This window comes from Lagenorhynchus albirostris, chromosome 18 (genome assembly GCF_949774975.1).
Source record: "Lagenorhynchus albirostris chromosome 18, mLagAlb1.1, whole genome shotgun sequence".
NCBI classification, from domain to species: Eukaryota; Metazoa; Chordata; class Mammalia; order Artiodactyla; family Delphinidae; genus Lagenorhynchus; species Lagenorhynchus albirostris.
Window position 1 is genome coordinate 8,200,688 of NC_083112.1, and position 72,089 is coordinate 8,272,776.

General features: G+C 40.6%; 1 protein-coding gene across 1 annotated transcript; it reads left to right on the forward strand.

Annotated features, from left to right (window-relative positions):
* The first annotated feature begins 11,326 nt into the window (after positions 1-11,326).
* RXFP2 (relaxin family peptide receptor 2) lies at positions 11,327-59,659 on the forward strand. Its single transcript, XM_060129544.1, is given in 19 exon segments — positions 11,327-11,513; positions 13,034-13,180; positions 15,521-15,598; positions 19,275-19,380; positions 20,186-20,257; positions 28,214-28,285; positions 28,866-28,937; positions 30,533-30,604; positions 31,658-31,729; positions 34,626-34,697; positions 36,312-36,383; positions 39,701-39,772; positions 39,880-39,951; positions 42,281-42,352; positions 46,035-46,264; positions 46,874-47,284; positions 54,987-55,205; positions 58,436-58,578; positions 58,580-59,659. Coding segments are annotated over 19 exon segments (2,358 nt in total). The 3' UTR covers positions 58,697-59,659.
* Positions 59,660-72,089: the final 12,430 nt, after the last annotated feature.

Sequence of the window (72,089 nt, forward strand, 5' to 3'; positions counted from 1 at the left end):
AGGATAGACAGTTACAAAATAGGTTCTTGGATTCAACACATTTCATAGAGGTTATCTATGCCCTTAAAAAATTCTTTAATGTACAAGACTGTAACTATAGTTAACCAGTTTTAACTACTTTTGCTTATGGTAATGCATCTAATTGATTTGCCTTAGAAAAACAAAATCTTTATGAGAAGAAAAATATCTATTACTAAAATAATGTTTCAAGATTTACCACAAAGTAATGGTGTTCTTTAAAAAAAAGAAGAAAAGAGGGCTTCCCTGGTGGCGCAGTGGTTGAGAGTCTGCCTGCCCATGCAGGGGACACGGGTTCCTGCCTCGGTCCGGGAAGATCCCACATCCCGCGGAGCGGCTGGGCCCGTGAGCCATGGCCGAGCCATGGCCGCTGAGCCTGCGTGTCCGGAGCCTGTGCGCCACAACGGGAGAGGCCACAAGAGTGAGAGGCCCGCGTACAGCAAAAAAAAAAAAGAAGAAAAGAAATTTTAAACATGATTTTTTTTTATTTCTAAGTAAATGTCATATTTAAAATCCATAGTATCAATCTGATATTTGATTGTAATTCCCTGGAAATTTTTACTTTCTAATTTTATATTATTTTCAATTGATAATTTATATTTAAAATCATTTATTTTCAAAGTTAGATGTTAACCAATGCTTTGATATCTTATTCCTACTTATAAAAATAATAATTTGCTATATATATTAACAAAATTTTTTTCTTTTTCACAAGAAAATTAGAGTTACATTAGTTAAAGCAGTTAAAATTATACAGTTAAAGCAGTAAGGCTCTTTATCATAAACAAAGAAAAGTCATTTAGAATTATGTAAGAGTAAAAATTGCTTTTTAAATTTAAATGAATATTTGTGATAGATTCTTAGACCAGATCTAAACAAAGGGAAAAGTTAACAATTATATGATTGTCTTTTCTCTTCTGGCCATGATCACCCTTGCATGCCTAATGAATAAATGATACAACCATCTTAAGCTACAGACATTAATTGATACGTAAAGATAACATGTCTTATTATCACTTTTTTCATGTATTTTATCATCCATTTATTCACTGGGTATCCTTGTTAACCAGCTTCAAACTCCCTCCAAAAAAAGTTTTTTATGGACTAATTATGAACAATATTGCAAACCAAAAAACATGGGCTTATATGGGAAACTGAAAGCATGAAGTATTGAGAATGCTACTGGATAACTACCAGTTGCTACTTATTCAAATAATTTGCTAACCTTGAAAAAGGTAGTCATCAAAAGCAGGGCTAGAGCAGCATTTGGACGTGAGCAGTATTTGACTGCCCCCTAATGGACTAGTTCAAATCTCGTCTTGGTCCTTTCTCAGTAATATCAGTTCGACTTGGATGCTGTGACTTAAGAAAACGTTTTTGAACTAAATTTTAATTTCACACAATTAATATCCATGCTGCCGATAGCTGTGAAAATCAATTATATTGCAGGACAGTCATACTGAGAGGCCAAAGCAGCACCACTAATGAAAAAGAAACTCACCTGCTTCAGGGCTGAATGGAGCCTGCTGTGAGGGAAGAGGAAAAGTATCAGAAACCCAGAAGTTAAGGCCATTTGAGATAAGTTATCTCTAAAGGCACTAACTAAATACATCTCACAACAGATGTTTATTCATTTGTTCATCTTACTGTGAATGAATGTGACCAGATGCAATAAAAGATTTTTAAGGACTCTTACTTGAAGTGACAAAATTGGCTGTCACCTGAATTTTAAAGACGAAAATGGGGATGTTGCTTCAAATAAGCTGACGTTGAAAAATGGCACATTCGTCCTAAGAAGTTGTGGCTTGAATAAAATTCAATTAACTAAGAATAGTTTTTGTGTACATAGTTATATGATGATAAATGCACAGACTTTTTAGGAGTATATATATGTTTGAGAACCAAAACAGCTTGGTTTCCTCGTTTGGTAAAAATGTCACTTACCATTCATCTGGCAAAATGAATGTGCTTGGTTTATATAAGAAAGCATAGTGGAGGGCGTCCCTGGTGGCGCAGTGGTTGAGAGTCCGCCTGCCAGTGCGGAGGACACGGGTGCGAGCCCTGTTCGGGGAAGAGTCCACATACCACGGAGCAACTAAGCCCGTGCGGCACAAGTCCTGAGCCTGCGCTCTAGAGCCCGTGTGCCACAAGTACTGAGCCCACGCACCACAACTAATGAAGCCTGTGCACCTAGAGCCCGTGCTCCGCAACAGGAGAAGCCACTGCAATAAGAAGCCCGTGCACTGCAACGAGGGGTGGCCCCTGCTCGCCACAACTAGAAAAAGCACATGCACAGCAATGAAGATCCAACGCAGCCAAAAATTAATTAATTAATTAAAAAGAAATCATAGTGGAATTAGAGGAAACATTTTTAAGTGCTTTGTTCACATGCATCAATTCTTCATCCCTATAATTCTAGATATTGTGTGTGTATAGAAAAAAACTAAGGTTGCAATAAATATTGTTCTCATCAGTGGTATATCGCTTTTTTTTTGCCCAGGGAAGTTCTGTGTTAATAGAATATGTTTGATAAGGGGAAGATAATGTTATCTCCCAGTTCCCCAGGTATGAATTCTTTCTTTTTTGGAGGCCTGGACATTTTCATGAAGTTGGAGGGGTTTTTCTCCTGCACATGTCTCCCTATGAGTGGTCTCAGAATTGCCTCAACAGAGTCCACTGGAGTGTTCAGTTCTGAGCCATAGTTTATGAGTATCTCAGGGATTTTACCTTGTGGGTGATCCAGTTCCAAATCTCATGCTCAGTTTGCAGAGATACCACCACTGCTTTCCCTACTGGCCATGGGCAAGGGGCAATATTCAAATCACAACCTCAGGTGGTCAGCAGAGGCATTTCATCCCCCATGCATTGTTAGGGGCTCTGTCCCAGCAGGTAGCTTCATGTAGGTCCCAGCCTCTGCTGGTCAGGCTGCATTCAGCCACTTTCTCAAACAGGCATGGGAGCCAGATCTAACTGCTCATCCAGTCTAGGCTCCTGTCAACCAAGTGGGCTTAGCTCCTCTCACAACAGCAGCTTTTTCTCTGTTCACGTTCTGTGGAGATTCTCTCTTCAATAAACTGAATAGTTCAGTGAAAAAACATAGTAACAGTTCTTCTCTATCTTTGGAAAAGTAAATGTTGTGGGAAGCATATTTAGGATTTGCTCACAATAGAACATCTTTGACCCAAAGCTCAGAAAAGAAGGTCGTTTTTAATTCTTCAGATTTTGCTTAATCAGAGACTGGACATGAAAGGGCATACACACCAGAGATTTGAAATCATGAAGGGGTTAGGATAGGAGAGGCAGCGGAGTGGCAAGGATGCTAGATTTAGGGGTGAGCCAACCTGTGTTCAAGTCACAGCCCTGATCCTCTGAAGCCTTTGACCTTCAGCATACCAGAGAACCTCTCAGCCATAGCCAAACATAGGTGCAATTATTGAATTGCTAAGAATCACTTGTGATGATGGTAAAGAAATAGATTCTAGGACTCTAGCCCCCCCATAGATCTGACAAGTCTAGGGTGGGGTGTGGGACTCTGTACATTTAAGAAGCATTCTAGGTGGTCTGATGAATCTGCCCCATAGGTCACACCTCTGGAAGCACTGTTAATTGCACTTAGCACATCAAAATATGAGTAGGCTTTTTTTTCTGTAAGGGATGCTAATTCCTTGTTATACTCTTTGTGCATACCAGGATTGTTAATTGGATTCACTTGGATTATTTGACATGTTAATACTACCTGAAAAGTCTTATTTTTTCACTTTTGGGGGTTATAAGGACAAATTAAGTATTCAGCAAGGGAATAGCTGATCTAATGATCAATATACTGACTCAGTAGACAGTAAAATTCAAAAAAGTATAATTAATACACAGGTTTAGGTATAAAGTAGTCTTGTTGCTAAGTAACACTCCCTCCTTAAGAAATAAGAAATTAGTAAACCAACGACACAATGGTTTTGCTGAGTACACAAGAAATTAAAGATGTTACAAACAGATGGAGAGATATAGCATGTTCTTGGATTGGAAGAATCAACATTGTGAAAATGACTACTACCCAAAGCAATCTACAGATTCAATGCAATCCCTATCAAACTACCACTGGCATTTTTCACAGAACTAGAACAAAAAAATTCACAATTTGTATGGAAACACAAAAGACCCCGAATAGCCAAAGCAATCTTGAGAAAGAAAAATGGAGCTGGAGGAGTCAGACTCCCAGACTTCAGACTATATTACAAAGCTACCATAATCAAGACAGTATGGTACTGGCACAAAAACAAATATAAATCAATGGAACAGGATAGAAAGCCCAGAGATAAACCCACGCACATATGGTCACCTTGTTTTTGACAAAGGAGGCAAGAATATACAATGGAGAAAAGACAGCCTCTTCAGTAAGTGGTGCTGGGAAAACTGGACAGCTACATGTAAAAGAATGACATTAGAACAGTACCTAACACCATACACAAAAATAAACTCAAAATGGATTAAAGACCTAAATGTAAGGCCAGACACTATAAAACTCTTAGAGGAAAACATAGGTAGAACCCTCTATGACATAAATCACAACAAGATCCTTTTTGACCCTTTTTGACTAGAGAAATGGAAGTAAAAACAAAAATAGACAAATGGGACCTAATGAAACTTCAAAGCTTTTGCACAGCAAAGGAAAACAAACGACGAAAATACAGCCCTCAGAATGGGAGAAAATATTTGCAAATGAAGCAACTGACAAAGGATTAATCTCCAAAATTTACAAGCAGCTCATGCAGCCCAATATCAAAAAAACAAACAACCCAATCCCAAAATGGGCAGAAGACCTAAATAGACATTTCTCCAAAGAAGATATACAGATTGCCAACAAACACATGAAAGGATGCTCAACATCACTAATCATTAGAGAAATGCAAATCAAAACTACAATGAGGTATCACCTCACACCAGTCAGAATGGCCATCATCAAAAAGTCTAGAAACTGTTGGAGAGGGTGTGGAGAAAAGGGAACCTTCTTGCACTGTTGGTGGGAATGTAAATTGATACAGCCACTATGGAGAACAGGATGGAGGTTCCTTAAAAAACTAAAACTAGAACTACCATACGACCCAGCAATCCCACTACTGGGTATATACGCTGAGAAGACCATAATTTAAAAAGAGTCATGTACCACAATGTTCATTGCAGCTCTGTTTACAATAGCCAGGACACGGAATCAACCTAAGTGTCCATCGACAGATGAATGGATAAAGAAGATGTGGCACATATATACAATGTAATATTACTCAGCCATAAAAAGAAATGAAATTGAGTCATTTGTAGTGAGGTGGATGGACCTAGAATCTGTCATATAGAGTGAAGTAAGTCAGAAAGAGAAAAACAAATACCGTATGCTAACACATATATATGGAATCTAAAAAAAAAAAAAAATGGTTCTGATGAACCTAGGGGCAGGACAGGAATAAAGACGCAGATGTAGAGAATGGACTTGAGGACACAGGGAGTGGGAAGGGTATACTGGGACGAAGTGAGAGAGTGGCATGGACATATATACACTACCAAATGTAAAATAGATGGCTAGTGGGAAGCAGCCACATAGCACAGGGAGATCAGCTCGGTGCTTTGTGTCCACGTAGAGGAGTGAGGTAGGGAGGGTGGGAGGGAGACTCAAGAGGGAGGAGATATGGGGATATATGTATATGTATAGCTGATTCACTTTGTCATAAAGCAGAAACTAACACACCATTGTAAAGCAATTATACTCCAATAAAGATGTTAAAAAAAAAAAGTAAAGGAGAACTGCTCACTGGCTATGCTTGATCTGAAATCACTTTGAATGACTTTTCATTTTCAATATTATATAGTATACCATTGATAAATATACCACAATTTTTATCCACCTTATTTTTTTCAAGGACGTTTGTATTGTTTCCAGTTTGGGGCTCTTATAAGTAATGTTTCTGTGAATATTGCTGTCTGTCTGAGTCTCTTGGTGCACATGTGCATGCATTTCTTTTTTTTTTTGCGGTACACGGGCCTCTCACGGTTGTGGCCTCTCCCGTTGCGGAGCACAGGCTCCAGACGCGCAGGCTCAGCAGCCATGGCTCACGGGCCCAGCAGCTCCGCGGCATGTGGGATCTTCCCGGACCGGGCCACGAACCCGTGTCCCCTGCATCGGCAGGTGGACTCTCAACCACTGTACCACCAGGGAGGCCCAGCCTCTACATATTCTTAATGGTGACTTTGTTTTGTTTTTATTTTTGGGTTAACAGAAGTTCTGAATTTTAATATAGTCTAATTTAGCTATCTTTTATGATTAATGCTTTCATATTTTGTTTTTATTTCCCTTAAAATCCTACCCTAAAGTGATAAGTTTTTTCTCCTATATTATCTTCCAGAAACTCTATTGTTTCACCTTTAATCTTTAGATCCATAATCTACTTAGAGGTGACTAACTCCCACTACTGCTCTGCAGTGCCACTTGGTCCTAAATCAAATGTCCGTGTGTATCTGTATTTTTCTGAACTTTCTGAATTATTGTATCATTATCATAAGTCCTGATATACAGGTAAACAGTTCTCTCACCTTGTGTTCCTTCCTGTCCTTTATCGTCACCATATGCCTTGGAGAAACAGCTTATCCGTTTCTACACACACATACATAATATATACACGTACACTCCTGGATTTTTATTGGAATTGCTGTGAACCCATAAATCAATTTGAGAAAAGAATTAACTCCATTTATTTAGGTCTTTTTCTTTTTAATGTCAGCTTTTCAATTATATATATATAAGGCTGTTTTTTTAAAAAAATATTTATTTTTATTTATTTATTTTCTTTATTTTTTTGGCCGTGTCGGGTCTTAGTTGCGGCACATGGGATCTTCGTTGTGGCGCTTGGGCTTCACTCTAGTTGTGGCGTGCAGATGTGCTCTCTAGTCGTGGCACGTGGACTCCAGGGCACATAGGCTCTGTAGTTTGCGGCACACAGCTGTCTCATTGAGGCACGCGAGCTCAGTAGTTGTGGCACGCGGGCTTAGTTGCCCCGGTGGCATGTGGGATCTTAGTTCCCCGACCAGGGATCGAACCCGCATCCCCTGCATTGGAAGGCGGATTCTTTACCATTGGACCCCCAGGGAATTCCCCAGTTTGAGAGAATTAACTCCATTTATTTAGGTCTTTAATGTCTATCAGTAATTTTATATACTTTACATAAATGTCTTGCAGGCTTTTGTTCGATGTATTCCTAAATATGACACAGTTGATGCTATAGTAAAGGTATTTTTTAAACATTTCACTTTCTAATTGTTTGTACATGATATATAGAAATTAAATTGATTTTACAGAAACCTTGATAAACTCTCTAGCACTAATAATTTATTATTTTGGATTTTTTATATTCACACTCATATCATTCATGAATAATGACAGTTTTATTTCTCGCAACTTGTATATGATTGATTTGCTTGCCTTGCCTACATTTGCTAAGTCCTCCACGACAGCCTTGAAAAGATGTAGTAATGATGGACATCCATGCCCTGATCCCAACCTCAAACTAAATGTCTTCAGAAAGTTACCATTAAGTATATTATATGCTATGGGGTTTTATTATAGAATATTTAAATATTTTATATAGAATATTCTAAAAATAGAATGTTTTCTGTTTTTAGTTTGCATAGTTATTTTAAAGTCAGGATCAGATCGTTTCCTCTCTGGAGCCTCTGTTGTAAGCAAAGTTAAAGACAAGTGACAAACTGGGAGAAAATATTTGTGAGTTATAGAACAGAGGGCTAACTGCCCTGAAGAATTCTGGTCAACATTGCCAGATTTGGTTTTCTCACACATAGTTCCAGACACTGTGTTCCAGGCCACTGCTGTCAGGAATGAAAGTTTCACCAGTCCGTGAGCAAAAATAAGTTCGTTTTTTTGTAAAGCTAAATGTATTCCTTTCAAAGGATTGTCTTTTCTTCTGTGCATATATTCTCTCAAATTTTTAGCAATAAAATACCATTTTTCTTATAATCATTATTATAATGGTGGTAATTTAGGTTTTTTTAATGTTCTTGTTGGACAAACTAAAATACTAGAAACTCTTTGCAGGTCCCTCTAAATTCTCTAATTGATTTGATTCTGACCCAATGCATATCAGTGACATTCAGGATTTTGACAGACTCTTCCCAGAAGGAGGGGGGCATCCAGTAGGTGGACTCAGCGAATGAACTGGTTCACCTTTGCTTCACTGAGTAGCGCTGCTGCTCCTCTTGGAGATCCTGCCACCTGAGCTCCAGGTGAGAATGGACATTGTCTGCCTTGTTGAGGTTGCACGTAGTACGCACTCAGCTAAAATTTCCTAGATGTTAAATGAATGTTTCTTCCTGTGCTACAGTAATTGGCTCTTTAGAGTAAATGGCAGAGGCTCCCCTGCATCCGAACTGGATTAAACTCCATTAGGAGCAGTGCACGCTGGGAAATGGCCTCACTGGCCAGGTTCCTCTGGGCTCCCTGTGGGTGGTGGGACCTTCATCCCTGGCAGGGCTATGGAGAGAGTCTCAGCCAGAAAACCAGGCTGAGACGATAAAGGCTTTCTTCAGCTTCATGCAGGACAAGCACTGGCAGAGAATCAGAGAAAGCAGAGAGGGTCTTGATCACCTCCATCGATTCTCAAACTGAGCACCTGTAAGATCATTCTCACCGGTAGTTTCCCAGCAAGGAAGGGGTTTGTGGGCAGCAAAGTATGTCCTTAGGCAGCAGTCAGTTGGTTTCCAAAAGCTATCAAGGAGTCATTTTAGAATCCCTTTGCACAGATATGTCCAGAACATTGACCAGAAGAGAGACGAGAAAGACCATTATGGAGAAATGTTCTTTCATATGTTCAAACCTCTTCTCAGCTGTGTGTTTGACACAGGTCCCGTAGAAACTGCTGCAGAAACTACTGACACAGCTTGTATGTAGGCATCCTCCGTTTTTATAATCCCCGAGTTTCAGTAAAACTATCTCCACTTCCACAGATGGCAGGAGGAATAGACAGCATAATATGCTGTCTACAGATGGGTATTGATTCTTTTTCAGTATGCGCCAAATACAGTAAGGATTTTTTTTTTTTTTTTTTGCGGTACGCGGGCCTCTCACTGTTGTGGCCTCTCCCATTGCGGAGCACAGGCTCCGGACGCGCAGGCCCAGCGGCCATGGCTCACGGGCCCAGCTGCTCCGCGGCACGTGGGATCCTCCCAGACCGGGGCACGAACCCGTGTCCCCTGCATCAGCAGGCGGACTCCCAACCACTGTGCCACCAGGGAAGCCCAGCAGGGATTCTTAATCATTTTATAAATTGTATAATAACCGAACGATAAATACCTTGAAGACTAAAAAAATACTTTCTCATCAAAATAAAAACATTACCCTGCACCTATGGGAATTCTACATTTTTAAAGGGGCTATTCCTTCAACTCTTCTTTTATTCCTAAATCACCCATTAATTCATTTGTTCATTAAAAAAATTTTATTGAGCACCAAGTAAGTATGAGGCACTAGGTTAGACAACTGGGATTTAGGGTACAGAAGGCAAGGGGTAGGTAGGGAATAGATTCTATTTATTTATTTTCCTTCCACACAAAATTTATACCTTGAGTCATTTTCAGGCATGTTCCATTCTGGGGTGAAAATGTAGAATTTTGAGAAATACAGTTGGTAGGTGCCGTTTGTACATGGTCAGTCTTTCTCCTCCCCTTTCTTCACCCATACTTGCTAGGTGAAACCCATTTTTTCCCCAGGGAAAAGGAAATAATCTTGATCCTTCTTGTCTGTGACACTCGATTGTTTCTCCCCCTCGGAATGAGTCTGCATCTGTGAGGATGCACATTCAGTTGAGTCCAACCCTCAGAGAACTCAAGGATATCTTCATGATAAAACCCTATAACGGAAGGCAGTATTCCACCTTCAAAATATCTTACACAGCCTCAGTTTTCTGTTTCAAAATTGTCTTTAATCAAGTGCTTAATCACCTCTTCTAGATCGATAAAAAATATTATTAGGAAGTTGTAAGGACTTTTTTGTTGCTTAATCATTTACAACCCCCCTTCAGCTTTCAAAAGAGATTTGAGGCTGCTTAAAATAGAAAGCATATATGTCACATGGCTTTTAAAATAGAATAACATGAAGAAGTTGGAGAAACTTTACTATAGTCCTATTATTTCTTTCATAGAAGTCATATAAAAAGATCGTGCAATTCTAAGGCACAGCAACCTTCCATTAAAGTCCTAATTTTCACTTTGCATTGAAATTGCCTGTATGCCAACATTAACCAAGGGTCTACCGGGGGCCAAGCACTCTTCAGCACTTCACAAGCACTAACTTGTCTGGTTCCTGGGATATTATCATTACCCCTATTTTAAATATGAGAAAACTAAAGTTTAAAGAGGTTAAGCAGCTTGCTCGGAGTCACACAGCTTGGGAGTGGCAGAGAGAGTTATAATCTGGGTCTGATGGTCTCCAGAGGACTTCATTACTAATGAATATTTTAAAATAGTGGGTCCCATGCCATTAGTGGCCCGTGAGATCAACCTAGTGAGTTGTGATGCCTTTTCAACTGAATAAGATAGAATAGCAATGATCAGAGTTCATCCACTGTAGTAAAAGGTAAGTAATATTTCAAGAAATTTTGCTTTCTGTGTGTGTGTGTGTGTATGTGTGTGTGAGTTTGTCTGCCAGACTGTGATGTGATACCAAACTTATTTCTAACTGTGAGTTACTATTTTAAACAATTCTAAAGCTGCTACACTAAGAAATATTGACCCTTATTCATGTTCCAAACACAGGAGGACAGCTAGTTTTTATAAATCTGCCCTCTGTAGAAATTGTTATAAGAAAGAAGTTAAGAGATTTTAAAATCTATGACTCAGCATCCCTCTCCCTGTGTGAATAGGCTTAACAAGCCAAACCCCAGAGCCACACAGCAGAGAGTTTTCCTAAAATAGTCAGACCTGACTGGTCTTATGCCCAGTTGCTCATACTAAATCATTCATCGACCACGGCAGCAGAAGCAGAGAAAATGGTTCTTGCTTTTGTAAAAACAAATCCAGTGGGTAGAAAAGAATCTGAGGGCCACACTCGCCACTCAGGGCAGGGCTAGTGGATGCAGCAGCAGCAGCTCCCATGGGAGGACGGACACTGCTTCATCCGCCTGTGCCCAGGAAAGGGCCAGATGCTGCTCTTTTATGTGTTTGCTGGGTCTTGAGGGTCACCACGACTAAAGGACTAAAGCTCAAAAAATCAAATAATCTACTCATCCTCTCTAACAATATCACTAAAAGCTTGACGATGCACCGTAACTCAGACATAGCTTCAGTGCCTGTAGCAAACCCCTGCCCTCTTACAAACGGCATGATTCGTTACACAAGGAAGGCCAGCAGCCTTCACCGACTTCAGGAGAGCCTGGTGATCCGTCTGGTGCGAGAACACCTCCGTGCAAGGCAGCATTTGCTTGGAGCGCCCAGACCTCGCCAGGGTGTTTTCCCAAGAACCAGAGTAGAAGTGCCTTCATATTCTCAGCCTTCATTCCTCATCTTTACATGGAGATAATAATACCAGCAACACAAAGTTGCCGTTGGGATTAAGTGAAATAATTAGGAAACGCCCGGCACACAGTAGAAGATGCTCCACGAAGGTTGGTTCTCTAGTTCTCTGCAGTATTAAAAAGCCCCATACCCCCAGCCCAAGAAAATCCCTGGACATGACGCCAACCTTCAGTGGTGCGGTTAGGAAAAGTTTGCCAACAGCCCTTGTTCCCTTCAATTAGTCATGATGAGTAGACCACTACACTACTCTCTGCCTGAGTCTGCATTCTCCTTAAATCTGTTTCTGTGAAGTTTCATCTTGCGCTCCTTCCCCCCCACACACACTCACATTTTATACCCTTGACTCATTTATTTTGCAGCTGGGAGTTTGTACCTCTTAATCTCCCTCGCCTATTTCTGTCCAACCCATACTCCCTTAAAAAAAAAAAAAATAACATGACTTGCAAATTTTTACTAAAGTATTTACAAAAAAACCACATCTCTTTATTTTCTGGAAAGTACTCTTTCAAAATTAAAAGTGTCTCTTGCATCTAAAATTCTGGAATTTCTTTGGTCATCCTATCCACAGTTATGGTAACTTTGTAAATGTTAATTATATTTCCTTCCTGTGCTTTCTCATTCAACCCAGCAGTTGTTCAACTCTCATTCATTTTCTCGTACATTCCCAGCACAAGAAGACTATTTTTAATTCACCCTCATAGAGGACTTATGCTCCTTGAAGTGCAGGTTCCTGATTACCCCTAGCAAGATGGTTAAAAATGGGCCTCTGGGGTCAGAGGGTTGATCAAATCTACCTGTGTGATTTTGCATTCAACTTCCCTAACCCTGAAATAGGAAGGATACTATCACCCACACATAGGCTTGTTGAAGGAATAACTGAGATTAACCACTGTGCAAACTACCTGGCACACAATAAGCCCGATGAGTGTTAGATGTTATTACGCAGTATTATCTCTCCTTGTTCCAATGCGGTTCTGGATTTCACTGTCATGCACACTTAAACTCTCCTTTTGCATGTGTATTTTCATTATGTCACCTCAAATCTTCCTTATAAAGGATGAATAAGTAAATAAATCCACCTATGTGGTCCTGTTAGCTCATAGTTTTACCTTTTGGTTTCCAGGAGTGGAAACCAAAATTAAACAGGTCTTTAATTTCATACAAAAGTAGGACAATTGCTTTGGTTTTGTTTACCGTTGCCTTCCTGAAGCAAATTCAAAATGAGCCTTGATTCCACTCTTGGTATAGCTGGTGTTTGGTATGATTGTGATTATTTTAAATGTTAAAATTATAACATTATATTTTTTTCAGAGAAACTGTACACTAAGAATAACACCAGACAAACTCAACTCATAGCATTTTGTGAAAATTAAATGGAATAACACAAAAAGAGTTTGGCCATGTTAACAAGTTCTCATTACGTAAGACTTCTGTCCCCTCTTTCTCATAGATTTTGCACTGACCGAAGGAAGTACAATCACTCCTTTGTGCCCAAAAGGGTACTTTCCCTGTGGGAACCTGACCCAGTGCTTACCCCGTGCTTTCCACTGTGACGGCGTGGACGACTGCGGGAACGGAGCTGATGAGGAGAACTGTGGTGAGTCCTGGGCTCAGCTCCATACGGACGCCACCCCTTGTGAACCGCCCAAAACTGTGGGTGGATCAGATGCTAATGGTGATGAAAAAGGGGAAAAGGGGATTCGGTACTCTATAGGGAATCCTATTGTGACACAACTGATTGCTTCCCAATGGATTTGTGATAATTACCAGAATTTTCATATATTGAGTTGCTTAAATCAGAAGTACAGTATTACAAAAAGTTGTATTTGATGAAAAAATAAAATTATTTAAAGTTCTACTTGGATACCCATATGTTAATTTTAAATGGCTTACTATGACCACTTCCCTATGGCTTGGTAATTTGGTTCAGCTTCAGGAATATCCTTGAAGTGCAAATGGGCCTGCCTAGAGAATTAAGTTATTCAGTAGACCTATATCCAGTGCCCCTTGTGAGCTCTCCAAGTCACCAGGACTCAGCAGGCTCAAGGGAGCCTCAAAAGCCTGCCCTTATGCAGTTCACAGGGACCGTGTGAAGAAGCAGGACAGTAAACTTGTACGTAAACAAATTAAATAATTTCAGAGAGCGATAAGTGCCATGAAGTATACAGAACAGGATAACGGGATAGAAAGTGAGTTGGGGGAAAGGGTACTTTAAAGATATAGCCAGAAAAACCCTCTCTGAGATGATGACATTTGAATTGAGAATGAAATGAAAAGAAGAAAGAAACCGTGAAATATTCTGGCGAAGTTCCAGGCAAAGGAGACAGCAAATGCAAAGGCCCTGAGGCTGAATGAAACAAGACAATGTGTTTGTGGGAAGGAAAAGCCCGATTGGCTTGGGCGGAGTGAACAAGGATAAAGAAGAGGTAACAGGGGTCAGATCACGAAAGGTCTTATAGGCCATTTTAGGTCTGTATATCAGGACTGTACATGTCATCTAATCTAACCCGTGTATTTTTCTCTCGAAGAAACTGAAGCCAAGAGAGGTTGACATGTCTAGTTAGTCACAGAGTATACGCTAGAACCCAGGTCTCCTGAATCTGAATGAATCCTGTGTGATTTATACCACACAGAACTGCCACGCCTTGGCACTGCCCAGCTAGCAATCAGAGGCGACGGCAAAGTCCAGGAATGCCAGTGTGCAATGCCAGTAGAATCTGCTCTCCTGCCCCAGCACCGCTGCCTTCACCACCTGTGAATCACTCCTACTCAGCCTGTAGGGTGCAGTTTAGGTGTCCCCTCCTGCCCTGAGAAGCTTGGCTTTCCCAGCCATGCCTCCCCACCCTGAAGCTCCACCCCAGGTCTAGGACAAGCACCCATTCTCTCTGGGTGTACCCGGACGACTGTACTGAGGACTGCCTTGTCTTCACACTGTACTTCTCTCACTAGACATAAACTCCTTGAGGAGAGTTCTCATTTGTTTTGGTGTCACCAGATCCTAGGACAGTAGAGTACGATCAGTGCTCGTGATGGGGCAGCTCTCTGGATGCCAACGGCAAGTCACTCAAATTCTTGGCCTTTCCTCTTCAGTGGAAATCTTAGACCGTGCATGTTAGCTGCCTCATGAGGGTGTTAGGAACACAAATTAAATAATTCATGTAAAGACATCAAATAGAATAATTTTAAAAACCACTGAGGTTATCAGCAAGAAATAAAAATAAACTAAAATTTTCAGAGATCAAAGGGACCTGCGGGCAGTTATTTAAATTTACTTTTCTGTTTGTATGAACTTCAGTATCATACATCATACTGTGTGTTTAATCACTTTAAGAGCTTATGCTAAAGTAATGATGCTTCAAAAATCAAGCCTTCTTTTTTAAAAGAATACAATTTTACTGCAGAAAACAGAAAACTTGGCAAATAAGCAGATTATATCATCTGACAAGTTGAGAAAATATTTTTCTCATCAGGACTAGACAGACTTTATTAAAAGGAACTTGGTTTTTTCCTTATTAAAAAGGTCAGGTGCCATAAACTTTGTCAGAACTCATTACATATATCAAGTATGTATCTGCATACACGTATGCATATGACAAAATAAAATTCAGATTATATTTTCTTCTGAGGACCTCAAAATTAAGATCAAACATTTAAAATGTCAGCATTAGAAACAGGTGATATTTTTCAAGATGGATACACGTATGGAAAATAATCATCTATTTTCATTATATATTTTATGATACACACATTTAAATTATTTGTAATTGCAGAAAAAGACTCCAGATGTTTGCCTACCTTTCCCTCCCTTGTTATCTTTCTATTACTTAAACAAATTTTTAAAATTGATTTCATGATCAAATTTTTATACTTTTGTTTTGTAATTTGATATTTTACTTCTAGAATAACTGACACATGTTCATCGCCGTGTGTTTCACAGGAGACACTAGTGGATGGGCGACTCTGTTTGGCACAGTCCATGGAGATGCTAATAATGTGGCATTAACACAGGAGTGCTGTAAGTGGTATTGGTTTGAAGGCTCAACCTCAGCTTTGCGAGCAACATTATTTATGGGGCATGGATTTATATGGGTAGTGTGATAAATTCCCTTTAGAATTTCAATTTCAGTTCAGTGTATTTCAGTGGTCTGTTATCTGCTCTTGGGACTGAAAAGATAGAAAGAAGAAAACAACATGCTCCATTCATGCTCATTCTGTGTATTAGCCTGTGAGTGCAAGAATACATAGGTACTGAATACTTGTGACAAATAATAAAGATCTTACTCCCTTTGCTTACTTTCTTTAATAAAGATATTAAGCACCAACTACTTTCCAGGACCTATGTTAGGCACTGAGAGTGCAAGGATGACTAAGGTCCTCAAATACCTCACACTGTTGCAGGAAAGACAGACCCTTATAGAAGCAGGAATGGTACAATATTTGTGCGAAACTGAAGGAAGGATGTTTGCACAAGGGAATGTGGAAGCCCTTTGGGAGAAATGATGGCTGTGCCAGGGATGGGGAGAAATCCACAGACAAGGTGACATTGAGATGGGCTTGGAAGTCCTTGGATGGAGGGAAGGGGAAGAGGTGACAGGATGAGCAGGGTAGTACGATCTGCACAACAGTGGGGTCAGTCAGAGCCTGCTTCACATTCATTCTAGTACCTGCGTTGGAAGGGTGGAGCCAGGCCACAAAGGGTTTGGGGTGCACTCTTTGGAGTCCAGCCTCTATCCCAGAGATAGAATTATATCTCTCTATATACACAGATTGTATTATATGTTAATATATTATTATATTACATATAATATGTATATACGTAGATATAATTATGTAGGTGTATGTACAATTACAAGCATACATTAGTATGTATACATAATATATGTATATGAAGTCCATATATTAAATACAACACTAGTATATTATGCACTTTATAATACCTGGTTATAATTACCACTTATTATGTACTTTATACATTATATTATATTATATTATATATATATTATATATATTATATATATAATAATATATAATATAATATAATATATAATATTATATATATTATATATAATATTATATATATATATTATATATATATTATATATAATATATATATTATATATATTATATTATATTATATAATATATATTATATATAATAATATATAATATAATATATAATATATATTATATATATATTATATTATGTATTATACACAAATATATCATACATAAAATTAGAAATTGAAAAGAGTAAACTAAAAAGCTTAAAAATAAATATAACTGAAAATTCTAATATTTTCTTCCGGAACCACAATGGGTCATCTTGCACACATGCCATTGTGGAGATCACTGCTGTATACAGGGTGTAACCACCAAAGTTGTGAGCTTATTTCCATTTAGTGAAGAGGAAGATGAAGTGATAAGAAGTGTATGTGAAAGTGATTCTTCTACCAGAATTTTAAAGAATGGATTAGAACAGTGTTCTCACCCTGAGACAATTCTGCCCCTGGAGAACATTTGGCAATGTCTGGAGACATTCTGGGTTGTCACAGCTGGAGAGGGGTGGGTGACTGCTGGCATCTAGCGGATGCAGGCCAAAGGTGCTGCTGAACCTTCTACAGTGCACAGGACAGCTCCTCACGACAGAGAATGACCCTGATCTGACCCCAATGTCAACTTTGCCGAGGTTGAGGAGAAAGCTTGGTGAAAGAGACACTACTGAACATTATGTTTCTTGCAATGCTCCAGACTAATACTAAGAACCTGAGCCCAGAAATACCTCTGGGAAGAGTGAGGTAGAGAGAGCTTCAAGAGGCACTTCAGAAGAAGAATCCAGAGGTTGGGGTTTGACTGACCTGCAGGTGAGGGAGTTACACTCACATTTGTGGTTTAGTCAACTGGCTCAGCTTGGAGTACGTGAAATTCTCTTACTGGTAAATAAGAGCTTCCAGTCCTAGGCTTTCAATCTAATAACGTAACCGCTATTTTCAATATCAGTTAAACATTGAAGTGAACAATCGAGTTATCTTTAGGAAGTTGAGGTGATTAGCATAAGCCTATGAACTCCACAGAATATTTTCTAAACACTTATACACTAGAATGCATCTTCTGGATTAGGGAGGCGCTCAATAAAAGTGTGTTGGATTTACTAAAATTTGGTGAAATTGATTTTAAAGATAAAGTTTGAATAAAAGTGATCTAAAAGAAGCAGAGCAATTAGAACTTAGATTTAAATAAATATAAACATTTGAAAAGAACTCTCACTTCTTTTAGCTCCTTCAAAAAAAATACCCACAGGATCAGAGGCAACATCAAATGCTCCGTTAATATCATCCCCCAGCTCTCTGTCTCTGTCTCTGTCTCTGTCTCTGTCTCTCTCTCTCTCTCTCTCACACACACACACACACACACACACACACACACACACACACGAGTCATTGTTCTGTGGACCAACTTGGCCTGGTTTCTCCATAGATTTCTCATATGCCATTATTTTAACAATTAACATAATTAATAACTACATAATATATAAATAAAAGAATTATGTGATAGTGTTTCTATATTATTAATATATTATGATAAATCTTACTGATTATGGTAATATGCCATTGCATGAATAATTATGTGAGTTCCTTCAAGGTAAATCCTAAAGTGTTTTTCTTCCTTCTGAATGCTTCAGCTAGATGGATCTTTGGTCCTTTTCTGCTTTACAGTTTCTCTACAGCTTTTACCTACCACGTTAACTTCATAGTAATGAAAAGCTAAGAGCCAGAACGATAGGGTGTCTGGGTTGGTTGATTTCACTAAGGCACAGTGAGGGCCACTGCCCAGCCTGCATTCCACTCTTGTTGCCGCTGTAAGAGAAGTTTGAAAGGGGGAAAATAATTGAGTTTGATTTTAACCAACAAGCATTTACTGAGCAACCTCTTTGTGCCATTCAATTAAATGGAATTGACTCAGTTACACCCATTAAAGATTTACTCAATCATACTCATGTTTTTCATTGAGAAGAACTTAATCTTGTTCACCATATGCTTTTATGCTATTTAAACATCCCTGTGGTTTCTTTCTAATCCCTTGTTAAATGCCTCTGAAATGACCACTGGAAGCTAGAACTGAGATGAATACCACATGAGTCTATATTTGTTTTTGGTTTTGTTTTTCATACTTTATTTATTTATTTATTTTTGGCTGCATTGGGTCTTCACTGCTGTGCACGGGCTTTCTCTAGTTGTGGCGAGCAGGGGCTACTCTGTTGCAGTGCACGGGCTTCTCATTGCGGTGGCTTCTTTTGTTGCGGAGCACGGGCTCTAGGCACGCGGGCTTCAGTAGGTGCAGCACGCAGGCTCACTAGTTGTGGCTTCTGGGCTCTAACGCGCAGGCTCAGTAGTTGTGGTGCACAGGCTTAGTTGCTCTGCAGCATGTGGGATCTTCCCAGACCAGGGCTCGAACCTGTGTCCCCTGCGTTGGCAGGCAGATTCTTAACCACTGCGCCACCAGGGAAGTCCCAAGTCTATATTTGACTAGGAGAAAATTCTTGTTTGCTTTTATTATGGACCAGAATAAGTTCATTTAACAAGATGTGAATGTTATACATTCAGTGGAAAAAGAACAATGCCAGTTACTAGAAATAAAGTCATAATTAAAGAGGGGTTTTTTTCCTATTGAATCGTTACTCTTTTTGCCCCCTAGTTTTAAATCAGTACCCACAACGCTGTGACTGCAAAGGAACTGAGTTGGAATGTATAAATGCTGGCTTGAAGTCTGTGCCAACCGTTTCCAGCAATGTGACATTACTGTGAGTAAAATTCAAATCTTGATATTTGCTCTTGAAGTCACATGAAAACCGTGTCGTCTAATCTAACTTCTCTTTGTTCTGTTTTATGCTACTTATGTATTAGCAAAATCATAGAAAGTCCCTTTAAAACCACCAGCCATCAGAGAACTCTGCACACTCTTCTCCAGGGAAAAAATGTTTTCAACATTGTATGTGTTTAAAACAGGTTATCGTTTAGCTCACAAACGTCTGTGGCCTGGAGTTATTTTCAATTTCCAATTCATGTATTATTACTAATATGCCAGTACTATATAAGTAAAAATAAAAATTTGAAAAAAAAGAAAGGTACTCACTTATTCTATCTCATTTTAAATAGTGGTAATTTGTCCAGGACTTTAAGTTATAGAAGATCCACGAAGCTAGCTGTGACATAATTGTGCAGGTTTTTCTGAACTCTGCATAGAAGTTTTGAGAGCCTCAGGAATTTGCCTGCGGACATATCATAATTTGGGCATGCATGAGTTGGTTAGGATTTTTGTTGTGTTTTGTTAAATTATCTAGAGAAGAAAAAGTTAAATCACCATAGATGTTCCAGTCTATTATATTGCACTAACTGGCTAACCTTGTCAGATATTTGCAAACTGTTTTCATTTTGCTTTATGGACTTTTCGTTCTCACGTGAAGGTTCTTATTTATTATGGGCATTTTCAAACGTGTGTGACGTAGTAATGGAGCATCATCAAATATTCTCAAGCATGCAGCTTCTAGGGAAGAGTTTGGTTGGTCATAAAATCCATAATAACATTTTCTTTCCATGTTATTTAAGGTCTCTTAAGAAAAACAGTATTCACAGTCTTTCAGATAAAGTTTTCATCAAATACACAGAACTTAAAAAGATGTAAGTAGCTATTAATAGTGTTTTTTATGGGAAAATCTATGGGATGTTTTGTTTAAGATGTTTTTAATCTAAGAGTAAAATTAAGTATAAGGTTGATTACCTTTATCATTAAAGTTATTTTTCTAAATGTAATTAAGATTAGACAATAAAGCATTGAAAAGTATGCTTTCTTTCCATTTCATGATTTAAAATAACAACTGGTTTTACTTAAACCTTCTGTAAAGAGTTAAACTGGATTGAGCATCTCAGTAAGAAAATACATAGTTCCACGGTTTTACTTCAGATCATTTGGAAAATGACATTGCCGATTCAGAGGCACTAGATGCACTTTTTAACCTGGAAAAGTGTTAGCATAGACAAGAACCATCATTTAAAACAAACAATGATAGGATATGCACTGTCTCCCAGGACAAAAAGAGCAAAAACTCGATCTTGGTGAAATCGGTGACATTAGCATATCTGAGGAAAGAAAATAACAAATAGGACAAGGTCAGCCATGAGAAACAAAGTGTCAGGATGCTTCCAGCATCATCAAAAAAAGAAAACCAGGATCTGAGAGATACAATCCCTAGAGATAGTCTCTGTTGGGGGGCAGGGACGGATTGTGCATCTCCACCATAACTCCCATGAACTTTACTGTGACACTGTTCATATCAAGATGGAGAATCTCTTTGCTTTGATTCCCTCATCAATCAAGGTTGCTCATCAATCAACCTTATGATGACTAATTAACTTCCTAAATTATTCATACTAAAGTATCTGGGAGGTTACCTTGGATGGGGAATAATAACATTCTCATTAGTGGAATGGAATACATCCTATTTAAATAAAGCAATTAGGGAATTCCCTGGCAGTCCACTGGTTAGGGTTTCACACTTCCACTGCAGGGGGCATGGGTTCGATCCCTGGTCGGGGAACTGAAATCCCACATGCTGCACGGCGTGGCCAATAAATAAATAGATAGGTAGATAGATAAATAAATAAATAAAGCAATTAAATATTCAACCTCTTGAGAGTTTGTTTACTCTGTGTCAGTCCCTCTGAGCCTGAGTCACTCTGGGATAATGGAGAGGTCAACTTTCTGCGCTTGCCAAGGTGATCATTAGACTAGATTAGAAAATTAGCAAGACAATGTTGTAAGGCCCCTAAGTAGTACCATCATCTTACAATTTTGCCCTTTAACATTCAGAATAGAAGGGAAAGTTTCTAGAAATGTGATATATATTAAAATCCAGGATAAAAAATACTCTGATCCTTTGCTGATACTGGACAAACACATTTGGTTTGAAATGCCATCAACAGTTCTGTGCTGCTCACGAATTTAGGTACAGACTCCCTGATACAAGAAAGGAGGTCCCTGAAGGAAGCCCATTAGCGAGGAAGAATCTTGTGTGAACATAGAGAATCATGCCTGTGTTTGATTGTAGCCTCCGTGATTCAGTGAGCTCCTTCTTCTCCATCCTGGAGAATGTGGTCCTGTTGTTATTGTCCCCTGGAGTAGCTATGCATTGGCTCTGGGGTTCCAGATTCCTCTAGAGAAGAAATCTTAACTATACTGCTTCTGGTCTTACTGGAAATGCTTAGAATCACAGCCTGTTCATTTCTACAAATCAGTATTGCCCTTGCACTCCCTGAATAATGCTGAAGGGAAGAAAACTAAAATAGCCTAGCAGAAAGGAAGGAAAAATATTCATGTTTTAGAGTAGCTGTTTAAAACTATTATCTAGAGTCATAGAAGTCTTATGAATTCCTAATTAAGTCTTCTCATTATTTACAAGGTAACTAAAGTCTGCAACAGTTAAATGACTTACCTAAGATCTACAACTAACTAGTAGAAGAGCTAGAATTTATAACCCATATCTTCTGATGCCCAGTGCAGTGTTTATTCTACAATAACCAGAAACCTAGAGATGGAAAGAAATTGCTCTAGCATCTAACTGAATCTTCTACCAACACATACTCTTCTGTCCCACGCAGGACTCCCTTCTATATCTTTTGCCCCCGAATTTGGGGAAAGCTGACTTCTGGGGAGGCAGAGGTATCACTAGAAGGTTAAGCAAGGAGATTTAAAATTAGACTTCACAGGCCAAGTCCTTCCACTGATTCATAGCTTTGTTCTGTGTCAATACTTCTCTCTCGGTATCTGGTAGCCCACTGAAGGGAAGAACGTGGAAGCACTAGTGATAATACAGTCCCCAATTTTCCCTAGTGAAAAAAAGCAGAGATTTTTTTCCCACCAGATTGCCCAGATCAGCTGGCAATTTCTCCAGTTAAATGTTGAATTTCTCCTAAGCCTGAGAAAACTTAGGTACCACATCATAACCTGAGTATCACTCAGCAGGGGTTCTCTTAATGCAAGCTGTTATTTGATGCTTTCGAGGCAGTTTGATTCTCCCAGAGACTCAGAGAGAAAAAAATTATAAGACTCTTATCAATAAATGTTCACCAAGTGTCTCTTAATGCAAGGCACATCAAGGGGGATTGAACTCAATTTCTTACATCCATCTATCACTTTTTAAAGTTGGCAAAGACTTCCAACATTTGGAATTCTCGTTTGGGCTTTGACCCTCAAGGTCTGTGCAGTAGGGCAGACAGCGTCAGGTTCCTTTCAGGAATGAGGAAACTATCCTTGGAGAAGAAAGGTTGTTTGAACAAAGTCAGCCAGCTGACAAGTATTAGAACTTGGCTTCAAAGCCAGACCTCTGACTGTAGTCCTCTGGAAGTCCACCCACATGGGCCAATCTCAGAATATTGTTACCATCGATGAAAGTGTCCAGAAAACAAACTTTGGTTTCAAAATAACCGAAGTTCTTTATAAACATTATTCAAATATCCTAAAGCAGTTCATAAGCCCAGCAACTCTTCTTTAAACCTCCTTCCCCTCCCCCATCCCCTTTTCATACCACTCAGCTCCTCCCGTCACTCTCTGGAACCCGCAGAAAAATCTCCCCCGTGTCAGGCAAGCCCTTGTCCTGTCCTGTCCCTTTTCTTCCTGATCCTGCATTACAACAGTCCAAACAACCAACGTAGCAAAACACAAACTGTCCGCAGGAAGAGGTGCCAGGGGAAGGAGGAAACTAGATGGACAACCCCAGAACTCCTGGTAGAGACAGCAGGAGGGTAAAAGCTGGCCAAGCCCACATGTTCGTTCATTCTTTCAACAAATATTTATTGATACCTATGAGGTGTCAAGGATATAGCGGTAAACAACACATATGAAAAGCCCTCTCCTCAAGGAGCTCAACTTCCAATGGAGAAAGATAAAAATGCGTAGTGTGTTAGATAGCGATTATGGGGGAAAAAAATAAACCAGGAGGGGAATTAGGAGGTGCTGAGGGAAAGGAATTTCAAACGATATGCAGATAAACTGTCCTGTCACATAACTCTACTACTGCCCAAAACATCTGAAAAGCTCCCCGTGATTCTGAGGTTACCCCAGGAGACTGATCAGAACACACCCAATAAGTCTTCTATGTAACTCCTCTGATATTCAAAGATGGCCATTATCACCACGCACCCACCACAGGTTTCTCCCCATGCAGACTCGAATCCTTAACTTCTTCCCCAAAGGGCCTGGTTTCTAATCTGTTTGTCACTCTGTATATGGTCACCTACATATTCCTTACGTGTAGTATCTACAATAAATGTAATATTATCACTTGTATGACACATACAAGGGCAGAACAGGGGGAAGCTAGCAACCCTTCCTTTCTAAACTCCTTATGCCCTAAGGTTACATTTGTTCTTTTTGTGGCTACTTCATACTCTTAACTCCTAGTGATTGTGTCTCTGAAATCCCTCATCCTGTACCACATGCATAACTGACAAGTGACGGCTTCTCCATCCTGTACGTGTGCGCTTCTCCATCCTGTACGTGTGTGCTTAGCACCTGAGAGCTAGTCGTGGCACTTCAGATTTATCCCTGTTCAGTTTCACCCTGTTATGTTCAGCCTTTCTTACCAGACGGGGAAGATCTTTTAGGCTCATCCAACAGATTCACTCTTCATCCCAGCACTCTGTTATCTGAAAATAAGATGAGCCGTCTTTACCTAAGTCATGGAGCAGAATATTGAGCAGGACAGTGCCAATATTCTTTATTTTGTCTATAAAAGCATCATAAAACCACTTAATCAATGCCTGGTAGACATATAAGCAAAGTTGACCACACATTTTTATCTGATCAGTCTTTGAATGAAGAAAATCAAGTTGGTCTGACGTGCCCTGTTTTTCGTGAACTGCCCTGTTCCTGTTCTCTCTGAGGTGCTCACGAAGCAGCATCACAATATCCTGTCCTACGACCTCGCCCAGAACCAACTTCAAGCTCATCCAACAATAGCTTGTGAAATCTACTTACCTTTTGGAAAATCAAAACGGCATTTGCCACCTTTAATTTTCCAGCCGCTCTTCCTTTTTCCAGATTCCATTGATCACAACTGAGTATACGCATTTTCAGTGTTTCTCAGTTTCTAGGAGAAATTGTCCAAACCAGAGGCTTTAACTCATTTTGATTAACTTATTCTACCATTTTGGGCTTTCACTGCCACAATGCTCTATCCTATTTATTCACTTCAGTCCTGAGATCACCTTCGTTGACCAAGAAGACAAGAACAATGTAGGAGTTGAGAATTTATATTATTTTATTATTTCATGATAATATAAAACATGTCCCACACAGCAGGCTTGGGCTTTTCCTTAGCATTTTCTTGTTTCCAAAATATAACTAGAAATTCATTTCTGCTGCCCATTGTATTCTTCACTGTCTGAGTTTTGAACATGTCTTAGGTCATTCTTTCAATTATGATTCCATTTTGTGAACCCCTCACCTTCATCCTTGGACTTCAGAGAAACCCCTTATTACCATCCTATCCTCTTCCTGAACTGGATGGTCCTCTGGCTCTCTCCTAGTACCATGTACCGCCACTGCCAGCACCCCTCATTGTCACATACGCTGAAACATATATGAGGATCAGTGTGCATTTGTTAAAGGAATGATGTGTAGGACTAACACACAGGGCTAAAGAGAAGGTGGGGCGCATCTTCAGCAAGGAGGACCAAAAAGGCATAAGCAGAAATACTCAAAGGATGTTAGGAAGAGAGTGACCAGGGAAGTTTGTCTAAAGGAAAAGAGTTCCCACAGGAATGATGGAGTGTATGCTGGAGAGGTCATTGAATCATGATTGTAGGGCCTTTGAACGCTAGGCTAGAGCATCTGGGCTTTATTCTGTTTGACCAGGGAAAAGACATGCATGAATATGTGTTTTAGATTGTATTGAGCTTATAAAGTTGATATGCATCTTTAAGTTGTATTGGGATATATCCTAAGGGATCACCCAATTTAACGTCAAGTGCATCTCTGGTCTCGCATGCTCTAAATGTTCACAGTGAAATTAAGGTCATTTAGGCATCCAGAAAAAGAAGTTCCTAAGTCAAAACAAAATGTTCATTGCTAGATGAACAAATGTCACTTATCTGAATGCTTTCACTAGCGATCAGTTTATTCTTTTTAATATTCTTTTAAACTTCCTAACGTTAGGGGGTAAGAAGCAATTTAAGATGATCTTTGAGAGAAAGAAATAAAATACAGTTTATGAACTTGACCATAGTACTTCATCACTGCTACCACGGAAACCAACAGCAGTTCCTCTCCTCACTGTGACATAAATTTTATATAAATTAGGAATTCCTTCTTAAACTGGGTTCCTGTTCAACGCAATCATTGGCAACAAAATGTAATTCAAGGAGTCTGCCTGGCTCATGAATACAAAATGTTGCATTAAAAAAATAGCCTATAAACATGCATGCCATTAAAGCATTTATTTGCTTTAGTTTCAGGTACATAAATTCCTGGCGTTTCTGCTTGAAAAGTCCTGACAGCTGAAACAGCAGGAATTCATGAACCAGTAAGTTATTCTTAGAAAAACCATTCAGTGTAAAGTATATCAAACGGGCTCATATCTCAGCTGTGAAGAAAAAGAGGACACCACTTGCCAAATTGTCATGTTTCCAAATTTCCCCTCATATTCACCAAGCTACTATTCTGTAAAGAAGAAAGCAGATACTGAAAGATCAAGTTAAAAAATTCAGCAGCCTAAGTCTGAGATGAGAGACCTGGGACTCTAGTTCTCCGTGGGGTGCCGGCAAACTGGCTAAATAGAAGACTAGAGCTTCTTTATTATTTAAGAAGTTGGAGTCTTAACTGGTGTCAGGGAAGGCAGATAGACTGAACGTGTCGGGTGAGTCGTGCAGATCAAAGGCACAAGGTCAAATTCACAGTTTACAGCTGCCCCCATCTCTTCAAGATTGACAGCGTGTAGGTAAAATGCGCAGTGCACTTTTGACTTAATTATCTTAAATGAAATGTAAATAACACTAGTTAGGTAGTAAGTTTTATATTTAAGAGGAACTTCAAATATGTAGATTATGGTATTATATTCTTTTTCTATTTTCATTTGCTATTGTAATATAATTCACCATATTAACTTTCATTACGTCACTGTAAGGGCTCTGAAAATGCTAAGACAGACATTGATATGTATGGGTTCATTCTAGTCATAGCAGAACTTTAAAGCAAAAGCAGAATTTATGCTACAGTGTGAAGCATCTCCTTACAGACATGTTGCAGCAGGGAGAGGGGGATGGAATGGTACGAGTTCTTACAGGGTTTCAAGTTTACTTTGTAGGATTGAAATTGTTGCTTTGTGTGTCACTATAATTGTAATGCATGTGCTCTGTAGTACACAGCTTTTCCACATGGTGGTACACAGAGAAAATGACAATATTTGGGATAAAAGATGGGTTTGTTAATAATTGGAAGCTAATCTTGGCTTTACTTTGCCACCTTGTGGGCTGAGGACATCGATATCCCAGCACAGCTACAACGCAGTCATGACTCAAAGGCTGGGAAGCTTCGCTGGGAATAATTGTGGTGTAACAAAATTCAGACTACAGCCAGCTGCTGAACAAGCAAAAGATCTACCAGTAGTTTTGCAGTGAAGTATCACAACAATGAGAAAGTGTAAAATATTTTAGGAAGCAGTGGCGGTCCAGTGGTTAGGACTCTGCACTTCCACTGCAGGGGGCATGGGTTCAGTCCTTGGTTGGGGAAACTAAGATCCCACAAGCCACGTGGCCAGAAACAAAACAAACCAAAACAAAACTTTAGGACCCAAATCAAATCAAAATAAGAGACAGGGAAGCCACTCAGAAGATTACGTAGACATTAGTTACTATTGATAGCGTATTTCCTGCCTAAAGTTGTTTAGAAAATATGAAATCAAGGCTAACCTCCCATTGTATTAATATACTGAGCACAGGAAATGGAAGTCGTTTGCTTAGATACTCCTGAAAGTGCTATTATTGAATCCATACGCTCTTGCTAGATTGCTTCAGCGGTTAAGTAGCTCATGGCCCTGTGGGCTGAAGTTGGTACACTGGCCCCAGTTCAGCCACTGATGCCATTTGCGACCTTGAGCCCCTCTCTAACTAGCCGCACCCTTCTCACTCTGCATCTTGAAACAAAGCGAGACTTGCCCTCTCCTCGTTTCATGGGAATAGAATGAAGAGAAATGAGGAGTTGAAGGTGGAACTCTGTACTGAAAGAGTGAGAAAGCTTAGCAGTGAGAGCCTGGCTCGTCTCACGTGGTGGGCAGCTCCTGCGTGTCACAGAAGGACGGCCACCAGAATGCCAGTTTGCAGAAATAAGACTAGTTCTGTCCCCACACACAGCGTACTGGACCTCAGTGGTTCAAGTCAGAGATGTCGGGGTCTCATCGCGCGGGCGCTGTCAGGACAGTGGGCACAGCTAGGCTCCCAGCCTTCTCTCATTGCTGCTACCTCCCAACATGAGAATAAGACAGGACTTTGTGAGCCAGGTGCACAAATTGTCTTCAGGTGAAGAAACAACCTAACAAATACGTGAACCATAATCACATGGCTCTTCTATCTTATTCCTACCAGATTCCTTCAGCATAATTGTATTAGACATATATCCAGGAAAGCATTCTTTGGATTACATAATCTGCAAATACTGTGAGTAACTTCTTTATAATTATGAGTACAATGTTAAGTAACAATTAAAAGGGTAGAATGAGTGGTACTTTTTTAAAGGCTCGACTTTGGATATAGAGACATGGGAGAAATAAGTTTTCACAAAGTACAGTGTAATTAGTTATTACACTGAAAGAACTGCTAAAAAATTCCAAGTTTTACCAGAAGACAGGTATAAAGGCTCTCTTTAATCTTGTCTCCTCAAGTTTGGGTCATTTCCACAAATAGAAAATATATAACTTACCTATACACTTTCTTAAAATGTTAGTCTACTAAGGATGTGACCAAAAGGACAAAAGCGAAAATCACCTCACATATTTATTCTGCCGTTACACTCTAACATAATGTAATGTCCCAATACATTGTCTTTGGCGACTTTCCTGGTCCTGGCCCTGGTGCTTGACTCACTGGGCCTTGGGTTATCTGTATCTCCTGCCTGTTCTTTGATCTTCTGGCCTCTGCTCATCCAGTAGAGTGCTTTCAGAAACAGATGTCCAGTAATTGTATGTGACTAAAGTGGGGTATTAAGTTTGCCTCATTTACTCACGCGTGCTGTTTGTAGATATCTCAACCACAACTGCATTACAACTCTCAGACCTGGAGTATTCAAAGACTTACATCACCTAACTTGGCTGTAAGTATTCTAGCTTTTCCTTCCCTCGGATCACAGTCCTAATGATAGTCATCAAGGCTCATAGTTTCCATCTGTTTATGTATCTTGTTTATTATACTTATTTTTCTGCTTGTCACATAACCTGGAGCATGTTACCCAAGCAGTTCAGATAATGGCTTGCCAAATGGTGGTTGTGTGAAGAGAAGTCAGTGCTACGTTTTTTCAGGTGGCCTCTGCGCCCAGAAGTCGGCTTGCTGAGTCATCCATCCACCTGGTGTTTACCTATAGCAGGGTGTCTCAGCCCAGCTCTACTGGCATTTTGGCCCAGATAATTCTTTGATTGTGGGGAGGGGGGCAGTGCATTTTAGGATGTTTAGTGCCATCTGTGGCCTCTACCCCACTAGATGCCAACAGTACTCGTTCCCAGAGTTGTGACAATCAAAAATGTCTCCAGACAGTCCCAAATATCCCTTGGGGGAAAGAGCACCCTCTGTTGAAAACCACAGACCTAGACAGTAAGCAAGAAAGGCCTTTCTTGATTTTCAGAGAATTCATAGAAAAGACTGAAAATATGTGGGCTTGTCGTGTTTCATCACTTATCAAGCTGAGCCACCAGCTCCATCCTAAGGAGTCTCACATCAGAGGTCTGTGTTTCCATCAGGAAAAATGAACAAAGGGCAGTTAGAAGGCTGCGTCAGTTTTCCCATTTTCTGTAGGCCAGCCTGGTCTGGGGGAAAAAGCTAGGACCTCAGCTGTATCCAGATCCTTGTGTATGCTGTGGCCCCATGCTTCATGTTGCAGACAATTTTCTTGATCTTCCTAGGCCTCTCTTTCCTCATCTTTATAATCATAATTCCTTTTTTCTAAGAGGGATGTTGTGAGAATTAAATCATGTAACATATATAAAGTGTCACATGCAGAATGCCTGGCATATAGTAGGTGCTCAGAAGGCCCCTTCTCCAAATCCTACCCTCAGGTACCTCTGAAAGTAAGAGGAAATGGTACCTGGCTTCAAAGGCAACGAGAGAAAAGAAGGCATATTTCCTCTTATCTATTTTTTTTCTAGGAAAATACCATATAGAATTAAAAACAGTGATTTGAATTTATAAGTCTTTTCACTCTTTCACCCTCAAAGCTTCTAATAAGTTTGTTTGCATAGGCCCCACTAATTACATCATTTAAACGCTGTGAGGCCAAGGAACCATTTGTGATTTCCTAAGAATCTTTTTCCATTCATTTTTCATTCGGTCAATCAGTAGGTCAAAGCATTTATGGAGCCCATAATCAGCCAATAGCTAAGCGCAGCTTGTCTGGACCCAGGAACCCAGAGGTGAAGGTTCTTAAGTCCAAAGGGAGATGGATACAGGGAGCAAAGACCATCGTGATGGACTTGATAAATCCTGGGATGGGGATTATGGGGGTTTGGAGGAAAGTGCTGCCCCAGCCACGGGGTGAAGGAAAAGCTCTCTGGGAAGAGCCCTGAGCCAAGTGTGGACAGACAGGAAGGAGGAGAGCAGGTGTTGGGGGGAGACAGGATTGCACGGCCTTTTATTTCTTCCTGGTTTAATTTCGCAAATGTGTGTAACATTGGAAATGTTTGTGATATGTTTTGTCAGAATTCTAGATGACAATCCCATAACCAGAATTTCACAGCGGTTGTTTACTGGATTAAATTCCTTGTTTTTCCTGTAAGTATTCATCTACCTTTTAATCCACCTGTCTATAAATTGCAGTGACATCTAAAACTAGCTTACAAAAAGAGCTTTAAGAAAATCAAGCCCCCTAAAATTTATACTAGTCAAAACCTTTCCTGTATTTCAAGCCACAATTACTGTTGCTACTTCCTGTCCATGGCTCATGGTATATTTTAAGCCGACTAGTTCAATTCCTTTTGATCTCCTTTAATTTCCTTTAGTCCTAAGGCATGTTCTGTTTTGTTTTTTTAAGGCATGTTTTTATTTGCAGTGGTTCATTTTTATCTCCTTACTACATTTAAATTCGTTAGGGTCTTCCAGGAGTTCAGCTCCAACTACATTTTTAACAAAGGAAAATGTGTCTTTGTCCAGCAAGAGTAACTGAAAATTCCAAAATCTTTGTCTTAGCAACTAAGCTTTTCTCATAATTACATTTTCAGTGTTTATTAATATACTGGGATGATTTATCAGCAGGGGATTATTATGTTCCTTTACAGTTGATCATACAGCATCATTAATTTTCCATTTGTGAAAAGGGACCACAGTATCATAAATTAGTCATGCAGCTTAACATGCTCATGAGTTGTTTTCTTCCCCAAATGCCTCCCACTATCACTTCTTAGATTTAATGCAGTTTCCAATGTGGCCTTTTAATATTGTAAATGATTAACATTTCTCTTAAAATGAAACTTTGGATGTATGATGCTGGAAATGATTGCAAATTTGAAGTTCACAAGGAAAATTACCATGAACTTCAAAATTATTACCCAGTATATACTTTTGTTTCATCTCATAAAGTCAAACTGTTTCATATTTATTCCTAGGTTATGTATCACACTTATGCATTCATAGTTTCTCTGACATCTGCTCCCTTATCCATGCCACACACATATCTAGAGACCATTTTGAAGAGGTAGTTATGTCTATATTCTTCATCCTAATATATTGATTTTAGCATACAAGTTCCCAAACTGTGGAAATAGTAAAAATACTGTTCTTAAAGTGGCATATCATTTCGTTTCTAATTAATGTCTTCTTTGTGTAAAGGTCTATGGTGAATAACTACTTAGAAGCCCTTCCCAAGCAGATGTGTGCCCAGATGCCTCAACTCAACTGGATGTGAGTATGCACTTAGCAGCTAATTTGTTATTCGCCCAGATTCAGGAAACTAGCCCTGAAGTTAATTCACAATTACACAAAAAGCTCATCTCTGCTTTTCTTTCTAAAACTAAAATCTGATCGTGTCACTTCCTGGTTGAAACATCTTCTGGGAATCCCCACGGGTGTGAGGGTAAAGTTCAAGCCTCCCAGTTTAGCACCAGAGACGCGTTGTCCTCTATCCCTTACTCCACCTGGTCTCTTTGCCAGCCCCTTCTCTTGTGCCTTCCTTTCAGATACACCAAACTACTGCTCCTTCAGTCAGTTCCCTGAACACATGTTGTTCCTTCAACTTGAAAGGTCTTGCTTCTTTCTTCTCTGACATTTCCTTCAAAAGTCAATTTAAGCGTCACCTTCAGGAAGCCGTCTCTGACACACCCACCAGTTCAGTGGCTGCCTCTGTGCCCCGATTATGACAGGAGAGCCTCCACCACGCCTCCCCTCCTCCCACTGCACCGCTGTCTCAGGGCACTGTCATCATAGAACCATCTGTTTACCTGTTTATCCCCTACTGTTCAGTAAATTCTGTGATTTTATACCCAGCACAAGGATCAGCACATAATAGTGCTCAAAAAAAACTCTGTAAATGAACGTGCTAAACCATTTCCACTCCTTGGTAGCTTTCAACCAATACACATTTAAGCCATTCATTTGGTTTCACCACCACTACCACCATTCCACCATGTTCATATTCACGGTCTCCTGAGACAGGCAGGATTGATACAGGAGCGACTTCCTGTCCTGGGAAAATGCCGGTTGTACTGTCCCCCCAGAACTCTCCCCATTGTCAAATCAGGGGACTCAATACCCATAATATGATAAAATTTTTGTACCTCAGCTTTGGATCCTCTCTGAACTAGCCTCACTTGTTACAACGCTATCAGATGACCTTGTGTTTATTTACTGACTTAAAAAAATTATTTACATACCTGTTATCAAAAGGCTTTTAAGGCAATGGGGGTCTCACGTAAGTGTGCTAAATGTTAAAAATGGGAGTGATGGGACTTCCCTGGCAGTCCAGTGGTTTAGACTCCATGCTCCCAATGCAGGGGGCACAGGTTTGATCCCTGGTCAGGGAACTAAGATCCCACATGCCGTGCAGAGCTGCCTTAAAAAAACAAAGGTGGGGGAGGGGGAATTGATGATCTGAAAACCATGAGAATAAAACTCATGAAGAATAGGTGGAAAATACTTAGAAACTAAGCAAGTACATCCACACAATGGGAAAGCAACAGGAAGGAGTAAAGTTAACAGAAAAATATCAGGCCTCCAGCCTGCACCCATCCCGTCCCCAAAATGGGCATCAGCAACGAGGAGGAGACCAGGAAGCAGCATCCAAGCCCTGGGTTCTGGGGACACTCATCTTCACTCTAGGCTCCCACAGACACGAGGGAAAAAAGAGACACTCAGTGAAAAGATGTCGTTAGCAAGACTGGCTGACCGCAAATGAGAGCTGAGAGGTCAGACCCAAATCGCCCCAGTTCAAAGGCAGAAAAAACCCCGCCTTGGCCATGCTTCTCCTCCCTCACTTGCTATCAGCTAGGACTGTTGCTCACAACTGCGAAGTGTTATGAGATGTAAAAACATTTTCCCTATTCTACTGAACAATATTTGGACTTTCAAGGGACTACACTGTTTATTATTTGCAACTGCTGTATTTTAAGAGTGAGAAAAATAGTTGAGTTCCTGCAAGACCTCCAAGATGGCTTTAAAATAGGATTTTAAAGGCAATGACAAAGGAACTGGTGATATTAACGTGAACATGAGAAAGGTTCAGAGGCAGCAAAACAGCTATTGTCGTGTACGGGAAGCCTGTAGGAAGCCAACGGTAAACGGAATGAGGAGAGTTGGCAGAAGAGCCGATCCTCTCCTTCCTTGGCGCTGCTGGAAGCGGCCATGTCAGAGTGTTCCTGAGGTTGTTCCCTGGTGACGTGGGTGCTGCTGTCATAAGGTTCACCTTGGCAGAACGTAGTCTCTCCACCAGCGCTTCTCCAACGTCAGCGTACAGCGCAAGCAACGCAGACTTAGGACAGACCGCTGGGCCTCAGTCCTAGGGTTTCTGATTCAGTGGGTCTGCGGTGGAGCCTGGAAATCTGCATTTTGACAAGTTCCCAGGTGATGCTGGGACCCGGGACCCTCGGAGCAGCACTGCACTCAGCATCAGCATCACGGAGGGAGGTAGAGAGAGCCGTCACTTTCCTTCACACAGCTTGGGACCCCCCCATCCTGACTCTGGCATCCAGTATTTGGTAGACAGTTTGGCCTGAGTTTCTCCCGCAGCAAAATAGAGACACAAATATCTACCTGACCCTGGGGGAGGGGAGGGGAGAATATAGCGATCTACGATGCCACGACCAAGTGTCTAGGCATTAGATTCAGATGGATCTGAGTTAGAAGGTCAGTTCTACCCCTCAATAGCTGTGTGACCAGAAGAAAAGTAAATTTCCAAGATCCTCGGATTCCTCCTACGTTAAATGGGAGGGAATAATGCCAACTTTGTAGGAGTGTGTCTTATGCACTCGGAACAGTACCTGACACTACGAAAGCCCAATAAATGGGAGTTACTGTTACGATAGTACAAATTTTATGCTAATTAATAGCATGGTGTCTGGCACAGAGACACAGTCACAAAATGGCGGGCTGCCCTTTCGCTCAATTTTATTAAGTTCTAACACTAATTAGAAGGGGAAAAAGATGCAGAATATTAATTATACTGACCCCGCAATAAGTAGGAGGAAAGCCTAAAACTTGGAATGAAGTAAAAATAAAGTTCAGAGCTGTTATATCACCAAAAACTGCCTTTAGACATACGATTTGTGCAAAAACATTAAAAATATGTTTCCTCCATGCCTTTTAGGGATTTGGAAGGCAATGGAATAAAATACCTTACGAATTCCACCTTTCTGTCGTGCAATTCACTCACAGTGCTGTAAGTATACAACGTAATCCAGTAAATGAGGGGAAACCCAGTAGCTTTGGAAATCGAAAGAAAATATTGGCAAGGAATTTTAAAGTATGTTTTGTTTACAGCCTTGGTCTGAAACTGAAGTACTAGAAAATGTACACATGGATCTATTGACTTGGATGGTAGGGCCAAGCCTTATGTTTAGCTGCCAACCATTTAAGCCTCCTTCTTTCTGAGGGCAATCATCATTTCTGTGCACTCTCTCTGCTGAACTGGTACCTAACCCCATGGTCAACAAGGAAATGAGATAATGTATGTGAAAGTGGTTACTGCTAATGACACTTATCACTTGATGTCTCTCTCTTTAAAGAAAACAAAATTTTATGCTAAAGAGAAGAGCCTCTAATGTATTCTGATTGGCCAAAGGTTCTGCCTGGTGATTCTGATTGCTGACTGTGTTTTCTATGGGGGCAGGAAGGCAGATGGATCGGTTAATTGGCACATTTGCACTGGTAAGCTTAAAAACACAAGAATGTGGTTTTGTTTTCATCATAGTTCCCCATATATAGTAAGTACTTAGTAATGTTTGTTGCTTGGATGGGTGGTTGGAAAAGAAAAATCAGAGCACATCCATTTGTAGTAATCGAACCACTTTTCTCCAACAGACTAAGAGATAAGGCTGTTGCCAGGTTGCATAGTTATCAATCAGATTGAAGATTAGCATATTTAGTAAGAAAAGAGGCTGTCCCACATAGGAGATGCAAAGAGTTTATTCTTTGTCTCATGGATAATGAGAGAGAACACTGGAAGATAAATACCATCCACGCCTCCTATTTGCCATACGCGGGCCTCTCACTGTTGTGGCCTCTCCCGTTGTGGAGCACAGCCTCCAGACGCGCAGGCTCAGTGGCCATGGCTCACGGGCCCAGCCGCTCCGCGGCATGTGGGATCCTCCCGGACCGGGGCACGAACCTGCGTCCCCTGCATCGGCAGGCAGACTCTCAACCCCTGCGCCACCAGGGAAGCCCCACGCCTCCTATTTTATAACACCATGTAGCTTTTGAATCACCTTCATGCTCATTATCTCATTTGTTTACACCCCTGTAAGGTAGTTAGCTGACGACCCCCTCTTTTTTGCCGTTTGTCCTGGAGGATTCCATTTCTAGACAGAGGAAATGTAAAATCGCTGTTCCCCACCAAATTTAAAATTTGTTTGTGGCCCAGATGGTGTTGGTTCAAGCTTTGCTCTTTTTCTGGACGACTTCTTATAAGGAATGTGCCTTACCCAAAGATCCTCTCAAAGCCTTCACAGAACTATTAACAGGGTCCACATTTGACATTGCATATGTGTACGTTGGGAAAGAAACACCTTCTAAAGTAATCAGAATCCAAAGGAAGCGCAGCTCCGTAAACCACACTCAGCGCCTCAGGTTCCTTACGGGAGCATGTCCTGGAGAGAGCCTATGGATACATCCTCTGTAAGAAACTCCTGCCTGTGTTCCACACCAGAACATGCCTTGCTTTGAGACTTCAAAGGTGGCTTATTAAATTACACGCGGATCAGTGGCATCTCCCAATGAGAACTGATTACTACAGCAGACACAAATCAACAGTGCTGACTCTTACCATGTCTTACAGGTTTCTGCCTAGAAATCAAATTGATTTTGTTCCAGAGAAGACATTTTCTTCATTAAGAAATTTAGGAGAACTGTAAGTAGCGTTGTCTACTAGGAAAATATGATTTTGCTTCTTCAGGATTACAAATCTAAATGACTAGTGAGACTGCTTTTCATTGGTAGCAATCAAAATCCTGTAGACTACTGGATATTCAAAATCAATTAAGAAAACCAACATTATCCTAAAAGCAAATTAAAAATCAGACAGTGGGCTTAATATGGATTTAGCCTACTCTAATTTCTCTGCCCATTTTCTTTGATTTCATACATATGTGTGTTTGGGAGTAAATGAGTTTTCCATGGCTCCTTAAGCTCAGGGATTCTCCTCTCTAATGTCTGGAGTACAATTAATTCTCAATATATGCTTGCTGAATGAATAAATGACTGAAATAATACTAATCAATTATAACTAAACAAAAGAATGAACATGCTTATTATCCCTTAAGATATAACTTCCAGAGCAGATGATGCAAATAGAAATGTCTAGAAAGAGGCTCATTGCAAAATATTCAGAGAGCTCATGTACATTTTTCTGTTCAAATATATGTTGTGTAAATCTAAACCTTTTGAGAATCATCTGTCTTGCTATTAATTCATCGCTACCCGCATAATGGTGTATCATTGGCATTTAAAACTGTCTGTTACATTACAAATAGTGGTGATTAGGGTAGAGAGCTCCTCTTCCTGATCTGAAGTCTAAAAAATGGAAACTAATTTCTTAATCACCTTCTCCCCCATTCTTTATACCTTGCTTTGAAATCCAGAAAGGACTGTGAAAAGTAGTTCAATAAGAGGAATTTGAAAACAATTCACAAATAATTAAGATAATTTAATCTAATGAATGAGTATCATAAACCAAATCCACAAATATTTAAGTGCCTATAATGTGCAAAGCACCGCATTAGAACTAAAATATTATCATTCTATGGCAAACAATTAAAGACAGCTCACTCAGAAGACCGCTCACTGCTTTCTCACAGGGGCATTCCTGATCAGACCTTGGAGGATGGATACAGATTTGGGATCCGGGGGTGGAATGGAGGAGCAGCCCAGGACAAACAGGAGTGTGTTTTTATACAAACTAAAGGAGACAGTGGTATGGAGTCCACATTCTGAACATTTTCCTAATCCTCTTCTTATACTACACTTAGGCAAAGCCAACCCCCTGCCCCCGCCAAAAGAAAGAGCCTAAATAAGAGACACTGCCTTTCTTCTTTTAGGACCACCAATAATTCATTCCAATCCAGATAGCACCAGTATGATAGAAGAAATTCAGAACCCAGTAGAATTAACTTGAACAAGGCATTTACGTTTCTTAAGTTTACAAAAATGTTAGATAATTTTACTGTGCCTTTTTGACCACAAACCCCTCTGGAGAGGAATAAGCACTTAGATGAAGCCACTCAGATCCTTTTCGCACAGAAGACTGTACTTTATTTTTCAGGGTAACACTTTGCAGGACGTTCTCCAGGTGTACAAGGTCATCGTCATCTTGTTTTGTTGTCACTCTCCCTCTGATCTGTGCACACCCGTGGCTTTCTTCTGCGCCATGACCCACTTGTGCTCCTTGCATCCAGAGCACCAGATCAGAACACCAGCTGGCAGGCTGTCTACACTTGGATGTCATGACAGTCCCTCAAAATCTATTTGTTTAAGTTAATTTGCAGATGACCCTTACCCCACAGCCAGCTTCTTCCCCTAGGCTTGCCTGTCTTAGTGGAATCTGCATTCTTTCTGGCAGCCTGGCTAGAAGACTGTTCCCTTTCCTTCTAACTCTCTTTACACTTGATGTCCTATCAGACCGTAAACCCTGCCAGTGCCTCCTTCAACCCGTATCAGCTCTCACCCGGTCCAGGGTCACAGCCTCCTGCCAGGTCTCCCTCCTCTGAATCTCTGGCATTTCATCCTGTCTTTTATTCTTCGAACAGAATTATCATCCCATAACCCAGGGCATATTTTCCCACTGTCCTGTTTAACATTCTCCTTCCTTGTTGCCTGCCATAAAGCAGAGTCCCTGACATAATTCTCAAATGTTAACGTTCAGAAGAATCACAAGGAATGCTGGCTTTAAATGCATGTTACCAGGCTCCCTTCCAGAGATTCGGGTGTGATAGTTCTGGAGTGGCACCAGGAAAGTGCTCTTATTATAAGCATCTTCCTTGTTTCCGATGCCTGAACTGTACTCTGGGAAATACTGCCTTGGAATGCATTCATGGCCTTCCCATGTTGTCTCCAGGCTCTTTTCCAGGCTCACCTCCTCTACATCTCCCCATCCTTTCTATCCTCCACCCACGTTGGACGACTTGCTGACTCCTGGAGATGCATCTGTTTCTCTGGTCCTGCGTAATCCTCACTTGAAAATCTGCTCTTCTTTGACTCCACCTATAAAAATCATCAAACTTTGCTCAAACGCTTCCTAATTTCCCAGGCCAAGTTTGATGATTCCTTCCTCTGTTTTTCCTCTGTACTTGTGTAATCACACTTGTTTCATTCTTTTGTTTCATAATCTAGTTGTTTACTCTAACTGTAAGCTTTTTTAGAGAAAGAACTAAGTCATAGTTATTTGTCGCTCCCATATATCCATCAGGAGCACCAAAAAATCAAAAATAGATAAGATCTTTTGTTTGACTCCTAGGCGATTTCACATCTGTTTCACTTTTAACATCTTTTCTGGCTCAGAGGATATTTTGGACCCTTCAAGATTCCTGATTCCTTCTTATCCTGACAAATCTCTTTTTCCCACTCTGTAGGGACACTGCCCTGCAATTCTTTCTGGATTGGACAGCCCTATTATATTTAGATCTCAATTCTCAATTTCTTCTAAAAAAGAAGTACCATATAAAAGTAGACTAAAAATATGTGAACTTATCCATTCAAGATCATCTGGGCAGATGTTATGTGGTCAAAACTCTCTTAGTTGGAATGCACAATGAGTGGAGACATAGGTCTTGATCTCAGAAAGCTTCTAATGTAGTTGGATAAACAAGATATCACACACATGAACCGAATATGAATCACAGAAACAATGACTGGTTGAAGGTACAAAGAGTACCTAAAACAGAGGGAATTAATCAAAGTAGACATTGAAGCCATGTTGGGAGTGTGTTGGGGAGGGGCTGAGAGGAAATTCCAGATGGGAACTGGATGAGCAAAATGTCACCTGTCCGAAAGCGATGGAAAACATATCCATTTGGCCGACTCACATGACTTTGTTGGGTAACAAGCTATCACGTTGGTTAAATTGGATTGTATTTTCTGTTACATCAGATGCGATGATAACAGTTGTGAGAAGTGATAACTATGTCATTCATTTCCAATGTAATTGCTTTGGGTTTTCACTGTCACCAACAGGGACCTGTCTAGCAATATGATAATGGAGCTACCACCCCACATTTTCAAAGACCTGAAGCTTCTTCAAAAACTGTAAGTCCTTCTTCCCACTGTCATCAGATTTAAATGGCAACATCTTGAGTTTCCAAAATAATAATATCCTCATGCTTCTTTCCTCCTCCCTTCTAATGGTACAAAAGGAATCTGTCGTCCAATCCTCTTTTGTATCTCCACAAGAACCAGTTTGAAAGTCTTAAACAGCTTCAGTCTCTGTAAGTCAAGTGTAACCATATGTTGATTATAATTTTAGTGTGTGTGCTTTACCTAGGACCACATTTATTTTTAAGGTATTTGACACACAGGAGGGCTTTTACTTTGAGCATGCATCCTCAGACAGTTGTTAATATCATGATTACCATCAAGTATGTACTGAATGACAACAAAATCTCATTTTTTACCATTCAGTGTGTGTCAACACCATTTCTGTGTTTGAAGCTACATATAGCTCCTTCCTGAAAACAGGATTCATATGGAAAAATCTCTTACAGTTTTCACAAAGAATTAAATTTGCAATAGTTTTGTTACTAAGCAGTCGGTAAAAAAAAATAGCAAATTATATAAGACTTCTCTATTTTTTCACTTTTTCCCTTTCTTCTTTCCTACAACAGTCTACTTATAGCAATCCTCAGAGCATGCTTTTTACTCTTCAATCAGTAAAGAAAATATTATCCCATAAATATGAACATTCAGACAATTAATATTGTTTAGTATTTTAAAATTTCAAACATACTAGATTTTAAATGGTGCCAAGAACTCTGCCATTTGTTCTTTGAACCGCATCAGTTCCTCTCCCATGAATAGCCATTGTTGGTTAAAGTTTGGGTTTTTTTCCCCCACAGAGTGCATATTACTTTACCTCATCCCAGCCCAAAGCCTTTCTTCATTTAATTCCAAAGACCAATCCTTAATATCGCTTTTTATTCTTGCTAAATAGTTTTCTGTTGGAAATTAATACAAGATTTAGATTCTCAATAGATATTAGTGAACATCCAATGATGAAAAAGACTTGGTTCCTGCTCTCAAGAAGCCAGAAGATGTGGACAAAATGATCTTCCCTTCACTCACTGCGTACTGAATTCCGAAAGGCAAAGTATCAAGTTACACATCGCGCCTTTCTGAAAAGTCAAAGTAGTAACTATTTACCCCATACTTCCCTTTCTTCATTTCTTTTCTTTCTTTAATGTCTCATTTTCTTTTCTCTAAAGATTCATTTACACATTTTTTTTTTTTTTTTTTTTTTTACGGTACGCGGGCCTCTCACTGTTGTGGCCTCTCCCGTTGCGGAGCACAGGCTCCGGACGCGCAGGCTCAGCGGCCATGGCTCACGGGCCCAGCCGCTCCGCGGCATGTGGGATCTTCCCGGACCGGGGCACGAACCCGCGTCCCCTGCATCGGCAGGCGGACTCTCAACCACTGCGCCACCAGGGAAGCCCTACACATTTATTTTACAAACATTTATTAGCCACCAACTTAATCATAGCACTGTCTTGGGCACTCAGTATATAGTCGCCTCTGCTCTTTTGAAAACCACAGACTATTCATCAAATAATCACATAATCCATGTAATGGTAAAATTGTGATAAGTTCAGGAGAAGCTAGAGAGCAAAAGAAAGAAGGGGGGGCGCGGAATCCTTTAAAAAGGACTCCAGAGTTTCCTGCAGGAGGGGCCCTGTGATGATTCAGTGGTAGAATTGTTTCCTAAGTCTCATTTCTGACCACCAAGGTCCTCTATAAAGGACTCAGTATGCAAAGGAAAACTCAGAACCTTGTCCAGAAATCCTTATTCAGATTTGCCCAAAAGAAGCTGAGTGAGAATCAAGCATCTTTCAAAATAAGCCTTTAAAAAGCAAAAGGTTTCTATCTTTTTAGATTATCCTCTTTCCGTCTGTGTTTCCAGAGAACATGGCAGACTCCCTTAATTCATGCCATCCTGAAGTGTCTTCTAAGAATCCATATTTGAAGAAGCTTCTGGAATGAAGAGTGTTAGGGGTTATCATTGGAGCCCTGTGTGGACATTTTATGGGGTTGGAGGAATTACAGGAATTGTGCTTCCCACTGTTATCTTAGAAAATGATTGTCCTGAATCGGAGCTCCTTTGATTATTGCTTCCATGGTTTTCTACCTTGAAGATACATAGGCCAGGAAGAAATTACTGTATTTAAATCCAGATTCTGACAAAACTCAGGCTGAAAATATCAAGTCCTGCCTGAAACCCTCTAACTCGTATTTCGTGCTTTATAAAATCAAACTACAGAGCCAGTTTCACAATCATACAAATCACAACTGTCATTTTTAAACCAAAGAAATGAATGAACGTGTTTTATTCGAAGGTTGTTCTGCATATGAAAGTGATAAATCAGCTCCAAGTTACCGGAGGCATAAATAGAAATGGCAGTTTTCTAAGACAGTTTATTGTAAAATTTTCATCCTAATTTGAATTTATAACAAGATTTTAAAGCATGGTTTTTAAGATTGACAAAGAATACAATGATTTAAAAGTTAAATCCTAAAAACATGAAGCCTATTGTGCATATTTTCCAGAGACCTGGAAAGGATAGAGATTCCAAGTATAAACACACAAATGTTTCAGCCCATGAAGAATCTTTCTCACATGTATGTATGTATGAAAGAATGGGGAAAAAAGTATGGTGAAATGTTGCCGATGTTCTCTTTTAAACTGTCTGATGTATCACTGCAATGTGGGTTTTTTTTAGTTAATTAATTAATTTATTTATTTTTGGCTGCATTGGGTCTTCATCGCTGCGCGTGGGCTTTCTCTAGTTGTGGCGAGTGGGGGCTACTCATTGTTGCGGTGGCTTCTCGTTGCGGAGCACGGGCTCTAGGCGTGCAGGCATCAGTAGTTATAGCACGCGGGCTCAGTAGTTGTGGTGCACGGGCTTAGTTGCTCTGCGGCATGTGGGATCTTCCCGGACCAGGGCTCGAACCTGTGTCCCCTGCCTTGGCAGGTGGATTCTTAACCACTGCGCCACCAGGGAAGCCCCTGCAATGTGTTTTTATGCAAGAAAAGTCTTTTTATTGAGAACTTTTTAATTTTGTCACCTTTGGTCCCTGTTCAAATAGAGCTCAATATTATGATGTGCTGATATGAATGATACTTCTCTCTGGAAGCATGCTGTTTATCCAGTTGAGGCCCAATAAGAGATTAGGGCACCAGAATGCCACATATGACACAAGATGAGGTCACTGGCTAATGATACTCAGGAGACCTGGAAACATTAATTCACCTCACATGAGTGAGCAGTCAGCTACTCTAAGTTTTGAGCCCTTAAGAGGAAAGGTGCTATATAAATTCCAGGTGTTGTTTCTGTTACTGAGTGCACTGCAAAACGGAGGTAATTAATCTTTATAGTGGTTCTGATAAGTCACATTAATATATTTGGCTAAAGTGCACTGTGTAAGTTGTCTTAATATAGGAGTTTATGACATGATCATTTCTTTATCCACTGTGTAATCTAATGTGTTCATGACTTCAAAAATCAACCATTGTTATCCACAACAATAGGGAGGATTCGATGTAAGATATCAAGTTGGGATCAGCAAGGGGCTGAAATGGTTGGTGTGAAGGTGACCTTTTGGGAGAATATTTTGTTTATGTCTATGCAGTGGGTGTGATTACCCAAAGACAAGTATTTGATGTATATCCACATGGTTTTCATAACTTCTCTTTCTGTGGCTCTAGTCGATAAATATTTCATGAGGCTCTCATTTCCTTGCTGCAGGCAGAATGTGAAGTCTCCTTAGAACAGAGAAATTCAACCTTTGTAGAACTTGATGGAGAAGCTGCTGCTTTAAATATGAACCGCAGGTTGAGGTCAAGAAGGACCCAACAATTAACAGGAAATGTGTGAACTTAGTTACTTCCCTACTAAGTGACCTAGCAATTCTTCTTTCATCTTCCTTGCCCATCACTTATTGAAACACGTCCACCTGCCAACCAGTGCCCTGGTCCCAGTGGGAGGAGAGGTTGGACCACCGTAGGCTACTTGAGGGCAGGGATAGCCTTCAATATCTCTGTGTGACATACCCAGCTCTAAACCATGCATCATTCATTTGCCATCTAACAAGTATTTGTTGAGTACTTCCCTCATGCCAGGGAGAACACAGGGATGAATGGGAGAGAGAAGTGTCTGCCTCACGGAGCTTCCATTTAGCTTTGGGAACCAGAAAGTAAACTAGTTAACAAATTAATCATTAAGAAATGCTGGGAAGAAAAGTATAGCAAGATAAAGGGAAGGAAGGAGGATGTAGGTAGTTCACCTACAAGTCAGAGGTGTGACAGTCAGGCAGCCCTGAGTGGAAGGAGACAATTCTTCCTGGAAGATTCTTCCAGCAAGAGAGAAAAGCAAAAGCACTGCAGTGAGAAGGGGGTGAGCCTGGCTTGTTTCGAGAATTAGAAGGGAGCTGACGTGTCTGGGTGGAGTGAGCACGGACGGGAAGCGCTGAGGCGGATCAGGGTAGCCAGGGGTCCAATCATGGGAGGCCTGGAAGCCGGGGCAAAGTAAAGCTTTCTTTTTTTGTTTCAAATTTTCTTCTACTTTATTTTTATTTTCACTTTTTTTACTGAGATATAATTGACATACAACATTATAGTTTCCTGTGTACAACATAATGATTCAATATTTGTATATATTGCAAAATGATCACCACAGTGAGTCTAGTTAACATCCGTCACCACACATTGTTACAAATTTTTTCTTGTGATGAGAACTTTTAATATCTACTCTCTTAGCTACTTTCAAATATACAAGACAGTATTATTAACTATAATCACCATGCTGTACCTTATCTTTCAAATGTTTTTAAATTGTTGTATTATATTGAACGTCAGAAGTTTTTAAAAAGTGCAGAGGATATAGTATTCATATGTTGAGAACATTGGCTTTTTAAAATAAAACAGTTAATTGCTCTTTTAATTGTATCCAATGGAATTTTTTTTACCAAAGCAATTTTATCTACATATATAAATGTAAAAAATATATAAACAACCTTTCTTTAACTTGCTAGTTTAGCAATTGACTGGGAAGATGACAAAAAGTATTAGATGAAGAGAAAAGAACTAAAAGAGGTGGTGAACGAATATAAAAATAAAATGAGTTTTATGGGAGAAAATCCTAAACATAACAGGTTTGGAGAATGGCAGTAAACCAAATGATCTCCCCAATTCCAGCCCTTCAAGATTCCACACACTTAGACCATAAACACATTGATCACAGACAGGCCTGTATTTTTCTCTGGAAATGGAAGTGGTCTAAGTCCTTCCAGGCCCTATTAAGGAATCTGTGTTTAAGGCAGCTGCTTCTCCTCACTTCAATGAGACTGAATTCTAGTCTCAGGGACCTTCCCTTCCTGCCTGTATCAGGGAAAAGAAGGCTAGTTTAAGTGAATATACTTAAAACTAAGTACAAGACAGGAATGTTTTTTGTTTGTTTTTTGCGGTACACGGGCCTCTCACTGTTGTGGCCTCTCCCGTTGCGGAGCACAGGCTCCGGACGCACAGGCTCAGCGGCCATGGCTCACGGGCCCAGCCGCTCCGCGGCATGTGGGATCTTCCCGGACCGGGGCACGAACCCGCGTCCCCTGCATCGGCAGGCGGACTCTCAACCACTGCGCCACCAGGGAAGCCCAACAGGAATGTTTTTAGTGAGCTACTTCGTGGGTCCCTTATATCCCAAACTGAAGCCCCTGAATGTTTGCTAAAGATCAATTTAACAATGACAATCTACTTTTTTGTAATACCCTAGACAATCACCCAATGTGATGGGGAAAAGTAGAGTCCTGGAGATTTCCCATGCTCATGTCCTCCCCTGACTCACCTCAGACAAGCCACAGCAGATACCTATGTTCTTTAGGTTCTTCACCTTTAAAGGAAGAACACTGCCTAGAGTAATGTAATATTTAATGAAGAACTCTGTAATTACATAATCACTACTAAACAAAAATAACCAAGCCTAGGGGCTTCCCTGGTGGCGCAGTGGTTGAGAGTCCGCCCGCCGATGCAGGGGACACGGGTTCGTGCCCCGGTCCGGGAAGATCCCACATGCCGCGGAGCGGCTGGGCCCGTGAGCCATGGCCGCTGAGCCTGCGCGTCCGGAGCCTGTGCTCCGCAACGGGAGAGGCCACAACAGTGAGAGGCCCGCGTACCGCAAATAAAATAAAATAAAATAACCAAGCCTAGTGAAGCCACATACCTAACACAGCTGCAGCCCCAATAGGACTGCAACTGTCGTTTCTGTGTCATTGCTGTAAAGTGACTCTTTTTTCCCTTTGACTTTAGTTATTTCAAAAACTTTCGATACTGCTCCTATGCTTCCCATGTCCGAATATGTATGCCCTTGACTGACGGCATTTCTTCATTTGAGGACCTCTTGGCTAACAATATCCTCAGAATATTTGTCTGGGTTATAGCTTTCATAACCTGCTTTGGAAATCTTTTTGTCATTGGCATGAGATCTTTCATTAAAGCTGAAAACATGACCCATGCTACGTCCATCAAAATCCTTTGTTGTAAGTATGTTTCCTATATAAATGAATTAAGGATGTCTTCGGAGAGCTGTGCTCTAGATTATATTGGCATTCAGCAGCAGATGGCGTTTAATATGAATTATATATGCTGGGCAGTTTTTTTAAAGTATGAAGGTACTATTGTTCTCTTTGGCTACTCTTTTCTGGATTGCATGAATCTGCAGTGAGTTATGTGTTCAAAATGGGGTAACAGGGAGCCGATGAGTTAAGGGATGGATTATAGAGGACAGGTTGTGGGTTGCAGAACTATGTTTTGTTTAACCTTCAATTGCAATAGCATCCATGCTCCTCAAGCCCAGAAAATTATTCCTTTTATTAACTATGTTAGTAATATCTTTTACTGTTTAAAACCTAGACCCCCCCATTCCCCCGCAAATTATCTCCCCACCACCATTTTTTTCAAAATTATAAAACAAAGATGCAGTGTAGTACTTTAGAAATAGTACACCTTTTGAAGTCCATTGGCTTCTAGGCACTATTGTAGGTTTTCCATTAGTTCATTTAATACAGGAAGAAGGAAGCAGACCTAAATCAGAAAACTAAGACGGAGATGCTGGAACTACCAACATACATTCTATGACTCTTCAATAGGTGCGGACTGCCTGATGGGTGTTTATTTGTTCTTCGTTGGCTTCTTTGATCTAAAATACCGCGGGCAGTATCAGAAGTACGCGTTGCTGTGGATGGAGAGCTTACAGTGCCGCCTCCTGGGCTTCCTGGCCATGCTGTCCACCGAGGTCTCCGTCCTCTTGCTGACGTACTTGACTTTGGAGAAGTTCCTGGCCATCGTCTTTCCCTTCAGTAACATCCGTTCTGGAAAACGGCAGACCTCGGTCATCCTCATTGGCATCTGGATTGTGGGATTTTTAATAGCTGTGATTCCATTTTGGAAGGAGGATTATTTTGGAAACTTTTATGGAAAAAATGGAGTATGTTTCCCACTTTATTATGACCAAACAGAAGATATTGGAAGCAAAGGGTATTCTCTTGGAATTTTCCTAGGTAAATTATATTTTTCATTTTCTGGACAAACGTTATTTTTGTAGCAATACCATGGATTTCAGTAAAGCCATAGTTCTCCGTTGCAGAAAGTAAATAAATACAGTCAAGACTGTTTCCTTTTTTAAAGAAAAGTCCTTGCTGTGTATTTATAGGAGGTTTTATTAAATTTTTTATTATAGAGATTTAGTGTGGAAAGCAAACACATACTGTCAGGATCTCTGAAAGATCTTTTTATTATCTGTAAGACCCTTTGATTTCATGTTCATACAAAGTGACAATGCGCTGGAGGAATTCTAGTTCACTGCCTTGTCCTGTGACGCTACCAAGTTATTTGAACTCATTTTTTTTACAGTATAGATACGAGCTAAATAAATAATAATAAAATTCTTGAAACTGACTAGCAGGAGATTATCTGAATGGAAATACCAGGAAGGTTTATTACCTTTTGTAAATGCAGTTCCAAACTCCGCAACGGAAGGGTGCTTAATAAAACTCTTCGCTTTTTAGTTTTCTTAATTCTCCCTAATTAAGGAGGGAGAATTAAGGGTTTTAGAAAAGAAAACGCTACCTTTTCTATTACAAATGAATGAGAAGTTTAGCCCTTAAAGACTAAAAAGACTTTTAAAATTGTCTAGTAGGTATCTCTCTTTCTTAAAACTAAGGCCATTCCCATGTCCCCTCTTTAACTAGGGCAGTATTATCATTTTGATTCTCCCTTCTCATCTTGTCCCCTCAACTAAGAAGTCAATAAGCTCCATCATCCTTTCGTTTTTTTTAATATTCGTTACCTTTTTTTTTAATTAATTAATTTATTTTTGGCTGCTTTGGGTGTTCGTTGCTGTGTGCGGGCTTTCTCTCGTTGTGGTGAGTGGGGGCTACTCTTTGTTGCGGTGCACAGGCTTCTCATTGCGGTGGCTTCTCTTGTCGTGGAGCACAGGCTCTAGGCGCGCGGGCTCAATAGTTGTGGCTCGCGGGCTCTGGGGTACAGGCTCAGTAGTTGTGGTGCATGGGCTTAGTTGCTCTGTGGCATGTGGGATCTTCCCGGATCAGGGATTGAAGCTGTATCCCCTGCATTGGCAGGCAGGTTCTTAACCGGTGCGCCACCAGAGAAGTCCTCATCCTTTCTTTTTCATCAAATACTTTTCCCTCGAAATACACCTTTGCCTTCTCTTTCTTCCAGTCTCTACCTACTGTTGTCACCTTTGCTTAAAGCCTTATGACCTCTGCCCTGAATTATTACATTAACCCTCACTGGTCTTTTGGCTTCTGGGGTCTTCTCTTTCCTACTTATCTGTTCACTACCTGAGTGCCAAAAGGACTGAGTATCTTCTGCTCAGAGACTTTCAGGAACTCCCTACCACCAAGGTCAAGTTTAAATTAGTCACTTAAAGCCCATCACAAAATGGTCCTAACCACCCCTCCCAGCTATTCTCCATCTATTCCTTCTCTTCTTCCTTTGAAACAGAAAACACTTTATTTGCACCATTTTAATAATACTCCTCACATAAACCCTATTTGACAGCCATTTTTTCGTGGCTATGGCACACCTACAATGTTGTAAGCCATTCCTGGCATAGGTGCACTTCGTGGAAACCCTCTCTCCCTCACACACACATATGCACACACACTACTGTACATTCATTGGTTCAGACAGGATTTATTAAGCACCTCCTATAGGCCAGGCACTATTTTGGGAACTGGAGAAAAAACAGATTGGCCCCACAGATCTGCAGCCAGAAAGAAGGATGAAGACAAGGAAACACGTCCTCATGTCACAGGCTGACAGATGCCACGAAGGAGGAGTACAGGATGTTCTAGGAGCCCCAGATCTGAGGATCAGGGAAGACATCCCAGTAGAAATGAATCCAAACGGAGGCCCAGAGGATGAGGACACATTAGCCAAGTGAAGGCAGAGGTCGTGTTCCAGGAGCTAGAGACCCACAGCCAGGGAAAAGACCCGGATAAAGGGCAAAAGAACTATCATCTATTGAGATGATCATATGGTGTTTCTCCTTCAATTTGTTAATATGGTGTATCACATTGATTGATTTGCGTATACTGAAGAATCCTTGCATTCCTGGGTTAAACCCCACTTGATCATGCTGTACAATCCTTTTAATGTGCTGTTGGATTCTGTTTGCTAGTATTTTGTTGAGGATTTTTGCATCTATGTTCGTCAGTGATATTAGCCTGTAGTTTTCTTTCTTTGTGACATCTTTGTCTGGTTTTGGTATCGGGGTGATGGTGGCCTCGTAGAATGAGTTTGGGAGTGTACCTCCCTCTGCTATAGTTTGGAAGAGTTTGAGAAGGATAGGTGACAATTCTTCTCTAAATGTTTGATAGAATTCGCCTGTGAAGCCATCCGGTCCTGGGCTTTTGTTTTTTAGAAGATTTTTAATTACAGTTTCAATTTCAGTGCTTGTGATTGGTCTGTTCATATTTTCTATTTTCCTGGTTCAGTCTTGGAAGGTTGTGCATTTCTAAGAATTTGTCCATTTCTTCCAGGTTGCCCATTTTATTGGCATAGAGTTGCTTGTAGTAATTATCATGATCCTTTGTATTTCTGCAGTGTCAGTTGTTACTTCTCCTTTTCTATTTCTAATTCTATTGATTTGAGTCTTCTCCCTTTTTTTCTTGATGTCTGGCTAATCGTTTATCAATTTTGTTTATCTTCTCAAAGAAGCAGCTTTTAGTTTTACTGATCCTTGCTATCGTTTCCTTCATTTCTTTTTCATTTATTTCTGATCTGATCTTTATGATCTCTTTCCTTCTGCTAACGTTGGTTTTTTTTTGTTCTTCTTTCTCTAATTGCTTTAGGTGTAAGGTTAGGTTTTTTATTTGAGATGTTTCTTGTTTCTTAAGGTAGGATTGTATTGCTATAAACTTCCCTCTTAGAACTGCTTCTGCTGCATCCCAAAGGTTTTGGGTGGTCCTGTTTTCATTGTAATTTGTTTCTAGGTATTTTTTGACTTCCTCTTTGATTTCTTCAGTGATATCTTGGTTATTTAGTAGTGTATTGTTTAGCCTCCATATGTTTGTATTTTTTACAGATTTTTTCCTGTAATTGATATCTAGTCTCATAGTGTTGTGGTCAGAAAAGATACTTGGTATGATTTCAATTTTCTTAAATTTACCAAGGCTTGATTTGTGACCCAAGATATGATCTCTCCTGGAGAACGTTCCATGAGCACTTGAGAAGAAGGTGTATTCTGTTGTTTTTGGATGGAATGTCCTCTAAATATCAATTAAGTCCATCTTGTTTAATGTATCATTTAAAGCTTGTGTCTCCTTATTTATTTTCATTTTGGATGATCTGTCCATTGGTGAAAGTGGGGTGTTAAAGTCCCCTACTATGAATATGTTACTGTCAATTTCCCCTTTTATGGCTGTTAGTATTTGCTTTATGTATTGAGGTGCTCCTATGTTAGGTGCATAAATATTTACAATTGTTATATCTTCTTCTTGGATCGATCCCTTGATCATTATGTAGTGTCCTTCTTTGTCTCTTGTAATACTCTTTATTTTAAAGTCTATTTTGTCTGATATGAGAATTGCTACTCCAGCTTTCTTTCGATTTGCATGGAATATCTTTTTCCATCCCCTCACTTTCAGTCTGTATGTGTCCCTAGGTCTGAAGTGGGTCTCTTGTAGACAGCATATATATGGCTCTTGTTTTTGTATCCATTCAGCTAGTCTGTGTCTTTTCATGGGAGCATTTAATCCATTTACATTTAAGGTAATTATCAATATGTATGTTCCTATTCCCATTTTCTTAATTGTTTTGGGTTTGTTATTGTAGGTCGTTTCCTTCTCCTGTGGTTCCTGCCTAGAGAAGTTCCTTTAGCACTTGTTGTAAAGCTGGTTTGGTGGTGCTGAATTCTCTGAGCTTTTGCTTGTCTGTAAAGGTTTTAATTTCTCTGTCAAATCTGAATGAGATCCTTGCTGGGTAGAGTAACGTTGGTTGTAGGTTTTTCTCCTTCATCACTTTAAATATGTCCTGCCAGTCCCTTCTGACTTGCAGAGTTTCTGCTGAAAGATCAGCTGTTAACCTTATGGGGATTCCCTTGTGTGTTATTTGTTGTTTTTCCCTTGCTGCTTTTAATATGTTTTCTTTGTATTTAATTTTTGATAGTTTGATTAATATGTGTCTTGGCGTTTCTCCTTGGATTTATCCTGTATGGGACTCTCTGTGCTTCCTGGACTTGATTAACTATTTCCTTTCCCATATTAGGGAAATTTTCAACTATAATCTCTTCAGATATTTTCTCAGTCCCTTTCTTTTTCTCTTCTTCTTCTGGAACCCCTATAGTTCGAATGTTGGTGCATTTAATGTTGTCCCAGAGGGCTCTGAGACTGTCCTCATTTCTTTTCATTCTTTTTTCTTTATTCTGCTCTGCAGTAGTTATTTCCACTATTTTATCTTCCAGGTCCATTATCCATTCTTCTGCCTCAGTTATTCTGCTATTGATCCCTTCTAGAGAATTTTAAATTTCATTTATTGTGTTGTTCATCATTGTCTGTTTGTTCTTTAGTTCTTCTAGGTCCTTGTTAAATGTTTCTTGTATTTTCTCTATTCTATTTCCAAGGTTTTGGATCATCTTTACTATCATTACTCTGAATTCTTTTTCAGGTAGACTACCTATTTCCTCTTCATTTGTTAGGTCTGGTGGGTTTTTATCTTGCTCCTTCACCTGCTGTGTGTTTTTCTGTCTTCTCATTTTACTTAACTTACTGTGTTTGGGATCTCCTTTTCACAGGCTGCAGGTTCGTAGTTCCCATTGTTTTTGCTGTCTGTCCCCAGTGGCTAAGGTTGGTTCAGTGGGTTGTGTAGGCTTTCTGGTGGAGGGGACTCGTGCCTGTGTTCTGGTGGATGAGGCTGGATCTTGTCTTTCTGGTGGGCAGGTCCATGTCTGGTGGTGTGTTTTGGGGTGTCTGTGGCCTTATTATGATTTTAGGCAGCCTCTCTGCTAATGGGTGGGGTTGTGTTCCTGTCTTGTTAGTTGTTTGGCATAGGGTGTCCAGCACTGTAGCTTGCTGGTCGTTGAGTGGAGCTGGGTCTTGGCATTGAGATGGAGATCTCTGGGAGATTTTCGCCATTTGATATTACATGGGGCTGGGAGGTCTCTTGTGGACCAGTGTCCTGAACTTGGCTCTGCCACCTCAGAGACACAGCCCTGACGCCTGGCTGGAGCACCAAGAGCCTGTCCTCCACACGGCTCAGAATAAAAGGGAGAAAAAATAGAAAGCAATAGAGAAAGAAGATAAAATAAAGTAAAATAATATAAAATAAAGTTATTAAAAGAAAAAATAATTATTAAGAAAAAAAATTTTTTAAGTAATAAAAAGAAAACACACACACACAAAACGGACAGACAGAACCCTAGGACAAATGGTGAAAGCAAAGCTATAAAGACAAAATCACACACAGAAGCATACACATACACACTCACAAAAAGAGAAAAAGGAAAAAAAATATATATATATCTTTGCTCCCAAAGTCCACCTCCTCAATTTGGGATGACTCGTTGTCTATTCAGGTATTCCACAGATGCAGGGAACATCAAGTTGACTGTGGAGATTTAATCCGCTGCTCCTGAGGCTGCTGGGAGAGATTTCCCTTTTTCTTCTTTGTTCCCACAGCTCCCAGGGGCTCAGGTTTGGATTTGGCCCCGCCCCTGCCTGTAGGTCACTTGAGGGCATCTGTTCTCCGCTCAGACAGGACGGGGTTAAAGGAGCAGCTGATTCGGGGGCTCTGGCTCACTCAGGCCGGGGGGAGGGAGGGGTATGGATGCGGGGCGAGCCTGCGGCGGCAGAGGCCAGCGAGACGTTGCACCAGCCTGAGGCACGCCGTGCGTTCTCCCAGGGAAGTTGTTCCTGGGTCATGGGACCCTGGCAGTGGCGGGCTGCACAGGCTCACAGGAGGGGAGGTGTGGAGAGTGACCTGTGCTCGCACACATGATTCTTGGTGGCGGCAGCAGCAGCCTTAGTGTCTCCCGCCCGTCTCTGGGGTCTGCGCTGAAGCCGCGGCTCACTCCCGTCTCTGGAGCTCGTTTAGGCGGTGCTCTGAATCCCGTCTCTTCGCGCACCCCGACACAATGGCCTCTTGCCTCTTCGGCAGGTCCAGGCTTTGTCCCAGACTCCCTCCCAGCTAGCCGTGGTGCACTAACCCCCTTCAGGCTGTGTTCACGCCGCCAACCCCAGTCCTCTCCCTGCGATCTGACCTCCAAAGCCCGAGCCTCAGCTCTCAGCCCCGCCCGCGCCGAAGGGTGAGCAGACAAGCCTCTCGGGCTGGTGAGTGCTGGTCGGCCCCGATCCTCTGTGCGGGAATGTCTCCACTTTGCCCTCCGCACCCCTCTTGCTGTGCTCTCCTCCGCGGCTCCGAAGCTTCCCCCCTCTGCCTCCCGCAGTCTCCGCCCCCGAAGGGGCTTCCTAGTGTGTGGAAACCTTTCCTCCTTCACGGCTCCCTCCCACTGGTGCAGGTCCCATCCCTATTCTTTTGTCTCTGTTTTTTCCTTTTTCTTTTGCCCTACCCAGGTACGTGGGGGAGTTTCTTGCCTTTTGGGAGGTCTGAGGTCTTCTGCCAGCGTTCAGTAGGTGTTCTGTAGGAGTTGTTCCACGTGTAGATGTATTTCTGGTGTATCTGTGGGGAGGAAGGTGATCTCCGCGTCTTACTCTTCAGCCATCTTGAAGCTCCTCCCTTATTTTATTCTTAACTAAACTTTTTGACAATAGGCCTGAGATAAATTAATTTTGTGAAATTCTATTTATATGAATATATAATGAGATTCCATGGAATATGAAATCTTTTGGATAAAAACACTGGAACACCTTGAATTTGTAGAATTTTTCCCTAGACTTCACCAGTCTTACATACAGTCTAATTAGATGAACATTTTTTAAATAACTTTGAAATTAAATGGGAATTTTATGTTCACTATAAGGAATAAGATGATCAGTTTTAGGATTTTTATGATAGCAGGAATATAACAGAGCAACAAAGAAGTCAGCATTATATGATAATGATAAGTGAGAATCTTCTGAACATATTTGACCCTAAAAGAGTAATTTATGTAGTTGAATTTTTAATTTTTCTGTTATTCCTTGTTTTTCTAAAACAAGTCTCAAAGGTTCTGAATTTTAGTCTAGATTACTGTGGGCAAGCTGAAGAAAAAATAAAAAGGTAGTTTAGTCCTATGTATTATTTTTTGAAAACCAAAAATCATAAAAAATAATGTTTCTGAGGCTGTTGTCTTCTTGATATTCCAAGGATATCTTATTCATATTTATAAGTTAAAGGAATCGGGGCATGTTGATTTCTTGAGCTGTGCATGTGATTACAGTAATCCCTTAAGGTTTGAATTTGCAGAGAACTAAAAATGAAATAGCTGTTTTCCTGCTTTAAAAAAGCTAAAATTTACCTCATGATATACGTACATCTGAATTTCAGAGTCTACAATTCTTGGAAAAGTGTTTATGTATTTAAAATATCTTTTTGATCTGGCAAACCCAGTTTTTTTAACTTGTTCCAGTTTACAGCCTTGGATTCAGGGTTTTAGCTGATTTACCACTGGGCTTATAACAAGAATGCTTCCTGGAAGTACAGGGGAGGGGAAGAGGCACCATATTGAACATCTAAGTAACACAGTATTTCTACTGTTGATTTATACACCTGAGATGTTAAGAGGTGTGCTTTTCCCAACAGGTGTGAATTTGCTGGCTTTTCTCATCATTGTGTTTTCCTATACTATTATGTTCTGTTCCATTCAAAAAACTGCCTTGCAGACTTCAGAAGTGAGGAATAACACTGGAAGAGAGGCGGCCGTCGCAAACCGTTTCTTTTTTATAGTGTTCTCTGATGCCATCTGCTGGATTCCTGTATTTGTAATTAAAATCCTTTCCCTCTTCCGGGTGGAAATACCAGGTCAGTCCCTTCTGTCATTCCCAAGTACGTTGTGCTTTCTTATGCCCTTTGTTTGACGAGACAAGAATACAGTCCGTCACATATAGTAAGTTCTCCGTAAATACCTACAACTTGAATACAAAGGTTTAGGATTTCCTAAGTGTTTTATAATCAGTATTCTAAGATAGGAACCGAGTAATGGTGCAACCCAGACAAGAATAACAAAAACACAGGAGACAGAGGAAAACTAAGTCTTAGTGTCTTGCTTCCACTTGGCCTACGTAGTGATGCTTCACCAAGAGTACCTAAAACAACACAAAATATACATGTCCAGGTTCCACCCTGGGCCTCTGAATTTAGTCTGTAGGGGCCAAGGCCTCTACGTGGGTGCTTTGTGATTCTAAGGTGCACACCCCTGATTAAGAACCACCAGTCTATTTCATGGCCCTAGCCACGTGGTTGTCACACTGTGCCCTGTGGAGGTCTAATGTTCCATGAAAGTGCCTATCTAAAAGGCCACACCCCTACTTCAACCAGAGAAAATCACCTTTCATTAGTTAGGATTTTGCTTGAAGGCCTTTCTGGGACCTAGAAATTGTAGCCATCCTAGGGTCCACCCAGGGCTTTTGCCCAGCCCTCAGGGAAACAAACTTTGGGATCATCTTCAACTCACTTTTTCAGCCTATTGCAAATCTATTTGGAGTGTTCCTCCAGGGCAGGAATTGTCTTCTTCATCTTGGTAGAAGATGTTTTCAGGATTTGTACCAGAGGAACATCTTTAACAGTCATCTTATTTTATTCTTAACTAAACTTTCTGACAATAGGCCTAAGATAAATCGATTTTGTGAAATTCTATTTGTATGACTTTATCATGAGATTCCATGGAATATGAAATCTTTTGGATAAAAACAAAAGAAGTGTCGAGCATGGGGTTGACACATCAGAAGCCCTTATAAAAGAGTGATGACAAGTAACAAACACCTGCAACTATTTATGTCCCTCTGCCTTGCCAAATGCCTCACTACAAAATGACATACAACATTTGCAGCATCCCCTTAACCTATGAGCTTAGTCCCACAACAAGGTTTTCTGATAGCAGGGATAGTAATCATTATTCTTGGAGAGAGTCTAAGACATTTTAGATCATGATATGGAACTAGATCAGGAAAAAAAATCATGAAAATGTTGTTGGGCCACACATTGGTCTTTCTCTGCATTTTATAGTTCAGTCCTTTGAGGTTTGTCTTGAATACCTCAGTGCACCTAGGAGAGAAGTCTTTACCACACTTGACTAAGCCCCTCCTCGCTTGCCCAGCTCCCCATGGTGTTGTAGAAATTGCTACATTCATGGACCTAAATGGCCGCTGTCCCCACCATCCAAGAACTCTGGGGTCTGCTCCATCATGGTAGGTCACTGAGAGTACATGGGGTCAGCCCCAAAGATAAGCTGGCTTCAGCCCTCCCATCTCAGGACTTACCTGCTAACCTTACATCAGTGAGTCATCCTGAGACAAACAGGAAGTCTCATTCCTGATCACAACCTCCTTTCGGGACACAACAGACAAGAAACAACTGACTGTTTTTCTTCAGTCACAAACTGTTCATATCTAATTTTTTTTTAAATTAAGGACAGATAATATAGTAATATAAAACTTCATTTAATAAGTCTAAGGTATGCTAAATACAAACGTATTTCTTCCGTATTCTTTCCAGTTAAAAAGAAATAAGGAAAAGAAAGAGAAGACGGGGTGGAAAAGAGGAAAGGCAAACAGAAAAAGGAGAAGGGAGAGATCAAAGGGAAGGAGGAAGGAGCAGATAAAGTCAGAGAAGAAGTGGAAAAGTAAACGGGAGGAAGAACAGACGGGATGTAGGGAACAGAGCAGGGCTAAGAGAAGAACAAGCAACAGTGTCTGAAGGATAAGAAATTTACAGGATGGGGAGGGAAGGAGGGGGTCACAAAGGAGAGGGGGAGAGGAAGGATGCTAGGCTTATGTCCAGCTCTCACCTGAGATGGCAGGTCTCAGACTTTTGAAGATGGGGGAGGAGACAGCAGAGTGTGGTGGGACTGGAGAACCCCAGGTTCTGAAAATGTGCTGAAAATGGTTGTCCGCAGAGCCGGCCCAGCTCACTGACTTCAGTCATGTAAGTTATCGTCAGCCCCTTTCACAGATAAGGCAGTTGAGGTCTGGGGAGCTTAGGGGATTTGCCCACAGTCACACAGCTAAGAAGTGTGTAACCCTGGGAGCAGGCTCTGTTTAAGGGAGAAAATAGATTTCATCCTAACCAAGCAACTGATGTACCGTCGGCCCTCCATAGCCCTGCGTTCCAAATCCGTGCATTCAACCAACTGCAGACGGAAAATATTGGAAACAAATTTCCAGAGAGTTCCAAAAAGCAAAACTTTAATTTGCCTTGTGCTGGCAAATAGCATTTACATTGTATTTACAACTCTTTACATGGCTGTACCTTGTATTAGGTGAAGTAATCTAGAGATGATGTAAAGTATACGGGGGGATGTGCATAGATTATATGCAAATACTATGCCATTTTATTTAACGGACTTGAGAACCTGTGGATTTCGGTGTCTGTGGAGCTCCTGGAACCACTTCCATGGTGGATACTGAGGGACAACTGAATTCAGAAAGGACACTGCCATCCAAAATTTCTCCTCACTTTTTCTGGCATATTTCCCTTAATATTCTATTAGCCTTTGTAAGCCTTCACACAGAAGGAATTCGTTGAGTTTGGACATATATTCTTTTTTGCTCTTCAAATCTTCTGACTGCACTCTGAATATAGCAGCGGGGATATGAGGGCGGGGCAGGAAGACCTTCAGGACTGAAATTCAGACCAAGGTCAGAGCTGACTCTGGACCAGAACCTTCTAGTTCTGGACACTGTCCTATTGATTATGAATTATTTCCTCATTTTCTTATTTTTCTATAAGAAAGGGCAATGAAAACAAGAAAAATACATTATGTATCAATTTATAGTGTATGAAGTGTTTTCACATATCTCCTCCCACGTTGTTTCGTAACAACGTGCGAAGTCGTTTCTGAAATTCAGAAAAGTCGGTGGTAGGACCTTGAATTCGTAGCTCCCGTGCTCTTCCAGCAGAGAGCTTTTCCATGAGGTGAGAGAGGACATAAACGAGCCACGTAGCTGTCTCAAAAGTAGCTTTGACTATAAAATGTTATGTGTCTTGTGTCTATGAAAACCTCAGCTTTCTTTCACACTTCATTTCCTTCTCAGAAACAATCACTTCCTGGGTCGTCATTTTTTTCCTCCCAGTAAACAGTGCCTTGAACCCAATCCTCTACACTCTCACAACCAGCTTTTTCAAAGACAAGTTGAAACAGCTGCTGCACAAACATCAGAGGAAATCGATTTTCAGAACTAAAAAAAAAAAGTTTGTCTACATCCATCGTGTGGGCCGATGACTCGTCTTCAGTGAAACTTGGGGTTTTGAACAAAATAAACCTCGAGGAGAATATAGTGAAACCAGCTTCCTAGTACTGGTTTTGGAGCACTGGACTTTCAATGGACTACCTAAAAAAGCACAGCATTTGGAAGATGACATCTGCAGTCCTTTTCATCTTTACCAACGGCGACCCTTTCTGCACAGACAGCACGGCAGGATGATGTCAGGCACTGCATTCCAGTGGCGGCTGTACTGTTTATCAGCTGGGCTGGGGACTGTGCCTGAGAGTTCTCCTCACCGACATGCCTGAAATGCACAAGTGAAGCCATAAATAGTAGGCTGATAAGCAGTTGTTCTCTAGCTCGTCAACGCGGCCAGCTACCAGCGGATGCCCACACGTTGGCGCTGCATGGTCTGTTTTTAAACTGAATTGTGCTGTCCATAAAATAAAAACAGTCACGACATCTAACGCTAGCATGGCGGGAATAGCATAAGCCCAACATCTCTCTCCTTGCTTTTTCAACGTCAAGTGAAATCCTCAGCATCCTGCTGAACTGATAGCAAAGGATTTCCGAGATGTCCACCCACCTCAAGTCCTGCCGTACGGAGGCCCGTGGATTAGCGGCTCTGAAAGCAGAACTTCATACAAGGTTCGAAGTCGAACATATGACCAGAGAGGCACGCTGACCATTTATTTGCCTAGTACCATTCACCTTTTCAGCTTGTATTTCATGTGAGAAGAACTGAGCTCTCAAAATATTTTTCTTAAGGTTGCCCATGCCATAAAGGAAAATTGGGCACTCCAACTGCCAAAAACTACATTTTAATATGTTTTAAAGTATAATTTCTTAAGAGCAGTATCCCTATTGCTGGCAAGTTCTGCCATCATAGAACACACAGATAAGAAGGGTTAAGGGGGATTTAAGAACACTGGACTCAGATAAATTCCTGTTGTTTTTAACCAAAAGGCTGGTAAGTTTGGATTTGTTTTTTGAAAATAAAAAGTAGTTGTGAAGTCCTGGACATGTTTTTATATGGAAAGTTTATATGTCAAAAAAAAAGAATCAGGTAAATAAAATTATATTTTGCATTTGTCTATACATTATTTTAAATTCAATAAAGACCACAGGTAGGGCTTATTGACTGTTACCCATGTTTTTCTTGGTAGAGAATATAACTAGGAAACAAACACAGCACCGCAGTTAACAAGACACCTCTTTACACTTTTCTTTCTCTTCCCCCCCTTCCAAAGCATGAAGCAGTAACTTAATTTCTTTACTCTTCACTTCATTCTGAGTTCCTTTAATGAGATGAAATGTAAGCAGCTGACTAAGAACTCCACATCACCTCCTACTGCATATTAAATGAGATGCCCTTTTATCCAGTAGCATCCAGGAAAGAAAGAATCCCAGAGTTTCTGCATCACAGCTGTGTCGGTAATTTACCTGTCAGTATCTAATATTGACTAAAACCATCATGGGAGTTCCTTTATTTTGATCAAGTGAGATATTTCTTACATCAGGGAAATCTTTTCACTCTTATTAGAAATAATGTCCCTACCCATTGACTAGGCCACGCTTTTGCCTGATAGTTTCAAAATTTCCTCCGTCTTATCTCCTCACTATGATTAGTTGCTTCCCAACTTGTCTGTTTTTTTAAATGTCCTTTGCCAGTCCTTGAACATCACATGATTTATTTCTAATATATTTCCCAACATCAGAAGCATAAATAAGGAATAGACCCTGAGCGTAGGGTATCTCAATCTTAGCACAAATGTGTCTCCCAGTTTCCCACTCTCGAGCCTCAGGCATGGGCCGGGAGGCAAGGATCTGGGAGCGGTGTTTGTGAATGTCTGCTCTTACTGTTGAGCTTTGGACATGAGAAGCACAAGGTCAGGTGCACCGGGGAATTTGGCAGCACAGTTCATGGAAAAATGGAAGCTCTATGTTGGTCAGCAGCATGACAAATAGTATAAAATTGAATTCTAATGGCTTAGTGAGTTACAATCTTATTCTATACTGCTATATAAATAGAAAACCATCAGAAATACGTTTGATTTTAGCTAATGATAGTGTTTTATCTGGGCTGAGTGAAGTCTTTTGTGTTGGGTCAGACTTGTTTTCTAAACCCAGTATTTCTATGTGGTTGTGAAAATACCACCTCTGTTCGTGAGCCATTTTCCATGACAAGATAAACATCAATTAAATGTCACTCCAGAGTTTAAGAGGCCACAGACTGTGCCATCTCTGAGTAGGAGAGGGTGAGGGCAAATTACCTGATCCACATCCTGTTATGCCTTTGTGTATAACGTATCTTGTCTTGAAAAGAAAAAGATATTCTAAAAAATCAATATGGAACCTCAGACATCAGTGCGAAGAGAGGCTTTGTGGCTTATCTGTACTAGACATAGCCAAGCTTTTCTACATCACTTTGTTTTATTCTTAAGTTTTATATCTAATTAAAGTTAAACTAGTTTATGCCAGTTACAGTTGCTGAAACAGCTTCTTGATGGTCAGGTGCTTTAAGTGAAATTAGGCACATCTGAGCTTTTGTATAAATAGTAGTATCACCTTCCCCCAATCCCATCTTGCACCCCAATTCTGCGGCTTCATCTCCCTGGTCTCTATAAAATCAAGGAGCCACAGAAGCAGACCCATCTCCCCAGTGTTTGTCTCCTGAGGATGACTCGGTTGCCAGATCAAATTAGCATTTGGTGATTTGCTACCTATCTACTCATGCCACATTTTCAAGATTTTTATCTCACCCCAGGCGATTCTTCACTCTGCTTTCCCATCCTCAAGTTCATAAGCAGTGCAGAAATCCAGAGAATGCACATGTTAGAGATGAGAAATGGTAAGGACTTCACATCAATCATATCCACCCTATCGTTTGATAAATACTCCAAGGGAGTCTGAAGGAAATGTATCTGCCAAAATTAACAAGAAATACATGTAAGACATATTTCCTTTTAGTTTTTGCAGCATAACGTAAACGGGCATATGGTTCTATTTAATAAATAGACTTAGGCAACTTTACTCAAGAAACAAAACATTGAAGATAAGTATTTGTGTTTTATTTCCTTATTCTGGTAGATAAGAGAGAATGATTACAAAGATCTCTCTCTGTGTATCTATTTATATATTTATCTGTTTATGTATCTGTTTATATGTCAGTTGTCTGACATCTTGTTTATGAAAGACAGAAGATGTATATTTAATAATGATAATGTTTATCTCTGACCAGGAAAATGAAATGGAATTAGATGATTCTCCTTTTAAATGGCTTTTCAGTGGGAGATCTCAAAGTCCTTGAGAAATACTTCCCAAAGCCCTGAAAGCTAGTTGAAACCTATTACTCCATGTATTTCATTACACTGGTCTTCAGGATATTTCTCTACATGACACGTACGGGAGAACCAAATTACAAATGAAGAAATAGAGAACAAAAAGACCAAGTGACAAAATTGCAGATCCAGAGTGGGGATCTTCTGCTGTCTGAACAGCCTGGTCCCAGTCCATAGTGACACCTCCTACCCCCAGGACCTGAAGAAACTCATAACAATTTTGAGTTATAAACTCACAGCTACTTTATACAGAAGAAATTATTTCTGGACTATCTGGGAGCTAGTAAAACGTTTACTTGTTTAGTGATTCTCTGGCTTCATGGTGCGAGGGTGTCTGATTCAGTATAGGTTTTGTAATGAAAGCTGTATACTTTCTTGCTAAGACAACACACATTTAATACAAGGAAATACACTGTCAAAAGTGAGGGTGCTGGTGACGTAGTTCAAGGTCAGCCATCAACTACTTCCAAGACCTCAGACAAATATCTTTAAATCTCTATCGTTCTCTATAACTGACTTTCCTTAAGATTATATCACGTAAACTGACGTCTTGGCCCATTTCTGGGAAGATCTATTATGTGGATTAAAACACTTGCTGAAGGTTGATATGGATTTAAAATGCAAACGTTTACATAAAGTTCAAAGATCATTCAATTCTCAATTTCCCTTTTCTCAGGAAGAATCAATGCACAGAGCCACCAATGTTCAGAAATCCACCCCTTTCAGTGGATTTCCTTCCAGGAGGCTTCTATTCTGGAAAAAATACTGAAGCAAAGCCTCAGACATTGAAGCTTTTCTAGGACACAGGCACTTATAACAATACAGCAGTAAGTACAACTTAAAAATTAGGTGGCCTATTGCTAGCAAAATCCAGGAATGCAGAGATCAGCATAATTAACAAGCAAACATCTTAACTACAAATCAGACTGATCTCTTCACTTAAGTGTAAAAATAGGTCTACTATCACCTGCATTATCCTCTTAAACAGACATAGATACACAGGGATGTCCAGCACTTATGACTGGGTATTCTCCTGGGGAAAATGTTGTTAGGATAAAGAGACAATGACATACCTGATTTCCCCGTGGAACCAGCATAGAACATGTGGTTCTTGACCCAGGATTCAGTTCCACCTCCAACTTTGCACCATCATCTGTAAACTCCCTCCCCGTGTCACCAGCCTCTCCCTCCCTCTGCTGGGTCTTTCTCCTCAGCTCACAATGCTACAATTCTCACCGCAAAGAAGACAATCCCACCATCCTGCACCCTCCTTTAGCATCTGTATTATTCTCACCTTCTCTTTATAGCTAAACATTTTGAAAGAATAGTACATTCTTGGTCATCAGCATCTCACCTCCCATGACTTCTCAACCACTGACCTCCACCCTCACCACTGCACTGAGCTGCTCTCATGAAGGTCGAACCACTATGTTGTACACATGAAACTAATGTAATGTTATGTCAATTACACTTCAATAAAAATAAATAACTTCTTTTCATTGAAGTATAGTTGATTTACAATGTTTCAGGTGTACAAGAGTCTCTGGCTCTTCCATCACTTCCTGTTCAGGAAGACGCATCTGGCCACCGGAGGGTGAGAGCGGAGGAGGGGTAGTAGAATCTGCCTTCTCCAGCAGCTACTGAAGAGGCCAGGGCATGTAATCTGAAAGTGCACGGTGATTTACTCCGCTCTGAATGAACGTTGTCCATAGTTCAGTAGAGAGAGAAGAGAGAAGGGGGCCAACAGATCCATTTCCAGTTGTCCTGCTCCAGGGAACTGTTCCTAGGAATACATTCCCCTAAAGCCTATCCAGAGACACCTCACGTGGCCAAGTGGGTCCACCTGCCCAGCTGCTCGTCTTGGCTTGTTCTGAAGCTGTGGCATTTGCACAAACCTTGCATTTGCTCCCTGTCCTTCTCTGCCTCACATTCTGTTTCTCTCAGCCTCACTGCTCCAGGATTGGCTTCCTCATAAAGCACTAGCTCTTAAACCTTGCCTCAGGCTCTGATCTTTCTAGGGGACCCAGGCTAAGACATCCCACAAACCAGCAATTCAACTTGCAGGTGTTCACCCTAGAGAAATCGAAGCACACGGGCACAAAGAGATGAATACAAAGATGTTCAGTGCTACAATGTTTGTTCAATATTTGTATTAGCACAAAAGCAGAGGCAATCTAACTGTCCTGCAGCAGGAGAATGGGTAAACTATGGCTTACTAATTAAAACAATCTATTATCATACAACAGTTAAAGTGATCTCATGTATCAAAATAGGGAAATGTCAAGAACGTAATATTGACTGAAACAAAGTTATAAAAGATGGAGTACACTATATCATTTACACAAAATTTTAAAACACAAAACAATATATCCCTTATATATCTTATACATGGGAATGATATTCTGCAATTTTAAGAAAGGATTTACCTCTGGGAAAGAGAAAAAATTTTTAATCTGTCTTTAACAATTGTTCTAAAAAAGAAAAAAAAAACCTAAAGCAAATATCACTAATGTGATTATCTGTTTAATTTTGCCAGTGTATATATTGTTATCAGTTATATTGGGTTGGCCAAAAAGTTTGTTCAGGTTTTCCATAGCATTTTATGGAAAACCCGAACGAACTTTTTGGCCAACCCAATATTAGTTCATAAACTTTTTTGTGGTTCCACCATCTTTTAGAATTAAAATTTAAATGACTCAAGCCTTCATCCTGCATATCATAACGTTAGAATGTCCAAAAGTCTCTTCAAGCGAGGTTTCTTCGAATTTTCAGGGGATTTACAATTGGCTAAATCGGTTCCTGTTCTGTGAGCACTTTCCTTCTCCCCTGATCCCCCGCTCTGGGCCTCCTCTAGCCTCAACTGTCTGGACCATGGGCCTCAGTCCTCCCTCGATATGGTGCTGCCACCAACACACTCACAGAGCAGAGGGATACCGGAGGGAGGGCTGTGTTATCCCTCAACTCCGTGTACCATTAACAGACTTACAGTTGAGGGTAATGAAGACAGATTACAGTTCAGTTAAAAAAAAAAAAAAAAACCACAAAACTTAAATGTGTTCTAAAAGGTCATTTAGTCATTTCCCTCTCTACATTTAGGCCCACGCTGTCTCCATCTTCTGGGGCTTTTCTGTCACACACACACACACACACACACACACACACACACACACACACCCCTTCTCCCTCTTCTGGGGCTTTTCTGTCACACACACACACACACACACACACACACACACACACACACACCCCTTCTCCCTCTTCTGGGGCTTTTCTGTCACACACACACACACACACACACACACACACACACACACACCCCTTCTCCCTCTTCTGGGGCTTTTCTGTCACACACACACACACACACACACACACACACACACACACACACACACACACACACACACACACACACACACCTTCTCCCTACCCTGACTGCCAGCCGTTCTATCCCACAACTTCTGTTAACCCTTCTTCAGAATAGTTTTGTTTTTCACCCCTGCCCCAAACTGACTTTCAAGCCTACCCTTGCTTTTCCAAAATCTGAATCCACATCGTCAAACAACGGGCTTTCTATTTAGGATCTCTGCCCTTTGGCTGCACAAAACAGAAGGAAAAGCTTTGAAATTACAGGCTTTCCTTTCGCATGAACAAATTTTATGAAAGATAGCTTCCCCCTGCAAGTCTTTCTCAAAACAGAAGGAAAACAGTATGAAAATTCACTTTACGTCTGTCCAGAATAAATCTGCAAGGGTGGGGAATCTCCCCCAACGCCCCACCACAGTTTACCCAACTCAGCACCCCTACACATATATACAAGTGCTAAAAGCCCTGAAATCTAGGTCTATTTAGTATAGGGGCAAATAATTCCGTACACCTTAGTTGATACTGAAGAAATATCTGCATTATGATCCAGTATTAGAATTACTGTCCGTAAGGATGATGCCTTAGATGTGCATAGCCTCCCACAGTTTACAAGGAACTTTTATATAGAACACAATCTGTAAAGAAATACTTAAGGAGACGCAAATAATTTTTAGCAGAACTGAAACTAAAATCCAGTTCTCTCGACGCAATAAAATTCTTTCCACTCTACCAAGCTGTATCTAAACTTATGTCACCTAGAAAAGATTAGATTAGTATGAGTACTATAGAAAGGATAAGGTGAAAAGAAATCTAAAAGACTTCAGAAGAATTCATTTCAAAGTTTAAGCTTTGGTGGACAAATGGTTGTCTAGAACAGTGCCTAATGCGTAGTAGGTGCTCAAGAATTCGTTGAATTAATGAATGAAATGTGTATGTCCCTGGCTGCCTGAAATCACTATTTAGTTATCCAGAATAACCCAAGGGTTTTAGATGTTTGAAATGGTGATATCCAGGATGGAGGGAGATGTGTTTATATGTATGGAGATATATATATATCTCCAGAAATTCCCCCCCTCTATTACTCTCTTCCTTGCCTACATCCTTTGTCTTCAAAGCCACGTTAGAAAGTATAGATCATTAATATATAAGAAAACATACCCAGGGGTATAAAAACCATACCTAGAAGAAGACACTGAGATTCAGATAAGATTTTTTCACAACTTTATTACCTACTGAATAGAGTACCCTTTGTGTAATCTTTGGTGAAATCAGACTTTCTTAAAGGAGGGAGCATATGTGATTTCCTGCCTTCTTCCTGGTGCTGAGGGTGAATGTGGCCTTGCAGAGCACAGAGGTAAAGTAAAACCCTTGACTTTGATTCACAAGAAGGGGAAAATTTGCTCAGAGAATGGGGTGCATCAGAGAACAGACCTCGGTCCCACTCTTGCCCAGTGGCTGAGCAAACAGCAGAGTTTTATTTGGCAGAATTTGCTTCAGAGAGTTAAGAGAAGAGAGACGGGATCCAAAGAGGAAGAGTGAGGGTTGGGTTTTAAACCCCTGTGCAAATAGTGCAGTCAGGTTGAAGCACCCTGGAGAATTTAGAACCCTAGCCAAAATGGAATCAATATCTATCTAGCAAAAATGCCAGAATGTTATTAAGTCACCTGCAAAGCATATGAAGGAGAGAAAAGGGGTCTCTTTCTGCACCAAAAGACAGCAATCCCTGAGTAGGTTCGTGGTCTATCACCATGAGAAGCTTAAAGAACACCACCAAATAATGAACTTGTATGATTGTATTGAATAAAAAAATTGCTAAAGGGTTCAAACATGTTGTGATAAGTGAACGTGAATCAAAAGAAACAAAACTCCATTAACTCAATGCAATTATGAATCAGCAGATATTGAGGGTTCAATTTAAGAGTTAAAAAGATTTGGGAAGAGTCTCTAGCCGAAGAGGTAACGTCTTCCCTGGGGGTGGATTAAGGAAGTAAAATATAGCATTCCCCGACTTCCAGAGTGGCTGAATGGCTTCGACCGCCAGATCTCCTCCCCATGTCAATAAACCCCAGCTCACTGCTGGGGCTCAACAGCCTCACTCCCAGGCCGACAGTGCTGCTGGAAAAGCCACAAACTGGTGATTTGTTTTCTTTTCTTTTTAACAATGTAATTAGTATTGCACAAACTAAACGATGGCAACACTGAAAGAAACATAAATAAAAAAATGAAAATCACCCATAATCCCCTCACTTTAATATATGATTTTCATTTATTTATTTTCTATTATGTTAATAGATACGTTTTCCCTCATTGCAAACCCAGCATATATACAATTACATGGTGCTATTTTTCTTTTGCAAGAGTGTAAAATTTTTTCGTGTTCCCCAGTTTTCATAATTGTTATTTTTTCTGTATTGAGATTCAGTGATTTTCCATTGAAGTATTAATCCTAATTGATTTAACCACTTCCCTGCTGTGAAGCATTTTGGTTCTTTCCAACTTTGTTCATTCATTCGGAAAGCATGAAGTGTCTTTTATGTGCCAAACACTATACTAAACATTAGAGACGTAAACAGTCCCTGCTCTTGACAAATTCAGGGGAAAAGAGATGTGGTCACTGAAGGGGGGACCTGGAACCAAACTGCCTGGATCCAGAGCTCCCCGTGGCGTTGGTCTTGCATCCGAGCTCACTTCTCCCTCTGCCTAATCTTCTTCCTCCCTCTCCTTTCCACAGGGGTTGATCCCGAGAGTACACCCTCATAAGCCCCCTGAACACTAGGCTGTCTCAGAGTCTGCCTTCTGAATACACCAACCTGTGAAACACCATAAAAGAAAGATGAGCTTTTCAAACCCTTGGGTAGAAATGGAACATAAATCTCACACTGGGGATCAAAAGACCTAGTTCAAGTCCCAGATCAGCCACAGAGAGGCAGTGTGATCTTGAACAAGCCTCTTACTGTCTTGAACCTCAAATGTTTCTAAGAGAAGAATAATTCCTCCCCATCTATCTTACAGGGTTATGGCATGAGGATTTAATAAGATGTGTCTTGGGAAAACGCTACAGAGTGTAAGATGCTGGGTAATTGGTTATTCAGTAGATTCTGGAGTTGTTCTTTTCTTTGTCTGTTAAGTTCATCCTTCTCAGCATTAAACCATTCAGATTGCTCTAGAAAAATATTTCCCTGGGTTATTCTCATAGGTGGCTGGAACGAACTCTCTAAGGCTCATAAAGAGATTTAAAAGATCAAGAACACTGAGAGAATATCAAAGCACTCTGCATATTTACAACAAACATTTCTACATAAAATATTTTATGACTACACACCCAGGTCCCAGGCTACATGAAGCCCTGTAGTCTTGGGTATAAATGAACTAAGACATAAGAGAGTCTGAGGCAGACACAGGACCAGATATAAAGAAGATTATGTGGCCCAGTCCTGTTAATGATAGGAAGTTATAGTATAATGATTTTATGGGGAGGGAGGTCTATTGCTAATATTTCAGCCCTTCCTGTCTAGAGAACTTTGTAAGCACGCCTTGGTTCATTTTTCTTTCTGTTGTTGAAATTTCTTCATGATAATTAGGAGTCTCATCAGAGAGGTGGTAGCTCGACTGGAAGTCAGAAGAATGATGGACATTTCAATTTTCGGTGGAAGGAAAGACTGGTAATGCAGAGACTGGACATAGTGGGGATGGCAGCTCTTCAGTGCACAGCGTCACTGGGAGCCTCTCCCATTGAGAAGGTGTGACCACCGTGTCACAGCTTCTCCTCCTCTGACCACCGTGTCCTATGCCAAGTCGGTAAGACATAGCAGCCAGTGAACCGCAGCCGCCGCAAACGCTCCGTCTGTGTATCCAGCTATCTATCTACCATCTATCTACCTATCTAATCTGTCAATCGTCTATCTATATCTTATCTATGTATCATCTATCATCTCTATCTCTTTTTTTGAGAGAGAAAGTCTCAGATTAGTGTAACAATTCACTGACCTGTAAATTGTTATAAAAGAAAAATTAGGGGGGTTATAATGAGGGTTTTAGCCTCTGTGCACCTTCAGCAACCTTCAGAGATCTTTGATTTCCTCATCTCGATTCAATGAAAAACACAATATTAATTCAAAGTTAAAGCATTTTCCCTTTGCTAAGGGCAGCAATCTTTCTCTTAGCCCTTCTCCAGCACTAATGAGGAGAAAGCAAATCCCATTCAAAAAGCCCACCGTAAAAAAAAAAAAAAAGCCCACTGTAGAAAGTGGAGCTGCTCTGTCAATACCAGCAAACAAGAGTGAACAAATTATCCTTAATTTTCCCCCCCAAAATTAATAAATAATTAATAGAGAAAGTGGGAGTTCATTTGACAGTAAACAGAATAAGATCCAGGCTAAACAAAGAAAAACGAAAAAAGCAGAGTTGGTTTAAGTGTCTCTTCGCTTCCCCTCTCTGTTTATGTCACTTTTCTCTCTCCCTTAGGGTCTGCCAACCTTTGTACAGCTTTTTTCCCCTTGCAATCCCTTGCCCTCCCAAACTCCTCACCCTAATTTGGCTGTCCATGACTCAGTGTCTTTATTTACCTCCACTCCCCAACCCAAGGCATGCACTCCTTCCCCACTCATAACCCCATTAGTCAATGGGTCTTATGCCCTCAGGTTTTAAGGGCTAACTAGCTAGTCCGGAGGCTAACATAGATTACAGAAAGAGGCTGGGTAGGGAGGGGCTACTCCCAGATAACATATAGCAAATACATGTTAATAATAACTTCCTAAAGACAAGTGGTCCACGGGAACCATTTTCCCCATTAGAGATTCCAATGGTGGACATTTCAGACTTGACAGCTAAGGAGGACCCAGCTCCGGCTGCCTGGGGGGAGCGAAGAGAACTGCAGCTGGAATGACCACTTTCACCCCAATCTGAGGAGGTTCCTCCCAGCGCTAACCTCTTGATATAGAGGCCCTCTACCTGCTAGTTTCCTTCCTTCAAAGTTCTGGGAACGTCGATACCATCTTGCCGAGAGCCTTTTTTGACTCCCTGGATTCCCTTCAGTCTGGTAGTATACCTTGGCTTCAGAACAAGGAGGACTGAACTGTCAATGATGATCTCCTCTGATCTGGCAATTCTGAAGCATAAACGTGCCGAAATGAGACAATTAGAGGAGCAGTGCCTTATGCGTGAGCACTATTGTGTATTAACGTGCTGAGTGCCACCCAAAAGATAGGTAGTAGGTACCCAAACCCACTCGCGGTATTTTAACCTGCATGTTTTAAAAAATCGTGAAGCTTTAAAACTCCCCCAGCATATGCAACAGAATCATTCTGCGTTTCCTGAGGTAGTAGCTGTGTGAAGAGTGATATTGCCAAGGGGGTTTGATCAGCGGTGACATCAGACAGCAGTTTCCTGTGAGAAGCACGGCTGCCATTTAGACGAGGCAGGGAAGAGCGGAAACCAAGCAAAGACGGCTCTAAGGGAGGAGATGACGGGGGACAAGTGGAGAAGCTGTACGGTCAGCAGTAAAGCCCCGCAGACGGATGACGAGCCCAGCAAATGCCTCCTACTAACACGTACCCGCTGCTCATCTACTGAAGAGTGAACACCAACATGGCAAACCTTTCCTTTTGTTCTCATGAATTGGCAAATATAAGGCCCACATCACTAATGTTGCTACGAAGTCCTGACTATCCAAAATGACTAAAAACAAGTCATTCACTCATTCAGTGAAATGAATGGAGTGGAAAAATGGGGGATAGGGATGGGGCAGACAGATTTCACCAACTTCCACATATTCCAGCATGATTTTTATGTCTGCCATCCAGACACATGGATGTAACACATGTATGCAGTTGAAAGAGATATTTTTTCCTCTTAACATATTAGGGTAGCTGTGCTTCACATGATTCATGTACAGGTATAAGATTTAAATCTGGTCAGTTTCGCTTTTTTTTGTTTGTTTGTGGCCTTTTAGCAGCCTCTGTTTTCCCCACCCTCCCCACCCCAAGGCAACCACTTTTCTACTCTTTGTTTCTATGAGTTTGACATTTTAAAAAGAAATTTATTTATTTATTTGTGTGTTTGTTTATTTATTTTATTTACTTATTTGTTTATTTCAGAGTCCACATATAAGTGATACCATACGGCATTTGTCTTTCTCTGTCTGGCTTATTTCATGTAGCATAATGCCCTCCAGGTTCATCCATGTTGTCACAAATGGACCATTTCCTTCTTTGTTGTGTCTGAATAATATTTGATTGTATATACAGATCTTCCTCGACTTACGATAGGGTTATGGCCCATAAACCCATCGTATGTTGAAAATATCGTAAATTGAAAATGTATTTAATACCCCTAACCCACGGAACAACATAGCTTAGCCCAGCCTACCTTCAACATGCTCAGAACACAACATTAGCCTACAGTTGGGCAAAATCATCTAACACAAAGCCTATTTTATAGAATAGGTGACAATATAACAAAGTGTTGAATATCTCATGCCATGTATTGGATTCTGTATTGAAAGTGAAAAACAGAATGGTTGTTATGGGTACAGAATGGTTGTAGATGTATCAGCTGCTCACCCTTGTGAGCCTCTGGTTGACTGGGAGCTGCGGCTCACTGTCGCTGCCCAGAATCACACAAGAGAGTATCATACCACCTACCACTAGCCCAGGAAAAGATCTAAATTCAAAATTCAAAGTGCAGGGACTTCCCTGGTGGCACAGTGGTTAAGAATCTGCCTGCCAATGCAGGGGACACAGGTGTGACCCCTGGTCCAGGAAGATCCCACATGCCGCGAA